This window comes from Sparus aurata, chromosome 10 (genome assembly GCF_900880675.1).
Source record: "Sparus aurata chromosome 10, fSpaAur1.1, whole genome shotgun sequence".
NCBI lineage: Eukaryota > Metazoa > Chordata > Actinopteri > Spariformes > Sparidae > Sparus > Sparus aurata.
In genome coordinates, this window is record NC_044196.1 from 15262475 (window position 1) to 15333200 (window position 70726).

Here is a 70726-nt window from a genome sequence, read left to right on the forward strand (position 1 = left end):
CTTTGAGCTGAAAGTTGTACACAAACAATGTCAACACTATGCAGTTAAACAATGACCTCATTACACAGCTACCTAACGAGGAAGAAACTCTGTGACAGAGTTCCAGTTCAGTCCTTCATCGACGCCTCAGAGGTTGATGTTCAGCAGATCTGCCGTAAGGGTGGCCACCGTGTGAAGAATGGAGGAAACCTGTGCATCAGCGCCTCAAGCATGACTGTATATGATGTTAAATCTAAACATGCGAATGGGCAATGCACGGTTACAAGTCTAATTCATCGCCAACAGGAAGTGGTTGTAGCGTGTAATAAAGTTGGAAATGTGTGCCTCCCTGTCCATTATCAGGGATACGAGAATCAACAACCAACAAAGCAAAACTGCAGTTGAGCCAAATTATTGTGAGTTAGTTCACTCTGTTTCCAGCTGTCAGGCTTATATATCCCTGACGTTTAAAGTTTCAGTCAAGCTCAGCTAAAGGATTGAATGATTTCTGCATATGAGAATATAAAGAATGTTGATCTTGTTCTTCAGCCACACATTCTGTCAGATACACCTTAAACCTGCTTTCACAACATTCTGTGAGAACTTTTGTTCCACACATGACGTAAAGAGACAACTATGAATTAAGGTACTATTTTTCTTTACATTGTTTCAGTTGTCCTGTATTAAACATTATCTACTGCGGTGAGCTTTCCACTTTAAAGGTGCAGTTGGCAGCGTGCTGTTTCTGTTTATCACATGTGTGATGAGAAAACGTCTCCCATCAATAAACATATATTGTGTTGCACATGTTACCATTATGATATAATAAAGTGTCTCTGTTTAGCTGTTTTTTTTCCTTTCTTGACAAAATAAAACAGTGTCTGACACCACATTTGTTGTTGTGCCATCAAACAGCTCCCTCTGCTGTGCTGAAGCAGTACAGGAGTTTAATCAATGCACAGTTTATGCAATAGTGACTGTAATGAGTGTGGCACAGAGGGATGGCACACAGTCAGATTAGAGAAAAGGTCCTTGTCAGTTTCATTCCCGTAAAAAAAAAAAAAGAACAGGAAATCAATCAGAGACAAACAGAAGCAGGCAGGGGTCAGGGGGAGACTGATCCAACTAGTAAACAGGCAAAGGTTCAGGCTGGCACAGTAAACAAGGCTGGAGAGGTACAAGTAGGGCAGAAGGAGTGAGACGTGATTGGTGCTCGCACTTTCACAATAAAGACACCCTGTTAGATTTTATTAAATGATTATAAAATAAAATTATAGTGAAATATTCTTATGGTTCTAAGTAAGAAAAGGTGTTAAAGTGTAACTTGAGTTGTTTATCATGTGTTGATTCATACACTACAGTACAGTAGGACTGCCTTCATTGAAATCACATTACCTTGTGTTTCTTTTAAACTAGTCTTAGTGCTTTTTGTGGCTGATATGAAGTCCTTCGAGTTGCTGTGTGTCACCGTGAGGCTTTGGTCCGGACCCAAAATGCAGAGACGAGAGGCTGGAACTCAGGTTTAAAAGAAGCTATTACAGGACAGAGATCTTGAGGAAATAAAGGACGAGGAGGGCAAACAGACAGGCAGGGTGGTCTGGTGGCAGCGTGGAACACTGATATGATCACCACACAGGATGGAACAATCTGGCACCGGAGGAGAGACCAGGGTTGAATGAGCTGACGATCTGCAGGTGCGGGTTAGGGTTAGGGTTAACGCACACACACACACACACACACACACACACACACACACACACACACAGGGAAAGGAGCAGGTGAAGAAGACGGGAGAGGGAAAGACCCAAAACGGCAGAATGAACTTGCACTCGCCTTGTAAGATCAGTGAAAAACAAACATTTCCAATCTTTCAACCCCACAGTACGGATCGATAAAATGGCTTTTCCAGTAAAAAGCCACAGCCATATTTAATGTGATGTTAAATATTAACAGGTCATTATTGAACAACATAAAATCAGCCAGAGGGATCAAATCAGTCAGATTTCAGGTGACTGAGTGATCGTGAATCAACTTGGAGGATGCATTTCTTCAGTTTTTCATTTGCTTTGCTGTTTTGTGGCTTGGTTCTGGCCCAGGATGATGGTAGTACTGCTGGAACAGAAGAAAATGTTGAAGTACAGTCATGCTTTCCTGACATGTGTGATCTCCTGAAAGAGTTTGGTGCCATGACAGAAAAACTTAAAGCTATGGAAACCAGGCTGAAGGACAGTGAAACCAGGCTGACGGTCAGTGAAACCAGGCTGAGGGAGAGTGAAACCAGGCTGAACAACAGTGAAAACCAGATTCTGGAACTGCGGAACAAAGGTAAAAATAACATTTAAAGACTTTATTAATTAATTAATTAAAGAGTTCAATCCTCAAAACCGACCACAAGAAGTGTGATCAAAATGTTTTGTTTCACACAGAAAGAACCAACGTGATGTTCAGTGCAGTAGTCGGAACAAGAGGAGCCCTTGGACCCTTCAACACAGACACAACTTTAATCTACAAAAAAGTGATTACCAATATTGGTAATGCCTACAATCAATACACAGGTAATACTCTGAGTTACAGAATGTCTACATCTGCATCAGTATTATTAAGATTTGTTACACAAAGCATTAAAAGTTACAGTGAGTGAATAAAGAAAGATATTCCTAAAAACTATAGTGAAAGTGATCATGGGGGGAGGAGGAGTATGCCATTCTCCTTTGTTAGCAAAATAACCACAACACTTAACCTGCCATCCCTCTCCATCACCCCTCAGATCACTAGCCAGACAGCTGTCCTGACCTTTAACTGACCCTGCCACTGTTGCAGTTAATTTGGCAACAAACAGGCTACCAGTTAGTTTTAGGAAAGCACAATGTATTGGGTTAAAAGACATCCTTCACTACATTAACATGTTTGAAAGGCTTCCTGGCTGAAGTCCTGAGGCTAACTTCTATATGACCATAGCTGCTGCTGTCTGTGAGATAATGGAGGATGAAGTTTATTAAAAAATGTTAAGAGCCCAAGAATCTTTAAACAGTACATGACCTAAGGTGTCCTGTATTACAGCGCCTAACCTATTCATTACCACGGATGCTCTGCTACCTCGTCTCACTTCCTGAAGCCAAATTCTTGAAGGGCTTTCTGTAGTTTTAAACTTCAGCCAGTACAGTATGATTTGTGATTTGAGTTCTTGGTAATACTCAAAAGAATAAGACTAAATGTGATCAAAACATGCTTTTTTCTACAGGTATCTTCGTTGCACCAGTTGCAGGTGTTTACTACTTTACCATCTTCTTTCATGCTGGAGGAGAACACCAGGCAAAGCTGTACCTGTTTAAGAACAATGAACACATTATCACAGCCCACGATCACAAGTCAGAATCTGAGTCAGCTGATAATGGAGGAAACGCAGTGTTCCTGCAGCTGCAGCAGGGAGACCAAGTATACGTGAAACTGCCTGCATACTGTCATGTTTGGGGATACAATTATCATACAACTTACAGCGGTTTCCTGGTTTCTAAAATGTGAAAAACTGATGCTCTGTTTATTTTTCCATTACTGCTTGAAGATAAATGATCTGAGATCATTACATAAATGCATCTGTTTGCATTTTATTTTAAATGCTGATGAAACAGAAATAGTCAGAAAATGCCACAAGTCTTCTTTATAAAATGCTTCATTTCACTCTTCTAACTGTAAAGTTAACAGTTACGTTGAAAACAATTAAATAAAAGCAGATAAAGTTGCTCCCACCACATTGTTTGTGTGTTGGGTATTGTTTCATTATGTTTTTTTTTCATTGCTGATTGCTGTACACATTTTTAATCTTTTAACCCCGCAGTAAAGACTAAGAAAAATTGTTTTCTGTAGTATTTAATGATTTCTCATTGCCCCTCCAGTTAACATACACATTAGAATAAGAAAAAAAAAGGCACGTGTCTTATGAGAGGTTGAAAATTCGCAGGTCCTCACTAAAAAAACAAAACAGCGGGTGTCTAGGCGATCATGTCTCAACTTGGAGGTTGAATTTCTTCAGTTTTTCATTTGCTTTGCTGTTTTGTGTCTTGGCTCTGTCCCAGGATGATGGTAGTACTGCTGGACAGAATGAAAATGTTGAAGTACGGTCATGCTATCATGATATGTGTGATCTCCTGAAAGAGTTTGATGCCATGACAGAAAAACTTAAAGCTATGGAAACCAGGCTGAAGGACAGTGAAACCAGGCTGAAGGAGAGTGAAACCAGGCTGAACAACAGTGAAAACCAGATTCTGGAACTGCGGAACAAAGGTAAAAATTACTTTTAAAGACTTTATTAATTAATTAATTAAAGAGTTCAATCCTCAAAACCCGGCCACAAGAAGTATGATCAAAATGTTTTTTTTTTCACACAGAAAGAACCAAGTAGATGTTCAGTGCAGTAGTCGGAACAAGAGGAGCCCTTGGACCCTTCAACACAGACACAACTTTAGTCTACAAAACAGCGATTACCAATATTGGTAATGCCTACAATCAATACACAGGTAATACTCTCAGTTACAGAATGTCTACATCTGCATCAAGTCTTATTAAGATTGTTTACACAAAGCATTAAAAGTTACAGTGAGTGAATAAAGAAAGATGTTCCTAAAAACTATGGTGAAAGTGATCATGGGGGGAGGAGGAGTATGCCATTCTCCTTTGTTAGCAAAATAACCACAACACTTAACCTGCCATCCCTCTCCATCACCCCTCAGATCACTAGCCAGACAGCTGTCCTGACCTTTAACTGACCCTGCCACTGTTGCAGTTAATTTGGCAACAAACAGGCTACCAGTTAGTTTTAGGGAAGCACAATGTATTGGGTTAATAGACATCCTTCACTACATTAACCACATGTTTGAAAGGCTTCCTGGCTGAAGTCCTGAGGCTAACTTCTATATGACCATAGCTGCTGCTGTCTGTGAGATAATGGAGGATGAAGTTTATTAAAAAATGTTAAGAGCCCAAGAATCTTTAAACAGTACATGACCAAAGGTGTCCTGTATTACAGCGCCTAACCTATTCATTACCACAGATGCTCTGCTACCTCGTCTCACTTCCTGAAGCCAAATTCTTGAAGGGCTTTCTGTAGTTTTAAACTTCAGCCAGTACAGTATGATTTGTGATTTGAGTTCTTGGTAATACTCAAAAGAATAAGACTAAATGTGATCTGTAGTATTTAATGATTTCCTTATTGCCCCTCCAGTTAACATACACATTAGAATAAGAAAAAAAAGGCACGTGTCTTATGAGAGGTTGAAAATTCGCAGGTACAGTGCTGATGGACAATGAAACCAGGCTGATGGACATTGAAACCTGGCTGATGGACAATGAAAACAGGCTGATGGACAATGAAAACAGGCAGATGGACAGAGAAACCTGGCTGATGGACAATGAAAACAGGATGATGGACAGTGAAACCTGGTTGATGGACATTGAAACCTGGCTGATGGACAGTGAAACCAGGTAGAAGGACATTAACACCAGGTAGATTGACATTGAAACCAGGTAGATTGACATTGAAAACAAGTCTAAACTCAAAGATAAACGATGAACGTAGTGTGATCGATTAAGTCTCTTGACATAATTCCGTCTTCATTACAAAGAAACAACTGACACACTCTGAAAATATTTTATAAAGTGGTGATCCAAACGTTTTTGTTTTACACAGAAACAATTAAGGTCATATTCAGTGCAGCAAAGGGAGATGGAAACATAAACATTGGACCCTTCAACACTGAAACAACTTTGATCTACAGATCTGTCTGCAATCAATTCACAGGTAAAAAAGGAAGATCCCCTGAGTCATTCTAATGAGAAACTTTATCAAAATCATTTCAAAGTATTTATTTATATCTTTTTTAAAAGAAAAGAAAAAAAACCTCTGGTATGGTTTCTCAAAATAATGACTCATTATGCTACCCAGCAACAGATGACAAACTGAAAATAAAGTTGTCATCTTTCCGTTAGAAATGACCACATTGTCATCCTCTCAGTCACTCAATCACTTCAGACTAGTGCTGTAACGTTACACCAAACTCACGATTCGGTTTGTATCACGATTTTTGACCCACGGTTTGATACGAACCGCAATCTTTTTTTTTCAATTGATTAAACATTTCATTGATGTAACATTTCAATAACTTCTGTATATGATACTCTAATAGTATCAGAGGCGCAGTGTTGGGAAATTGAACCAGTGTGAATGGATTAGCCGGCTAAGTGTATGGAAGGCGTGTCCATCATAAGGTCTGTTAGAAGTAGTATCTAGTGGTATATATTTTTAACATTTGGACACCTTTTGATCACTTCTGCTTCTACAGTGGCTGTTTTCTCAGTTTGTTCTATCACCACCTCCACTTCTTTGTAACAAGTCATCATCATGTGAAGAACAACTGATGTTTCTTCTTCTGTGTCCATCTGAATACTACAAACCCTTAGGTTAAATTGACAGCATGCTGTTCCTGTTTATTACATGTGTGATGAGAAATTGTCTCCTATTAATAAACATATTTTGTGTTGCACATGTTGCTATTATGACATCATGTTTAACCACAGTAAAGTGTCTCTGTTTAGCTTTTTTTCATGATAAAATAAAACAGTGTTTGACACCACATTTGTTGTCGTGCCTGACCATCAAACAGCTCCCTCTGCTGTGCTGAAGCAGTACAGGAGTTTAATCAATGCACAGTTTATGCAAAGGGCGACTGTAATGAGTGTGGCACAGAGGGATGGCACACAGTCAGATTACAGAAAAGGTCCTTGTCAGTTTCATTCCCGTAAAAAACAAACAGGAAATCAATCAGAGGCAAACAGAAGCAGGCAGGGGTCAGGGAGAGACTGATCCAAATAGTAAACAGGCAAAAGTTCAGGCTGGCACAGTAAACAAGGCTGGAGAGGCACAAGTAGGGCAGAAGGAGTGAGACGGGATTGGTGCTCGCGCTTTCACAATAAAGACACCCTGTTAGATTTTGTTAAATGATTGTAAAATAAAATTATAGTGAAATATTCTTATGGTTCTTAGTAAGAAAAGGTGTAATAGTGTAACTTGAGTAGTTTATGATGTTTTGATTCATACGCTACAGTACAGTAGGACTCCCTTCACTGAAATCACATTACAGTGTTTCTTTTATAACTCATCTTAATGCTTTTTGTGGCTGATATGAAATCCTTTGAGTTGCCGTGTGTCACCGTCGGTCTGTGGTCTGGACCTGAAATGCAGAGATGAGAGGCTGGAACTCAGGTTTAAAAGAATCTATTACAGGACAGAGATCTTGAGGAAATAAAGGACGAGGAGGGCAGACAGGCAGACAGGCAGACAGGCGGACAGGCAGGGTGGTCTGGTGGCAGCATGGAGTGAAATCAGGTGAGGCATCAGAGTAGGAAGCAGAACAGAGAGGCACTAGAGAATCTGCACGCGAGGGAGACAAAACAAGAAAAACACTGGAGCATAGGCACGAGTGAAATCTCAACACACACACTCAGGGAAAGGAGCAGGTGAGGGAAAGACTCAATGAACTTGCGCTCGTCTTGTGGGTTCAGTGAAAAACACACATTTCCAATCTTTCAACCCTGCAGTAAGGATCGATTAAATGGTGTTTCCCGTAAAAACCCGCTTATGAAACGGGATGTTGAATATTAACAGGTCACTATGGAGCAACATAAAATCAGCCAGAGAGGGATCACATCAGTCAGATTTCAGGTGACTGAGTGATTGTGAATCAATTTGGAAGATGCATTTCTTCAGTTTTTCATTTGCTTTGCTGTTTTGTGGTTTGGTTCTGGCCCAGGATGATGGTAGTACTGCTGGAACAGAAGGAAATATTGAAGTACAGTCATGCTTTCCTGACATGTGTGATCTCCTGAAAGAGTTTGGTGCCATGACAGAAAAACTTAAAGCTATGGAAACCAGGCTGAAGGACAGTGAAATCAGGCTGAACATCAGTGAAAAACAGATTCTGGAACTGAGGAACAAAGGTAAAAATAACATTTAAAGACCTTATTAATGAATTAATTAAGTATTTTGTGTATTGTGATGGAAAAAATCCTCCAAACCCAACCGCGAGAAGTGTGATCAAAATGTTTTGTTTCACACAGAAAGAACCAACGTGATGTTCAGTGCAGTAGTCGGGACAGCAGGAACCCTTGGACCCTTCGACACAGACACAACTGTAATCTACAAAACAGTGATTACCAATATCGGTAATGCCTACAATCAATACACAGGTAATACTCTCAGTTACGGAATGTTTACATATGTATCAGTATTATTAAGATTTTTTGCGTTAATATTTACAGTGACTGAATAAAAAAAGATATTGTTAAAGATGAAAAATGAAATTGATCACAGGGGGAGGAGGAGTATGCCATTCCCCTTTGTTAGTAAAATAACCACAACGCTTCCCCCCGTTAACCTGCCATCCCTCTCCATCACCCCTCAGATCACTAGCCAGACAGCTGTCCTGTGTCTCACATGACCCACTCTAGTTCCCCTCTGATTGGCCTTTTTTTGGCTATCTGGAGTAGTAACTGCTGACCCTGCCACTGTTGCAGTTAAGTTGGCCACAAACAGGCTACGAGTTATTTGTAGAAAAGCACGATGTATTGGGTTAAAAGACATCCTTCACTACATTAACCACATGTTTGAAAGGCTTCCTGACTGAAGCCCTGAGGCTAACTTCTATATGACCATAGCTGCTGCTGTCTGTGAGATAGTGGAGGATGCAGTTTATTAAAAAATGTTAAGAGCCCAAGAATCTTTAAACAGGACATGACCAAAGGTGTCCTGTATTACAGCGCCTAACCTATTCATTACCACGGATGCTCTTGCTGTTACTCGATAAGAATACAAACTTTTACTTTAGTTCAACAACTCCTATATTAGCGAACATCACCAGTCACACAACCTGAAGCACCATCTAACAACATCTGGATCCTTCACAATTAAAGTTCCCACGTAGTTCCAACACACAATAAAAGGTATCCTTTCCATACAGGCTGATATTTTGCTAACTGGATATATTAGAACAATACAACAGTATATGTAAGGGACAATGTATAGAACGGTGGTCACTATCGGGAAAATAAGTCCGGACAGGACAAACTCGTCCTGAAGGGACTTATTTTCCCGATAGTGACCGCCATTCTATACATTATCCCGCTTATTACACTGTTACTTGCCAACACGAAAAAAAAAACTTGACACAGTGTGTCTTCTTACAATTGATTTATTACCGTTCATAGTGTTTTTCAGCAGAGAAATATAGTTCGCCAAACCGACACCTTTTCGGTTCTCCCTCTTCGCTGCTTTCCTCTCTTTTTCCTTTCTTAACTGGTGACGACAACTCAGCCTTTTGCCAAGAGTTGAAGCACTGTATTTTCAAAGATTATTCAAGTTAATGTGAAACTCATCCATTCTAGTGGCCTAGGAGTACGTTTTTTCCGATATGAAGTAGACTACAGATCAGCTGACGTCGCTTAGCCGAAGATGCTAGGGTGATAAGTGACCGGACTACTTGCGGAGCAAAGATTTAAGAGCGCAGAGTGCTACGAAATACGTGAATCAGAGGCAAAAAGGCCACTTTCCTTGACAACAGTCGAATATGCTTAGCAGTGGTCAATTATACGAAAATAATTGACCGCCGAACGTTGGGAAGCCCCATTCAAGTGAATGGAGCATTCTACAGCATTAGTCGTGTAATAATGTAAGATAACACTCGCTACCTCATCTCACTTCCTGAAGCCAAATTCTTAAAGGGCTTTCTGTAGTTTTAAACTTCAGCCAGTCCCCCTCTAACTGCAGCAGTTCTGTGGCTGCCACCATGGGAAAACAAACATCTTTTTTCAGTCTTTGGTAGATACAGACAAAAGGAACAAACAAAATTCTCACTTGTTTTGTCATTTTTCATTTGACAGATCAAATTGAATGATTGAATACACTTTTTTTTAAATGCATTTAGTTGGCTGTAAAATGCTGAAGAAAGCTGATGATTTGTGATTTGAATTCTCAGTTATACTCAGAAGAATAAGATTAAATGTGACCAACACCCTGCTGTTCCCACAGGTGTCTTCGTTGCACCGGTTGCAGGTGTTTACTACTTTACCATCTTCTCTCATGCTGGAGGAGCACACCCGGCAACGCTGTACCTGTTCAAGAACAATGAACACATTATCACAACCCAGGACCACCAGTCAGACTATGACACAGCTGATAATGGAGGAAACGCAGTGTTCCTGCAGCTGCAACAGGGAGACCAAGTGTACGTGAGACTGGCTGAAAACTGTCACATTTGGGGATACAATCAACATACAACTTTCAGCGGTTTCCTGGTTTCTCAAATGTAAAAAACTGATGCTCTGTTTATTTTTCCATTACTGCTTGAAGATGAATGTAACGATCATTACATAAATGCATCTGTTGGCATTGTATTTTTTTTTTTTTACTATTTGTTTGGCCTTCATATGGCTTTATTGATAGTACAGCTGAAGACTTGGACAGGAAACAGGTTGAGAGAGAGAGGGAGTGACACACAGCAAAGGGACCCAGGCCGGGAGTCAAACCCGGGTCCGCTACAGCGAGGACAAAGCCTCTGCACATGGGACGCCTGCTCTACCAACTGAGCTAAACAGCACCCCAGCGTTGTATTTTAAAAGCACATGAAACAATTCTTTTGATACAATGCTTCACACTGTAAAGTTGACAATTACGTTGAAAACAATTAATTAAAGCAGATATATTTGCTCTCACTACATTGTTTGCTTGTTGGGTTTTCACATTTTTATTCCTTATCACATTTCTATGGAGCCAGAACGGTGACTTTAAAATTTGGCATCCAAAAAAAAAAAATTGGCATTGAAAACAAAACCAGTACTGAAAAAAGAAACATTGTCATTGAAACATTGGTATTGAAAACAGTTGTATTGGCACTGAAAAAAGAAAGTAATTCAAATCCGAAAATCTTATCATTTTATTTTATTGGGATTTTTTTGTATTTTTCAATGACAATCTTCAGATTTTTTCTTCATGTCACTTTTTTTTCAGTGACAGATTTTTTTACAATGTCAGTTTTTTTTCAGTGTCACTGATTTTCAGTTTCAACTTTCTGTCACTGTTTTGGCGTCGAGAGGGAGGGGCCTGAGGGGAGGGGCAAGTAGAGCGTGGTTTGCATATCATTTGAGAAGGTAATGGCAGCAGCCTGCGGGAAGGCGGGGCTGGACGGTCCAGCCATAATACCGTTGTAGCCGGCCGTCTCTGGGCAACACAGAGTCCAACTACCTCGCGGAATTTTCTTCAAGCTCTCTCCTGATGTGCCCAAGTCTCTGTGTATCTGGTTCTGTCCCGGAGCTCCCGAGCCCCGCTCCTACATGCGTATGGAGTGTGGTAGTAGTACCGGGGCGCCGAGCATGGAGCAATAGCCACAGTTAGCACAACAGTAGAACAGCCTGTTGCTCCGAGCCGGGGCTGCAGCGCCGACAGCAGTGCTCTGGTCTGCTCCCCGAGCTCTGTGCCACCATACCGCTACCGGAGATCAGTTTGGGACACCTTGAACTTTCAAAAAATGCTGGTTGCCCACTTTTCCTCAAAAATGCCGACAGGGTCACATGATTCTGAAATTACAGCCCAGTCTATTATGTAATCATACACAGCTTAGCATCACATGGTATCGACAGTTAGGGACGTATGACCTTCAAGTTACCAGAGTTTCATGAACTTCACAGTTCTTTAAGAATGCAAGGAAGGGATTCCAGATCTCTTTGAATTTGGCTGATTTCTTTTTCATTGTGTATAACTTTTCAAGGACAAGGCATGCTGATAGTTCTCTCAGTCAGCAACCAACCGAAGGGCTCTTGACGTCTTTCCAGCAACGAAAAATCAAGCGTCTAGCTTGTACTGAACATAATTCAGTAATTTTCTTCTCTTTGCTGTTTAGCATACAGTCCTTTGATACAAATTAAGAATACAAAGTGTAGGGCAGTCGGGTACTGGATTCAAGGTCATCTAAGAAACGCATTTTATAACTTCATTCATTGTACTCAACTCAATATAAAGTGGCCAGAATATGAGTTTAAATAAATAATCATATAACCTGTCATTATTCACTTAAATATGCTCATAAATCTGTCAGTTTCCCTTCACTTCATAGTGTGGCGGCTGACAATATAGCCCGACAACGCCACCCAATTGGAGAGCTGGGACTCTTACGATATATAAACAACATTTTTTTTTTCTGTTTGCAAGTTCTTTGGTTTGGTGGGAGCAACACAACAGATTTACCCAGGCAACAGTTTGAGTACAAAAAATATATATATTTATTACAATACCTAATTAAATAAAAAGGTGTACACCATTCACACATTCAACTTAAAAACTGGCCTGTTCAAGCACACACATTAATGAGTCCATTAGATCGGGATAGTCCACAGTCCATAAAGGGTTCCCCTAACACAAGTCCATCTCGCACCCGGCAGTGACTTCAACGCAGCCGCCGACATGTCAATCACTCACACACACCAGCGCAACACTCACACGAACAAAGAGAGAGCCGCCAGTATCTCCACAGTAGATAAAGAAAAAAAAAACCACAGCAACACAGCAATAAACACAGCAAAAAAGAAACACAGCAATGCAACGCTAAAAGAGCAATCATGCAATTCTCAAAACCACATCAACTTATGAATTATATTTATAGATTGGCTACGGTCAGTAGACAGTCTAGAGCTCCCATGGATTATGTGAGACCAGAGACGTTCTGCTATTGTGGAGACAGATCACTCTGATCATTTTGAATGGGGAAATCTGCGACGCCAAAGATGGCACATATCCTGCCCCTTTCACCAACAACCAATCACCTGCGTTGTCACAGCCGAACCGGGAAAATTATAGCCCAATCATGTTGTTTCACCAGCGCATGCGCACAAGTAGTTTTTAGGACAGCGAGAACGTCTCTGGTAGAGTCATTAACGGCACCGGAGTAGTGTCCGAAAGTCCGTTTTTCTTTTTGACGTTGAGCTCACTATATAGTGCACTATGTTGGATTCACTATGTAGTGACTACGGAGTAGGGAATGAGTGGGTGATTTCGGACACAGCCCCAGAGCACAACAGCCGGCACAGATTCAGCCGTACGATGGACGTCGGTGTCGTAAATCCGTGTACATGCGCAGTGGAGTTCTCCCTGTAGGAAAAGAGCGTTTTAAACATCATTTCTACGGTAAAGTCAATGTTTTTTTGTTTTTATGTGTATCTTATTTCACTGGCGAGCATGTCTGTATGTTTTTTCCGTCCTGCTATCACGTTAAAGGGTGGATTTGACCAAGCCTCCATTCATTTAGATAGGGGTCTGGTCTCTTTGGGCTTTTCGAGGCGTCGCCAAGATGGCCGCCGAGTGGCATGACTTGCCAAGAAGGACTTTGGTGAGACGTAGATCTTGGAGAAAGTGAGGCCGCATAGCCGGCTAAAAAGCGTCACTCACCATCAAACTGGGAGCAGACTAATCTAACTAATCTAATCAGTCCTGTTGCACTGCACTTCACACAGCCGCAGGCGCAGGACGAACAAGACAGGGCTCCGGACAGCACACCGGCGGCAGCAACAATCCCAGCGGCGAGAAGAAGGAGAATCAGCCGATGGAAAACGGATTACCGCAGGAGGGCAGGCGGAGAATCACAGCAGCCACCGGGCTTGATGCGAGGACGGACACACCAGCAGACTTCCGCAAAACAGTACAATAATCCACGCAATCGCGCACACAATCATGAGACAGTTAAACAATTCACGTTTTCAGCATGAGCACAACTCACGTGTAACACCACGCAGCGATACAAACACAAACAACAATGAAGGGAGGAGAGAGATGCGCATTTTCTAGCTGGAAATATAGTCATTATTTTGAGTTCCTGTCAGCTAAAGATGAGAATTGTCTTTGCGAGATCTCGCAAAGGTTTTGCGAGATCTTGCAAAACCTTTGCGAGATCCCGCAAAAATGACATCTTTTTTTTTTTCACCCATCATTTTTTTTTTTCCTCCATGTCCCTTAAGGGGCTCCGTATGAATGAACTTGCACTTGCCTTGTGGGTTCAGTGAAAAACAAACATTTCCAATCTTTCAACACCGCAGTAAAAATCAATGAAATGGTTTTTCCCGTAAAAAGCCACTTATGAAACGGGATGTTAAATATTAACAGGTCATTATTGAACAACATAAAAACAGCCAGAGGGATAGTCAGAGTTCAGGTGACTGAGGGATCGTGAATCAACTTGGAAGATGCATTTAATCTGTTTTTGGTTTGTTTTGCTGCTCTGTAGCTTAACTTTGGCCCAAGAGGATGGTTATACTGTTGAAACAGAAGAAAATATCGAAGCACAGTCATACCATGCTGACATGGATGATCTCCTGAGCGAGTTCGGTGCCATGACAGAAAAACTTAAGGTGATGGAAACCAGGCTGAAGGAGAGTGAAATGCAGATTCTGGAGCTGAGGAACAAAGGTAAAACAAAAAATCTAAATGAATTCTTAAAGGGACACTATGTAGTTTTGATAAAAAAAAATTCAAACTCTCATCTATAAAATATATGAGGTAAAAATACAAATTTTGAAATGTATATTTTTCCCATAACTGAATACACTAATAAATAAGCTGTTTTGAATGGGAAAAAGGTCCACAGTAGATTGTTTGAGGCTAGGAAGGTGGCAGGGTCCGCTACATATAAACACAGTAAAACAGAATTTGCGAGATCTTGCAAAACCTTTGCGAGATCCCGCAAAAATGACATCTTTTTTTTTTTCACCCATCATTTTTTTTTTTCCTCCATGTCCCTTAAGGGGCTCCGTATGAATGAACTTGCACTTGCCTTGTGGGTTCAGTGAAAAACAAACATTTCCAATCTTTCAACACCGCAGTAAAAATCAATGAAATGGTTTTTCCCGTAAAAAGCCACTTATGAAACGGGATGTTAAATATTAACAGGTCATTATTGAACAACATAAAAACAGCCAGAGGGATAGTCAGAGTTCAGGTGACTGAGGGATCGTGAATCAACTTGGAAGATGCATTTAATCTGTTTTTGGTTTGTTTTGCTGCTCTGTGGCTTAACTTTGGCCCAAGAGGATGGTTATACTGTTGAAACAGAAGAAAATATCGAAGCACAGTCATACCATGCTGACATGGATGATCTCCTGAGCGAGTTCGGTGCCATGACAGAAAAACTTAAGGTGATGGAAACCAGGCTGAAGGAGAGTGAAATGCAGATTCTGGAGCTGAGGAACAAAGGTAAAACAAAATCTAAATGAATTCTTAAAGGGACACTATGTAGTTTTGATAAAAAAAAATTCAAACTCTCATCTATAAAATATATGAGGTAAAAATACAAATTTTGAAATGTATATTTTTCCCATAACTGAATACACTAATAAATAAGCTGTTTTGAATGGGAAAAAGGTCCACAGTAGATTGTTTGAGGCTAGGAAGGTGGCAGGGTCCGCTACATATAAACACAGTAAAACAGAATTAAATGCGATGGTCCTTCCAAGGTCAGTTTGTGTATTTAGTTAGTTTTGGTCCTATAAATCAGTAAAAAAAACATCTTTCTCTTGTGATTAAAATTCCTTCCCAAAAACTACATAGCATGCCTTTAATTATTTTGTGCATAATAAGTGAAAACAAGTCCCGACAACAAATACTATGATCAAAATATTTTGTTTCGCACAGAAAGAACCAAGGTGATATTCAGTGCAACGATTGGAACTGGAGGAGCATTTGGACCCTTCGACACAGACACAACTTTAATCTACAGAACGGTGATTACCAACATTGGTAATGCCTACAGTCAATCCACAGGTAACACTCACAGTCACCTACATGTGTCTGTGTTATTGAGACTTTTTACACAGAGTGTGAATCAAAAGTCAACTTAAACTTTGGTTTTAAATGTAAAGCCTCAGGCAGATAGTAGACAACAATCCAGGTACCTTTTCAGTAGATGAGAGCATGATGGCTATGTTGAATGTAACTAAATATATTTACTCCAGTACTGCACTTAAGTACAATTTTAGTTTTTCCATTTTTATGCTACTTTAAACATCCATTTTGGAGGCAAATATTGTACTTTTTACTCCACTACATTTATTTAATAACTTTAGTCACTAGTTACTTTGCAGATGTCATGCATGAGAGCCAAAGCTATAAATACATTTCATAAATTGATTGGAAACTCATAAAAAAAAATTCTGGTTGAATGTTAGATTAAATAAAGGGGTCAACCAACTGTAGCCTATACATATTATATATTTACTTTTACCTGTATTTGTATTACTTAAGTACATTTCTTGCCAGAAAATTACTTTTAACACTTAAGTACGTAAGTGTTAAAAGTAATCTGACACTTTAACTCGAGTACTATTGGTATTGTGAGGGAAATTCTCTGTCCCTTTATTATTTTGATATGTTATTCTTGCATATGAAACTTAACAAATAGTAATTTGTGTGTAGGGTGAATATTTGTGTTTGTGGGCCTCCTGCATGGTTTCTGTCAAGTGACAGTTATATGTTGCAGAACATATACGGTATAAAGATTTTTAAAAAAACGTAACTAAATAGAAACGTTTATGTGTTCTGACAATGGTTGATGTATGACACACTATTGAATCTACCTGTATGTTAAATGTATATTTATGCTAATTCTGATGTAGAGAAGTGGGAGTGTTATTCTAAGAGAGTCCGGATGTAACCTTGTGACTGCTGCAATTGTGTGTAATGTTTTTTTTTTTTGCTATTATAAAGGACGAGGAGAGACCGCCTCTCTTCAGTCATCATATATGCTCTACTGATGAGTGATTCTTGTTTGCAAGCAATGAATAACTTTTAGAAAAGAAATATTGTGTCGCACTTGGTGTTTTGAGCAACTCTCATCTGCACTTAACAAGTGACTAATTTTCAGTTGCCGTGACAGTATTGATGACATGAGTAACATTTTAACAGAGTATCTTTACTTTTACACAGGTGTGACTTATGGGAACTTTTTACACTTGTTTTGAAAAAAAAAAAAAAGATCAGCAATTAACAACAAAACTTTTAGGGCAGACATCTAAATAAACTGTCTGATTTTAAACTCCATAGTCAACAGTTACATATGCTCACGCCTTAACCTTGACTTTCGATTCCTAACAAATTAAGCATGAATAATAACATTTTCAAAAAACCCTTTGACACACAATGTATCCTCCAAAAAAGCCTGACTAAACAGTGTACACAAAGTTAAACAATTGCCAAAAGGTAACACACAGTTCAAATGTAGAAAAAGTAGAAAAAAGGTAAATTTATTTTGTATCATGTAATTACATAAAGAAAAACACTAAAGACTGCAGATGATTTGAGTTGTCAGTTCTAATTAAAATAAGATTAAATGTGACCAACACCCTGTTGTTCCCGCAGGTATCTTCGTTGCACCAGTTGCAGGTGTTTACTACTTTACCATGTTCTTTCATGCTGGAGGAGAACACGAGGCAAAGCTATACCTGTACAAGAACAATGAACTCATGATTGTAACCCACGATCACAAATCAAAATCTGAGACAGCTGATAATGGAGGAAACGCAGTGTTCCTGCAGCTGCAGCAGGGAGACAGAGTGTACGTGAAACTGGCTGCATACTGTCATGTTTGGGGAAGCAATTATCATACAACTTTCAGCGGTTTCCTGGTTTCTCAAATGTAAAAGACTGATGCTCTCTTTATTTTTTTCACTACTGCTTGAAGATGAATGTAACGATCTGAGATCATTACATAAATGCATCTGTTATAATTGTATTTTAAAAGCTGATGAAACAAAATAATCTGAAAATGGATCAGTTCTTTTTATGCAATGCTTCATTTAACTCCTCACATTGTAAAGTTAACATTTAAGTTGAAAACGATGAATTAAAGTATGTACAGTTGCTCCCACTAGATTGTTTACTTGTTGGGCTTATCACTTGTATGATAATGTTTTGTGTCTTCTACAAGGCTCTTTGGATTTCCAGGTTGTTAAAAGGTGCCTGTTATGACCCTAGAAGTCATAAATGTTTCTATTGTTTGTCTCTGTTTCAATAACCCTCTGTGTGATTGAGAGTCTGATTGGTTGGATATGCTCTCCTCTGTCAGCCAGACTGCCAGCATGTTTGATTGTGTACAAGATGTGTTTTTGAATAAAACCATTTAAGAACACTTTGCTGCTGGTGGTGCTGGGAGGATGGGAAAAGGGGAGTCTCATTTTCATGTTGTGCCAGGGTTTCCCCCTAGACCCTGGGAGTAACACTGCCCTACTGATGAATTGCCCTGTAAGATTTGAATAAACGTTTTCAACCTTTGAGCCCAACAGTAAAGATTGATGAAAGTGATTTTGGCAGTAAATGTATTAGTATTGCCTCATTGCTTTTCCACTGAACTTAGATGAAAGAGCTGAATAACAGATACTTTACAATGAGACAATAAGCCACGTGTCCAATGACATGTTAAATAATAAAAGATCATGACCAAACAACAGAACAGCAGAGATAACCATTTTATGGTTTGTTTTGATGCATATCATCTTGATTCTGACCCAGACTAGCATGATAAATTTAACTTACTCACACTGTAAAGTTGAAAATTTGGTTGAAAACAATGAAATAAAGAAGATAAAGTTGCTCCCATAATATTGCTTGAGTGTTCAGTTTTCTTCAATTGTGCTGTACAGATTAACTCATAAAATCTGTGAAAAACTGCCATATTGGGGCGCCGTTTAGCTCACTTGGTAGAGCGGGCGTCCCATGTGCACAGAGGCTTTGTCCTCGCTGCGGCGGTCTCAGGTTTGAGTCCCAGCCTGGACGCCCTTTGCCGCGTGTCACTCCCCCTCTCTCTCATCCTGTTTCCTATCATATCTTCAGCTGTACTATCAATAAAGCCGATAAAAGGCCAAAAAAATATTGAAAAAAAAAAACTGCAATGTTTAACCTTTGAACCCTGCAGTAAAGGCTGATAAAAAATGGTTTCTCGTAATGAATGATTATTTCCTCATTGCTCCTCGAGTTGAAAATTAACAGGTCCTCATTAAAAACATTATAACAGCAGTTTCACCACTTTTTGGTTTGTTTTGCTGTTTTGTGGCTTGGTTCTGGCCCAGGATGATGGTAACACTGCTGGAACAGAAGAAAATGCTGGATTGCATTCATGCTTTCCTGACATGTGTGATCTCCTGAAAGAGTTTAGTGCCATGACAGAAAAACTTAAAGCTATGGAGACCAGGCTGAAGGAGAGTGAAAACCAGATAACTGATCTTAAGAATAAAGGTAACGTTAAAGACTTAAAGATTTTATTGGAGAGTTCATTAAGCTTTTTTGTGCATTATTATAGAATAATTATTAAATGAAACAAAAAAGAAGTGTAAACTAAAAGATAAATGATGAAAGTATTGCAATCAAGCATTACATAGAAACAACTGACACACTCTGAAAGTATTTTATAAAGTGATGATCCAAATGTTTTTGTTTTACACAGAAAGAATTAAGGTGATATTCAGTGCAGCAAAAGGAGACGGAAACATAGACATTGGACCCTTCAACACTGCAAAAACTCTGATCTACAGAAGGGTGATCACCAACATTGGTGATGCCTACAATCGATTCACAGGTAAACAGTTGTTCACTTCTGCATCAAGTGTTAATGAATACAGGCAGGTATGAAAGACAATTTCTTCCAATGTGATAAAAAAGGAAGATCCTCCGAGTCCTTATAATGAGAAACCTTCTCAAAATCATGACAAATTATTTATTAATTTATTTATTTTAAAAAGAAAAGAAAAAAAAAAAGACCTCAGGCATGCTTTCTCAAAATAATGACTCCGTTTTTCAAAATGATGATTTGTGAATGATAGACAGATTCTTTTTAATTCTTCAGGGATTTTTTTAAATCAGTTATTTGGTTGTAGAATGCCAAAGACTGCTGATGATTTGTGAAATTAGTTCGCAGTTTTATAATCATAAGAAGAAGAAGAAAAAAATATGACCAACCTCCTGTTGTTTCCACAGGTATATTTGTTGCACCTGTTGCAGGTGTTTATTACTTTTCCATCTTCTATCATGCCGGAGGACGATATCCCGCATCTTTAGCAATCTACAAGAACGATCAAGTCACGGTCATGACAGGTCATAACCCGTCAAAATCAGCTATTAATGGAGGAAACGCAGTGTTCCTGCAGCTGCAGCGTGGAGACCAAGTGTTTGTGCGCCTGGTTAGAAACACGTATGTTTGGGGATCCCTCTACCATACAACCTTCAGCGGGTTTTTGGTCACTCAAATGTGACATTCAGCACACTGTATATCAACTCATTCCTGCTAAATCTATAGTATTGTGGATAAAAGTATCGGTACTGAGCAAGGATTTCAACTTTCAACTTTGCAATGATATTCAGCCCTCAGATGTTGAAGTCTGTAGTTAGTTGAGCTCATTCATGATCTCCAGAAGATTAACCCACTCCTCCACTTGTCTGACGCCAAGCTTTCAAAAAGACGCTGTATCTCATAATCTGTTGGTTTTCCTGAAATGTGCCGCAGACAATTGACTGGCCAAGATGTTAAACACTGTTGATGTTTATGATCACTCTTTTCTGTGACATTACTCTCCAAATAAACATTTACACATCCATAATCTTCAGTATGGTGTTGTAGTGTGAAGCTGATTTTAGAGCAGAAAGATGTTAAGAAGCTTGATACTGGGTAAGTTGTTTCATAGATGTTATTATTCAGTTGTGTGTGATGATGATGATGATGATGATGATGGTCAGTAACAACAACAAATGTGATGTCAAACATTGTTTTATTTCATCATAAAGGCAAAAGCAGCAAACAGAGACACTTGTGATAAACTGCAGGATGTGTAATCTTGCTTGATATAACATGATGTCATGATAGAAACATGTGAACCACAAAGTATGTTTAACAGTAGGAGACAATTTCTCATCACACATTTAATAAACAGGAACAGCATGCTGCCAACTCAACATAACGTTTGTAGCATTCAGACTGACACAGAAGAAGAAACATCAGTTATTCTTCACATGATGAACTTTTTTACAGGTGGTGATAAAACAAACTGAGAAAACAGCCACTGTAGAAGCAGAAGTGATTAAAACTCGTCCAAATATTATCTATACACCACTAGAAACTACTTGTAATGACACTTGTCTTAAGATCGATGGAAATATTATTAATTAGATTTCTAACAAGTTTCAGTGGGAAATGTGAACAATAAAATCTCATGAAAGATAAAAATGAAACTTGAGAACAATTTAAGAAAAACACCTCAAAGAAAATCTGATTGTTTTACAAACAAGAATGTCCCTTTTAGAATAAAAATGTGTGAACTGATCAAGTGACTGTGAGGATGAGAAAGTGGTCGTTTCTAGCATGCAGCTGTTCTGAGCGGAGATCTCATCAACTCAATTCACAGCACCAAACAACACACACAAAAGTTATTACGTACTTTTTTAAATTTGCCATTTGTAAATTTACTTTGGCTTCAAGTTGTAACATGTAAGAATCGCTGTGTGTATGGCTGTGATCGTTGCTCTAACAAGGAATTTCAAGGGCAGGGGTGAATGTGACGGTGATCAGAGGGATGATGTTCATCTCGTGTTGAATGAAATAAACAAATGAGAGTTTTGGAGCTTGTTAACTTGCTGTTCAAAGTCATTCCTGTTCAGGACTTTGTGCAGTCGCCATTTACAGCCTGGACTCACACCGCCTCTACCGGTTAGATATTCTTCAGTCGGATAACTTCTACCTCGGTTTGTACAATATCTTCACTCAGCCGACTGTCACAAGGCTGAATGCAAATCTCTTTGCATGAAGCAAACTTCTCCACGCTTTTAATATTATGGATATTAAAGTGTTACACAGCTGAGGTGTCTCACTGCATACACTCTCTCTCTCTCTCTCTCTCTCTCTCACACACACACACACACACACCACGTCATTAATTGACGTCTGTAAACAAGTTACTGTCAGTGTTTAATTTGCGAGTCGACTTAAAACACGAGAGAGAAAATCAGCAAATGTCCGCCATTTTTTGTTTGCCTCAGCTGTGTCAGAATGGCAGTTAGAATGAATTAATAAAGAGCAGAAATGAATCGGTGACACAGAGAAATAATTCCAATGTGTGTTAAGTGGCACTGAGGAGAAACTAGTTCTGCCACATCAGTCCGTTTAAAGGACAGGAAACATCCTCAATGACTTTATGTCATTATTTGGATTTTATTGAACTGTTGTTTTGTGTTTCTCATGTATTTATTTTCATTAAGTCACATTGTTGTTCCTCCATATATGAGGTATCATGAGTAAGACTTGATCAGGTTCCCCTGATATTAGACTTACAGATGATATGAATCAGCAGGTCTAATCAAACAATCAAGCGGCTTTATTTTCATCTTCAGTGTGAACACCTTTAAACATCATTTATTTCCAGTGTGTGTTATTTTATAACTATTGTATTGTGTCTCTGTTTGACATCATGTTTTTGTCTTTTATTGTGAAACAACTCCTGTTTCAGTGAATGAGTGCCCTTTCATGGAGAGCTGCTGTGTAGCTGTCAGGCTTCTGTTGATCAAACCAAATGTAAATGCTAAGATAGACGTGTCAGCCAGGGCTTCTAGTAAGATAATGCAGAGATACTGCACACCATCACCTGCACGTGCAATAAACTACTGCAGAGCTGCAGCTCATCTAGTTCCTACAACAAATACAGACAAAGACTGAAACACAATATAAAGTCAGAAACCTGCAGGTATTATTCAGTGGTCTGATGATGATGATGATGGTCAGTAACAACAAATGTGACGTCAAACTCTGTTTTATTTTATCATTAAAGGAAAAAACAGCAACTCAGAGACACATGTAGAGAAACATGTGAATCACAAAATGAGTTTGTTAATATACATTTTCTTATCACTCATTAGGGCGGCTGTAGCTCAGTGGGTAGAGCTGCTGGACTAGTGATCGGAAAGGTCACTGGTTCGAATCCCGGCTCCCCTGGGGTGGAACGGAGCTACATGCTGAAGTATCCTTGAGCAAGATACTAAACCCCAAAATTGCTCTTGATGCGCAGTTGGCACCTGTGTGGCAGCCACTGCCATCAGCAAGGGTCCTGCAATGAGCTGGCAACTTGTTCAGGGTGTGCCCAGGCCTTCGCCCACAGTCACTGGATTTGGCCCCAGTAACCTCCCCTGAAAAAGGGGGGATAAAACATCTCTGCGACCCTTGCGGAAAAGAAAACAGAACAGGAACAACATTTGAAGTTCAAATTTGATTTTAATGTTTCAAAGCAGCTTTAAGGAAACAATTTGATTGCATAGAAAGCAAAACAAGCAGGATTACAATAAAGTTTCAAACAAACATTTTGAGCTAAGCGTACATGTTTTAACAAGGCTGTAAATTAGCTATTAGGTTAAAGGTGCAATACGTAAGAATGGGCTCCTTGAATTCATACGACTAACAAATAGAGGGCAGCATATCACCAGACAAAATGCTAACTGCTACTGACTGTGTTCTTCTTAAACAGTCATGACTGTAGCTACTAGCATGCTAACTTCAGTGGATATCTCTTCAACACAACAAACACATTTTTGACACAATGTCCCACATATTTCACCTTTAAAATGGAAACCTCACCACAGTAGATAATGTTTAATACAGGACTACTGACATTGTATAAAGAGAAATAGTACCTTAATTCATAGTTGTCTCTTCATGCCATGTGTAGAACAAAACATCTGACAGAATGATGTGGAAGCAGGTTTAAGGTGTATCTGACAGAATGTGTGGCTGAAGAACAAGATCAATATTCTTTATATTCTTATAAGCAGAAATCATTTAATCATTTAGCTCAGCTTGACTGAAACTTTAAACGTCAGGGAATTATGAGCCTGGCAGCTGGAAACAGAGTGAACTAACTCACAATGATGTGCCTCAACTGCAGCGTACATTTGCTGGTTGTTGATTCCTGTATGCCTCATAATGGACAGGGCGGCACACGTTTCCAACATTATTACACGCTACAACCACAACTTTTTTTTAACTGCATAGTGTTGACATTGTTTATGTCTAACTTCAGCTGACACAGTGTTCCATGTTTGTACTCATGGCGGTTCTCAAACTGTAGTCATACAATCATCATCAACTGTTGGTACATGTTACAACTTTTAAACTGGTCATCGTTTGTCAAGAGCAGGCTGGTCCGTAGTAGATCTAATAGTAGGCTCATTAGCCTACTAACAAAATTCAAGGGCCAGACTGAAGGTTGTTAAAGGGGCCTTTTGGGAAGCAAACTTTGAACAGTGCAGGTTTAAACACGCCCAAAATTTCCCAACTGTCCGATATGTGAAACTTTAGTTTTGAGAACAATATAACTGAATGTGGCTCACTGATAACACACAGCTGGTGCTGTTTGAACCTGAGTGCTCCTGTGTTGTCATGTCACTACCTGATCCCACAGATGCTAGTTAAACACAACACTGAACTGTAGGATTGAGTTCAATTAAACTGCAATAAAGCAACAATTACTGGTTCTTTCTAAAGGAAATAATTGATCAAAACTTTCAACTCACTTTTCCCATGAAGCTTTAGAATTTCTGTTCAAGTTATTGTCGTTCAAGATGTGTCTGCGGACAAAGGTGTCGTACGCATTGTTGTCGATGCTTCTCTGCTGACAGGGTTGTCCTTGAGCCCTGTGATCGAGGGCTACAGCAAAGATGACGGCAGTCAGGAGAATGACATTCATTATATCTAGAGTGAGAAAAGAGATTGAAAACTGATGAATGCCTTGTTCACAAGAACATTCATGTTGATAATGTATATGTATATAAGGTTGAAAAGCAGGCCTGATGATGAGGAAACTTTTCGAATAATTTCGACTGGGTTGCACCAACAATGATTAAAATGATTTAAGATTAGTTCTGTCAAAATAGTTGAGATCCATTTACTCCTGTCTAATATAAATACCAGTATGTACACACACATGGAGACAGTGTCAGAAAAGTTGAGAGTCATACACTCCTGCCAGACACAAATACAAATAAGGGATATTATACTTAGTCCTGAAATGATTCTGAAATATATTAAAGCTTTGCTGGCTGCATTGTTTTTGTCATAAATTCTCTGGAAAGTGTTAAACCATTACATTAAAGATGTGTTGAAATAGGAAGTGAAGAGGAAATGGTGACACATTGTGTGTGTGAGAAAGAGGAAGTGTTACACTCAAGGCTTTGTTTTGTCTGGGGTTGAGCTGAGGTCATGAGAAAGTGTTAAAGAACTGGTCAGGTCAACGTGAGGCCAAAAGGAAATGTCAACATCTGATTTGGGCACGGGCACAGACCGTGACCGAGGCATGTTAGATCATTATGAAATTGTTAGCCGCCATCAAGAGACTATTAGTCAATGAACGGAGAGATGGTGGGAAAATGTCCTAATAAGGACATAAAACCGTGCCACCGTCCAAAGCAAGAGAGAAGCTTTATAAAATCTTATTCAAGGGGTTATCAACAAGTGAATGGAGAGATGCTGAAAACATGTCCTAATAAGGACACAAAACCAAGCCAGTGTCCGAAGTGTATATAACCTGAGGAGCACGGACTGAAGTTCGTTCTTCCACTCGCTCAAGCCTTGAAGAAACACCTGAGACGGAGAATGTGAGCAGCATAAACATCGCAGAAAGGACTTCAAGAAATCTTCAGCAGAAACAGACCAAGGAATTAAGAGCACAACGGATTAACCATTTTTGCCAACATGCTGTGGATTACAATTTGGATATTGGAGTACTTTTGTTCACTCTGCTGGCGTGAAATTTGGACATTAAGTAGGTTACAAGACCTTGGCCGAGGCTGTGATTTGCCTCAGGGACTTGGACTTTCAGCAGGAAGAGAAAGGCAAGCCATGGAAAGACCTGACCCTCTCCATCTCACTTAAATTTTAGTATTTCTAACCAGGCTTCAGCTCTTTAAGATTATTTTTTTATTTACAGTATTATGATTTATCAATAAGGATTTTTCATAATGATTGATAGTAATTGAAATAAGTATTGCGCTGTATGCTTTGCCCTTGCTAAAATCTATGCAATAAAACCTACATAATATAGTTAAAGTAAAAGTTGTGGACATTGATTCTATGTCTCTTTGAAAGTAAAAGTCAGGTGTTAAGTGTGAAAAATATCTTAAAGGTTCTTAAAGGTTACTCTAGCCAACCAAATTGAAACAGTCCCTTAGGGTTCTGACGCAAGGGCTATTCATGTCAGGTGCCAAACCAGAGGAAGCAGGGTGGACGTTCGGATTCAGGCAGTTAGAAGCTAGGCGAGTCTCCTCACCACCAGCTTAAGCAACCCCTATTTAAAATTGCAAGTTTTGAGCAACCTCTTGTAGGTTCAGGGATCTAACCCTTTAAACGGAGATCTGGTCGAGTGCCTCCTGGTGGGGTAAGCTCGGGATCTAACAGTTCTAATCAGAGTTTAGTTTTAATCTCAGTGATGTTCAATAAAACCAAGTTTATCAGTGTAAACCAAAGTTAAACCTTCCCTCTTCACTTCCGGCTGCTCATCCTAATCTTACATTATCCGCTTTCTGCCGTTTGTTACTGCTGGTGAAATCCCCTCATTTCCTGAATTTGCAGCTTCATAATGAAAACTTTTAAATAACAACATAACAGGGGAATTTTATTGTGAAGAATTTATAGAAAATGTAACATGTTTAATACCGAATTAGAGGACATTACATTTGTCAGTGAAGATTCTTCAATTATAGTAACACTGAGCAAGGAAGAAGAACACTTACAGCTGCTACTTTCAGTGCAAGTCACAGCCACGGATCAGTTTGATGTGATTTGCCTCTCATCACAACGAAGCTTCCTGCCTGACGGTGTCTCTTTAGTCATGAGTCGATGATGTTTAAAGGCAGCAAGCTGATCCATGGCTGTGACTAGCGGTCAGTTGAGTTGCTGTGAATGCTTTTCCTTTTCTGCAGTTTTACTGAGCAATCGGTGCTGACAAATCCTCTGTTAATTCGGTAAAACACACATATTCAAATTTCCTGTTATTAAGTTGTTTATAGGCTTTTTTTTCTATCATGAAGCAACAAAAATAGAACATTTTTACCAACAGTAACATGAGATGACTCCTGAAACAGCCGAACATGATGAAACTTTTTAAGTAGCTAGCAAATAATGTAAGTTTTTGTCAAGTACTACAGAGCAGCAAAACGGAGTCACAGGCTGCCAGTCCTGAAATTGTTTATATTTAGGCCTATTTATTTTTACTTGGGGGCATCTCAATATTAATTCAACAAATTTTGGTTTACATCAATAAACTTAGTTTTGCATCAATTGGTAATTGATCTCTGGTTAATTTCAAATCTAAATGTATTCATTTTAAACCTAGTTTTGCTGAATTCTGATTAGAAGTAATATGAAAATAACATTTAAATTAAAAAAAAACAAGCAATGGAGATATTTTTGAATAAAAATAAAATGTAGACAGACGTAGAGGTTTTCTCACCTTACTCTGTTGCTGTGTCAGTCTGGAATCTCTGACAGAAGCCTGGAGTGAATTTTGCCTTTATAAACCTCCTCTTGTCTTGTGAACATCTGATCACAACCAATAATTTGGCCAATTACAATACAGAGAAATTGTGTAATGTCCACATGTTAGAAACCCCCACAATTTCTGCTGAATGAGGAAGTGCACATTTCTAGGTAGCGAGGTCATGAGGTCACATGATAGGATGCAGGGCAAACCAGGACATGCAAGACAACCAAATCAGCTGGGAGTGGCTAAAGATGGCGCTCTAACCACACATGTCTGGACGAGCTCTGCAAACCTAACTTTTTTTAAAAGTGTAAGATGTGAACAGATTAACTACCTTAACTAATAACGACAGTATTTTTACCCGGCTACTTCTGGAGAATGTCGAAACCCAAAATGAAAAGCTCTGACAAAAGAAAAAGCGATGTTTTAAAGATGCTAGCGAGTGCTGCTAACTTTGTTAGCAAGCCTGCTACGCCCACGCCCCACTACTGACGAGCTAGCTGGAGCCAAGAATACACTCATTGACAGCATGCATGACTACTTAGGCGCCGATAACGGCCAAGTACAGGTATCATTTATGGAAGAAGAGTTTCCTCCCATGACACCAACTAAACCTTCTGCAGTTAAAGGATAACTTTGGTCGATTTCAACATGCAGCTTTATCACTCAAGCTACCCTTGACTTGCCAGTACCGAAGACGCGAACACTTTTGGTCCAACCATTACAGAGCTCCTTGAACGAAGAGTTAGCATTGACAGCTAACAGCATAAGGGTCAGAACTTTACACTGTGTTTTAAGCGTCTTAACATGCTCCAAATCTCGCCCCAAAAGTTATGCAACATCAGCAGACATCTTACAACACAGCACTTTAGCGTGTATGACTCAAAATGAATAAAAAAGTAGTTAAAACAGTGTGTTTGTGCAATGAGCTACATACCGGCTTGTTGACATCGGTGTCTTCCGGTAGACAGGCTGTAACATGAACATGTACGTTATGAACAGAAAAACGAAAATGCTGGGATATGTTTCTGTCTGCAAAATTCAAGTTTCCGTCCCTGCTAGTGAGGGAGTTAGCGCACACTCGACAGATTGACTAGTTTGGACTACCGGAAGACAGGGATGTCAACAAACTGGTATGTGGCTGCTTGCACAAAGTCCTGAGTCGACTCAAAGCATGAGAAAGAAAATCAGCAAATGTCCGACATTTAGTGTGCCTGAATTGTGTCAGAATGGCAGTTAGAATGATTTAATAAAGTGCAGAATTGAATCGATCACCACTGAGAAATAATTCTATCAATGTGTGTTAAGTGGCACTGAGGAGAAACTAATTCTGCCACATCAGACTGACTAAAGGACAGGAAACATCCTCAGTGTCTTCATCTCATTATTTTGAGTTTATTGAACTATTGTTTTGTGTTTCTCATCATTTATTTTCTTCAAGTTATGTTGTTGTTCCTCCATATGAGATATTATGAGTAAGACTTGATCAGGTTCCTCTGATATAAAACTTACAGATGATATGAATCAGCAGGTCTAATGAAACAATCAAGTGGCTTTCTTCTCATCATTCATTACCAGTGTGTTTTATTCAAAATTATTGTATTGTCTCTCTATTTGACTTCATGTTTTTGTCTTTTATTGTGAAACAACTCCTGTTTCAGTGAATTAGTGTCCTTTCATGGAGAGCTGCTGTGTAGCTGTCAGGCTTCTGTTGATCAAACCAAATGCAAATGCTAAGATAGACGTGTCAGCCAGGACTTCTAGTAAGATAATGCAGACATACTGCACACCATCACCTGCACGTGCAATAAACTACTGCAGAGCTGCAGCTCATCTAGTTCCTACAACAGATACAGACAAAGACTGAAACACAATATAAAGTCAGAAACCTGCAGGTATTATTCAGTGGCATGATGATGATGATGATGATGATGATGATGATGATGATGGTCAGTAACAACAAATGTGACGTCAAACTCTGTTTTGTTTTATCATGAAAGGAAAAAACAGCAACTCAGAGACACATGTAGAGAAACATGTGATTCACAAAATGAGTTTGTTAATAGACATTATCACATGTGACAACCAGGAACATTTTCTTTCAAATTTAAAAGATCAATTAATGCAGCTTTAAGGCATCAATGTAATAGTATACAAAGCAAAACAAGCAGGGTTACAATAAAGTTTCAAGCTAACTTTTTGAGCTAAGCCTACATGTTTTAACAAGGCTGTAAATTAACTTCAGCTTAAAGGTGCAATATGTAAGGAATAATGTATTGTAGCCGAGTAATAAGCGGGATAATGTATAGAACAGTGGTCATCACATCCAACTGCAACAAAAAAAAAAAACTTGGCACAGTGTGTCGTCTTACAATTTATTTGTTACAATTCATAGAGGTTTTTCAGCAGAGAAATATAGTTTACCTTACAGACACTGTTTCAGCCTTGAGTCGAAATCACTGTATTTTCCAAAAATGTCAAAGTTAATGTGAAACTCATCCATACTAGTGGCTGAGGAGTACGTTTTTTTCCGATAGGAAGTAGACTACAGATCAGCTGACGTCGCTGAGTTCTCTAGAGCACGGAGTGCTACGAAAAACGTGAATCAGAGGCAAAAAGGCCACTACTGGGAGAAGCTGGTTAGCATGCTAACTTCAGTGGAGGTCTCTTCAACATAATACAGAGACGTCTTTGACACAATATCAGAACTGTAGTTTCTTCAGTCTGATGATAATTTTTAAATGTTTTAAACTATAATTCTCACATTCTGCACCTTTAAAAAGGAAACCTTGTCACAGTAGATGATGTTTAATACACAGTAGGACAACAGAATTCAGGTAAATTATTAGTACTTCAATTAAAATCATTTCTTACAGCATCATGCTCATCTCACTGAATATTGTTGCAGCAGGCTTTAACATGTATCTGACAGAATGTGTGGCTAAAGAACAAGAAGGAACGTCAATATTCTTTGATATTCTTACAAGCAAAAACCATTCATTTAGTGAAGCTTGATAGAAACTTTAGATGTCAGGGAATAATTAGCCTGACAGCTGGAAACAAGGGAGAACCATCCCTCCATTAAATCGGTTACTCTCAGGTTACTAGCAGCGTCTACTTATCACTTTTGCTGAACTTCTTGCCTGATAATGGACAGGTTGGCACCTGCCTCCAAATACATCACATGCTAAAACCACTTGACGTTTCCAACAAGCTGCTCTTGTGACAGTGCAAACTTCACCATTCAAAGAAGAGACAACATCATATACAGTCATAGTGTGAGGGCTGACACACAAGTTGTCTTCTGGATTCCGAAAGTCTTTATGACAGATCTTGCGAACATTTTCCATTGTGTTGTAGATGAAGGACTGCGGGAGCTTTCCAGTTCTGCCACAGAGGCCTTTGTTCTTCAGGTATCTGTGTAATGACATCAGTGTTTTACTGCTTAAGTACTGACGTTGTTTCAGTCCAACTTTTAGCTGTCACAGTGTTACATGCTCCTGCTGTTGATTATGGGTTTTTATTCTTCATTGGATGAGTTTTTAAACCTGTTTGTTTTTCACACATAAAATAATATGGACCATAATGCATCACTAAAAGCAGAGTGAGAACGTTCTCTCTGCTCACACAAGAATCAAATCCTGTCCATCCAAATATAAAATCAGGCAACTTTGATGTTACTCTACTGTAAAACTACTCTGCAGCTGATTGGCTCGTACTCTTTGCCTTTGTTGGTTGGGTTTAGGCATAAAGATTGATTATTGATTAGGATATCACTGAAGCTGATCAAAGGCAGGGTAAGATAAACTGTGGGAGGACGTAGCTTCGGTACATGAGGCACACGCTCCAACAACTGATACCAACCTACTGGTGTGACCCTGCTGTGAACAGTTTGATGCAACATATTCTCAGATGAGTATTTAGCATATTTGTGATGTTTATTCGTTGTGTCCCTGGTGTGTAAAGGCCTTAAGTTTCATGACGCTATTGCTTTTGACACATTTAGTGTGTTGCATCAGAGAGAAGACAGCAGTTTTTCATTTTTTCTATCGTAGTGGTGGTAGTTTTTTTTAACATACATGCTCCACTTATCCGTGTCCTCTTTAAGGTCCTCCCGAAGGATGTGTTTCTGCATAAAGCCCTTGTCTGTACCCTCCATACAAGATTTGGGATTATACCCATGAAAAAGGGCACGGGAAAGGGAAAGGGCAAGCATAAGGGCAAGGGCAATGACGACTGTGACAGTAATCAGGAGGATGATGGTTATCTTTTCTAAAATGAGAGAAGAAATGAGAGTTTTGGAGCTTGTCAACTTGCTGTTCAAAGTCATTACTGTTCTGTTTGTGGTGCAGTCGCCATTTACAGCCTGGACTCACACCGCCTCCACCGGTTAGATATTCTCCAGTCTGATAACTTCTACCTGTGATTGTAAAATATCTTCACTCAGCTGACTGTCACAAGGCTGAATGCAAATCTCTCTGCATGAAGCAAACTTCTTCACGCCATCAGTTCATTTCAATAGATAATAAAACCAGAGTAAAGATCTGACATCCCACGTCCTCACACACTCTCACTCTCTCTCTCCCTCTTTATTAACATTGTTATTGTAGTTTAGTTTATATGGTTGGCTCACACTTTTTCTCACTATGAAAATAAATATTATAATATTAGCCTCCAAATGAAGCTTTAAACATATCGACCAACAGGCTTTTAATATTATGAACAATAAACTGTTACACAGTCATGTAATAAATTAACCTTGGGTTGTCGTCCAGTTGAATTCACTGTGGTCCCTCATCAAAAGTATCAGTTTCACACTCACAAATGTAGAAACACTCTGGTCACATGTGGAAGTCAGGTCATAAACATGTAATGTCATAGATGAGGTGCTGATGCACAAGTTAACAGACACATACTAGCCATGTTCACTGCAGATCTCCTTAACTTGATCCAGTGGGGCGTCAGTGAAGGTCTGCACCTCCTCTCTGCTGCAGAGACCGTTGATCCTCAGGTATCTGTGTAATGAGATCAGTGTTTTACTGCTTAAGTACTGATGTTGTTTCAGTCCAACTTTTAGCTGTCACAGTGTTACATGCTCCTGCTGTTGATTATGGGTTTTTATTCTTCATTGGATGAGTTTTAAACCAGTTTGTTTTTCACACATAAATAATCTGTTTATGGGACAAATTGTTTGGGAAAATGACCTTTTACTTATGCATCTGCTTATTTGCTTTTGTTGACTGATAATAAACTGCAAATAAAACAAGTAGATACTCCCATTATTCATGATTGGCCCTGGGATTGACCAATCACAGCCGAGGCCCCCTTTAGTTTTGCTAAATTCTGATTAGAAATAATCGTAATTAATCGTTGGTTCAACTCAACCTTAGTGTATACTCGAGCTCCTTGCAGGTTAGTATGTATTTTTAATTAAAAATTCATTTTTGAATGAAAATCAAATTATCCAAAAATAAAATGTAGACAGACGTAGAGAGGTTTTCTCACCTTACTCTGTTGCTGTGTCAGTCTGGAGGAGATCGATACCGACTGATGTTGAAGTCTCTGACAGACGCCTGAGGTGAATTTCACCTTTATAAACCTCCTCTTGTCTCGTGAACATCTGATCACAACTGATAATTTTAACTCAGAAAGTTAGCAGCCAATTACAATACAGCAAAATTATCTAATTTCCAAAACAACAATTTCTGTTGAATGAGGAAGTGCATGTTTCTTGGTAGCGAGTGTTAAACCGTGGGAATGGGATTACACATGAAAACACATTATCAGCAAGTCAGACATGATATGATGCAGTTTCAGGAACCAAAAACCAGGGCCAGTGTTGATATGCAAAACCACAAAACAGCTCTCCCATGGGTTTTTCTTTGGGCTTCAAAAACAAGCCATTTTCAGCAGCCATCACTCCTGTGGTCTGATGGCACATTGTGTCAGCTAATCCAAGTCTCTCGTATTAAAAGTTAAAAAACCCTGTGCAATCATGGCAACACTAATTCTGCCAATATAAATGAGACTTAAAACAGTGTTTATAGTTTCAACATTTTTAACTGGGTAGTAAACTGCTGAGACACTGTATTTCTGCCTTTCCCTTCAGAACAAAATGATCCCAAGATATCTGTCATTTTATCATTGATGCAGACTCTTTGTTTGGGGAGGCCACGGCGGGATCTGCCCCCCCCCCCCCCCAGAACCACCACTGCTTACAGATAATATGAATCAGTAGGTCTGATAAAACAATCAAGTGGCTTTATTTTCATCTTCAGTGTGGACACCTTTAAACGTAATTTATTTTCAGTGTGTTTTATTTATAACTATTGTCTTTTGTCTCTATTTGACATCATGTTTTTGTCTTTTATTGTGAAACAACTCCTGTTTCAGTGAATGAGTGCCCTTTCATGGAGAGCTGCTGTGTAGCTGTCAGGCTTCTGTTGATAAAGCAAAATGCAACTCTTTGCCTTTGTTGATTGGGTTTAGGCATACAGATTGATTATTGATTAGGATACCACTGAAGCTGATCAAAGGCAGGGTAAGGTAAACTGTGGGAGGACATAGCTTCAGTACATGAGGCACACACTCCAACAACTGATACCAACCTTCTGGTGTGACCCTGCTGTGAATAGTTTGATGCAACATATTCTCAGGTGAGTATTTAGCATATTTGTGATGTTTATTCGTTGTGTCCCTGGTGTGTAAAGGCCTTTAGTTGTATGACGCTATTACTTTGCTAAGACAGCAGTTTAACATTTTTCAGTCGTAGTGGTAGTAGTTTTATTTACTCACTCGCTCCACTTATTCACGTCCCATTGACCTGGATCTTCCTGAATGACGTGTCTCCGAACACATTTTTTGGATGGATCTTTGGGTGCATCTTTGTTTTCCCTTGGCATACAAGGTTCGGGATTCTGCCCATGAACAAGGGCAGGCGTGAATGTGACGGTGATCAAGGGGATGATGCTCATCTTGTCTAGAATAAGGTAACAAAAAGAGAGCTGCAGAGCTCGTTAACTTGTTGTTCAAAGTCATTACTCTACTGGGCGCGGTGCAGTCAACATTTACAGCTCGTGACTCACACACTTTTTCAGATCTTAGTCTTTGGTTTTTGGCTTATTGCAAATGACTGTGGTTTAGTCTGCTGTGGTCCCATCAAAGTGTTAGTTCTTCATATCTGTAATGCCAACAGTAAATAAGGGTTGAAAAGCAGGCCTGATGATGAGGAAACTTTTCTAATAATTTCCACTGGGTTGAACCAACAATGATTAAATTGATTTAAGATTAGTTCTAATCAGAGTTTAGTGTTTATCACCGAATTAGCGGAAGTTTGTCAATGAAGAGTCTTCGATAATAATAATAACACTGCAGGGAAGAAGAGCACTTACAGCTGCTACTTTAAATGCTAGTCTCAGTCACGGATCAGCTGGCTGCTTTTAAACGTTATCCACTCACAACAAGAGCGTCATCGGTTCCAGACACAGGCTGAAACAGGTAGCCAGAAGGTGGATGTGGTGGCTCTGTGGATTTCATCCAGGTTGTTGTTGCGTCCACTTCTGAGAGCAGGCTGTATATTTTAGCGATATCAGCGGCCGCGCTGCCTGTCTCATTAGCTGCAGTTGCTGTTGCATTTGCGCAGCTGGCACGATCGGCGATGTTGTCACTTGCTGTGTCTGTTGACGTTAACCGTTCTGTTAGTTTCGTGCCAACAACTCAGTCGGAGACTGTGTCATTCACCATGTCTGCAGCGGACCTGGCGCCGGTGGCTCGGTCGGAAGCCGTGTCATTAGCTGTAGCCGCTGATAGCTTAGCGCTGCTAGCACGCTCTATGACAGACACAGCAGTAGTCCTCAAACGTGTGTTTCTTCCCGCAGTATTCTTGGTGTTTGGCATTTTGGCTGAGTTAAGTTTGCCTTTGGTTCCAGGTGTTCGTGTATTGTTCCCGCTCTAATGTGGACTTTTTCAAAGATTATCTGCCACGATAGCTAGAGTCAATTTTCAGGCGGCCATCTTCCAGCGCACGGTCACGTGACTCCCTGGTTCAACCACTTTTAAAAAAGGCCTCTGGTCTTTACAATTCTAAACCCATTTCTTACCTCCCAGTTTTAACAAAGGTTTCAGAAAAGATTGTAGCACATCAACAGCCAGTTTTTTTTAATATAAAAATTATATCATTTAAAAATGTTCGTCCAGTTTTAGTCAAAAACTAAGCACTGCACCTGCGCTTCTCAAGGTTCTCAATGACTTGTGGCTGTCAGCCAGTGTTGGTCCTAAAGCCAAGGTTTAAGTGCACATTCGGTATCACTGACTATGGCATCCTTTTGAACTGTCTTCAAACATGGGCAAGTATCAGTAGCAAAGCTCTACAGTAGTTTGGATCATAACTAACAATACATTCTTAATTTTACCTTTCTGAGAAAACGAAGGCCAAAGAAGAAATACATTTTTTTTTTAAATCCTCTTGAGAAAGGAGAAGTGTCTGTCACTAACAAAGTGAAATTAAGGAACCATGCATCCGTTGATCATGGTACAGTTCTGTATTATGGATATAAAAGTGCTGATAGATGTGACCAAGGAGGTTGAGAAGACACAGATGGCTGAGAAATAGGGAACTAAATAGATCAAAATAAGGACAACTTTGTTCATCATGGGTTATGTGTTTTCCATTTAACCTTGATATAACCTTTTGTTTCCTTGAAAGTGGCTCACACCATCTGTTGCTCCACCCAGGCCTCAGCTTGCTAAGTATTGAAAGTAGGATCCATTTTATGAGATACGTAAAAGGTATGAAAACATGGGTTTTAGAGAGAGAGATCAGCATTCAGGTTAGCAATTTGGCCAGCAATGAGGTCACTACGTCACACTTAAAGGATGTGTTGCAGAGATTGAGGGAGCTTTCACACATGACTTGCAGTTTGTTTGAAAGCTGTCAGTCAAACCCTGGAAAAGAACAAACAACCATCTGTCACAATCACTTCTGGCTAGGGCTGCACGATATATCGTTTGAGCATCGGATCGCCATCGCGATGTACGTGTGTGCAATAGTCACATCGCAGAGCCTGCGATGTAGGACGCAAATGAACTCATCTAATTTCAAGGGCACCTGCATGCACAGCGATCCACCAATCACATTAGTTCTTAATCAGTGTGCCAAAGCAGACCAGCCCCTGCACATGGAGTGAGTCGCTGGTAACAACATTGAAAAATGAGCAACGAACAAGAGAAAATCGCGAGAACGAAGACTTGGTGCCGAAAGAAAAGCAACGTCAGTTACCTGGAATTATTTTGGCTACTAGAAGGATGATATTGACCAAACACGTGTTCTGTGTCAGCAGTGCCTTGCATCTGTTGCCACAACGAGGTAACACAACTAATTTGTTTGACCATTTACATCGGTACCACACAGCAGAGTCCTGCACAGGTCGTATTTTGTAAACCCGCCCGTACACGCCATACTCAAAACTGCATCCGACCCGTTTTCCTACAGTAGCACAAATTACATTTCGCACCTGAGCCGACACACTATAAATTGTTACCGACGCCCGACCCGCACCCGAAGGAAAATTAGACAGGCGTAATTTTTATAAATGAAAGTAAGCCAGCTGGGGAATGGGAGTTCTGGGAGGGCGCACGCATGCATGAGCTCATATGAAATATAAATGCTGATCATTTTGAAATGCAGCATCACATCAAGTGCTATTCAGGTCATCTGACGAAAATTCCTGCATTTTTTCATATCGCAATATATATCGCAGGGTTAAAAATAATCGCAATGTCAGTTTTTTCCAATATCATGCATCTCTACTTCTGGCCCAGAAGCAACCTTTGAGACCACTGTCTTAACCAAGCAGGGTCAGGTGCCGGCTCGGAGCCAGCGCCAACTTTAAAACAAGTTCTTTGCATTTAGACAGAAATGTTTCCGTATTCCCCTTTAAAGGTGCAATATGTAAGAATAACAGTTTGACACTATGACATCCTCATGCTAAGCTCATATTTCCCAGTCTGGACCTGTAGATGCACGGCTAACCAAGCTAACTAGCAAAAGGTAGCTACTGTGTCTCAGTTACTCAGGATTTATATATATAATTTGAGAAGTGGCCAATTCTTACACTCTACTCCTTTAAACTATAAGAAACTAAGAGAAGCAAAATAGATGAAAGTTGGTTTGCGATGTTTTCTGACAAAAGCCACACTAATGATGTCTTAGTGTGCTCTGTAGTTTTGATTATGGACCAATCTCCAACTGCTGACAGATGGTGACAAGGACTTGGGTCAACTCTGTAAAAAATAATGATCTAAAACGTCCAATGCCTCTCCTATGCTACTTGTTATATGAAGCAAACCTACAATATGGTCTTAACTAACATTGGTAATGTCAACAATCCATCCACAGGTAATACTCACAGTTATTTACATGTTTATCGCTGCATTAGTAACACATTACTGAGTAATGAAGTTTGTAGTATGTGACTGGTCAGAGGTATGTTTGTTACGACCCCTAGAAAGACTCAATTCACTTAATTCCCACACTCAAGGTGAACCAGTTAAATAATTTATTCAGCGAAAGCCACACAAACAGGATACCTGACCCATTAGCCCTCACATGGAAATATCTCAAAAGAAAACTGAGATCATAAAACATTAAGAAACAAAAGACACCCTGCTCTTCTGGTGGCTAAATTAAACATAAAAAAACAACAACTGAGAACTCATTTTTGGGTGCTGATGATTTGTGATCTGATCTGTCAGCTGTAACTGACACCTTGTTGTTTCCACAGGTATATTTGCTGCACCTGCAGGTGTTTATTACTTTTCTTTCTACTATCTTATTGTGAAGCACTTTGTGATTTTTATCTGTGAAAAGTGCTATATAAATAAAATTTACTTACTTACTTACTTACTTACTTATCATGCTTGAGAAGAGCATGAGGGAAAGCTGTTTCTCTACAAGAACGGGCTGCTGATGATTGCAACCCACAATCACAAGTCAAACTCTGACACAGCTGATAATGGAGGAAACGCAGTGTTCCTGCAGCTGCAGCAGGGAGACCAAGTGTACGTGCAACTGGCTGCAAACTGTCATGTTTGGGGATCTGACATCCATACGACTTTCAATGGCTTTTTGGTCACCATAATGTGAAAATCAATACACTGTATCTGTGTTTCAACAGCCCTGTCAGCGTAATGACAGATTTCTGTGGTGCTTCTATAGAAACCATTTCACAATTCAAATCTTGTGGCTAAAAACTTAAAAATCAATGAATGCACTCCTGACTTGATCGCTCAATCAAATGAAGGGAACATTGTGAGGTCACATGCAATGATTCCTTAAAACCTGATACATGCTTTGTATTTAAATTTGGGAATCTTACAAAATCCAGCTTTCTTTTAAATCATCTGAAGTTACATAATGCATAACCATGATGTGTTATTTCATCTACATGTCTGAAATGAGTTGCAGAAGTCTTTTTATTAATAAAAAAAAGTGTCTCAATACACAAAAACACTACATTTCCAATTGGCATGGATAATGAAACCAAGTGTAAACTTTGCAAGTATTCAAAATGCAGTCAAAACTCCAGTAAAGTTGAGTATGTATGAACTCTGTTAACTCGAAAGCAAATCTGACAGCTGGACTTGATTTGAATACTTGATTTTATGTTTATGTACATTATTATTATCATTAGATACAGGAGAGGATTAGGGCCACTGTTAAAACAAATAGGTTCTGACTTTCCTCAGAATTCTGGCATTTTTCTCAAAATTCTGCCTTTTAACTAAAAGATTTTAGATGATTTGGAAGCATTACATTCTCAACATGAGGAAAGTCAGTCTAACATTTATTGTATGTGGTCAGTTATAATGACCAATGTATGTAAACTTGCCACCGTACGAACAGTGGTCATTTGACCTTTGTAACAAGCCCATACGTTTTCACCCTCTTGTGCAACTTAGGTTGGCTCCAATACGTAAACAACTAGCACTACACACTGGCTTCAATCCTGTAAGTATTCCTATTAAATTAACAGGAACAATTGAAATGTTTTTTCTTACCTTACCTTTGGTAAAAAAAAACATCCCAGCAAAACTGCACGTGGGTCACTGGTTGAAGACGTCCATCTTGGATGTCTCATTTGAAGGTCGCCGTGTATCGGATTGTAAACATTACATAGTGGTCTCAAAAACTTGTGTATCAAATATTTGACTTGGCTTTACAGTTAAATCAACATGTACCCTGTATCATGTTTACCTAATCAGTATGATATCGATTTACTATATGGTTGCATACTGACAAATTAGAAAGGTTGATTCAAGATAAGAATAATTGTAAATGATTAAACTGTTTTATGATCACAGAAACTTGAGTTTAATAATTGTATTATCCTGTAACAGTCTGCGATAGATAAAGTGATAGAAAGTAAAATCGAGGGACCATACATCTTTAATCAGAATCAGCTTTATTGGCCAAGTATGTGAACACATACAAGGAATTTGACTCAATTTTTTTCTTCCCTCACGATGCACATGTATGACGTAAACATAAACATAAACATATCATAACATTCAACTTCAAGGATGTGAAACTATTGGTGGATGTGACCACAGAGGTCAAGCGGGCACGATAGTTAAAGAAAAGGAAGTGCCTCAATGGAAAGATCAGGAAAACATGGGTTTATGATGGATGTGTTACAGTTCAGCCTATTTATAACCTACTTTTTGTTACAAAGTTGTGAAGGGAACATCATGGCTCAAACTGTGGGAAACACACATATACACACACATTAAACTACACTAAAACTAAAAGATAAACAAGGAAAGTAGCGTGCTCGAGCAAGTCTCTTCATAGAAACAACCGACACACTCTGAAAATATTTTATAAAGTAAAGATCCAAATGTTTTTGTTTTACACAGAAAGAATTAAGGTGATATTCATTGCAGCAAAAGGAGACAAAGACATACCATTGGACCCTCCAACACTGACACAACTTTGATCTACAGAAGGGTGATCACCAACATCGGTGATGCCTACAGTCGATTCAGAGGTAAACAGTTGTTTACTTCTGCATCAGTTTTATTACCAGTTTTTAGATTTTCTACACTTTGGTTAGGTAAGTGTTAATAAAGACAAGCAGGTATTTAAGCCAATATCTGCCAATGTGATAAACAAAGAAAGAGCTTCTGAATCATTTTAATGAGAAACTTTTTCAAAATAATGAAATAGTATCAATAAAAACAATGACCATCTAAAAATGATTACATTGTTTAAAAATCGCTGAAATGAATGCATGAAATTACAATAATGACTAATTATTCATTTTTAAGATAATTTACATGGTTTCTCAGAGCAATGACTGAGTATCTCAAAATTGTAACATTGTTTTAAATAATGACATAGTGTCTCACAATAATTACATGGTTTCTCAAAATATTGATCGGGTAACTAAAAGTAGTATCATCAAACATTTAAAAAGACTACTGATACCAAAATCACGACATGGTCTCCAAAATAGCAACATATTTCTCAAAATAATGACTATTTATCTCAAGAGTGAAACCAGGACGATGGACAGTGAAATTAGGCTGAACATTACTGTTCTGGCCGTGGTGCAGTCGCAATTTAAAACCTGGACTAACACAGCCTCCACCGGTTAGATATTCTCCAGTCTGGTAACTTTTACCTCGGTTTGTACAATATCTTCACTCAGCCGACATTCACAAGGCATTATGGATATTAAACTGCTACACAGGCGAGATGTTTCACTGCATGCACACACTCTCTGTCTCTCTCTCTAACACACACACACACCATGTAATTAATTAACATGGTGTTGTACTTTGTGTAGGAATAAAAAAACAAAAGATATCCTGACTTCCTGTTGAAAACAGTGGAGAGCTGATGTTGGACGTCTGTAATCAAGTTATGTCAGCTGTGTCAGGATGGCAGTTAGAATGAATGAATAAAGTGCAGAAATTAATCGATCGACACTCAGAAATAATTCCTTCAATGTGTGTTAAGTGGCACTGAGTAGAAACTAATTCTGCCACATCAGACTGACTAAAGGACAGGAAACATCCTCAGTGTCTTCATCTCATTATTTGGAGTTCATTGAACTGTTGTTTTGTGTTTCTCATCATTTATTTTCTTTAAGTTGTGTTGTTGTTCCCCCATAAGAGATATCATAAGTTAGACTTGATCAGGTTCCTCTGATATAAAACTTACAGATGATATGAATCAGCAAGTCTAATAAATTAATCATGTAGCTTTCTTTTCCTCTTCATTGTGAACACCTTTAAACTTCATTCATTACCAGTGTTTCATTTAAAATTATTGTATTGTCTCTCTATTTCACATCATGTTTTTGTCTTTTATTGTGAAACAACTCCTGTTTCAGTGAATGAGTGCCCTTTCATGGAGAGCTGCTGTGTAGCTGTCAGGCTTCTGTTGATAAAACCAAATGCAAATGCTAAGATAGATGTGTCAGCCAGGGCTTCTAGTAAGATAATGCAGACATACTGCACACCATCACCTGCACGTGCACTAAACTACTGCAGAGCTGCAGCTCATCTAGTTCCCCCAACAAATACAGGAAAAAGACTGAAACACAATATAAAGTCAGAAACCTGCAGGTATTATTCAGTGGTGTGATGATGATGATGATGATGATGATGGTCAGTAACAACAATTGTGATGTCAAACTCTGTTTAATTTTATCATGAAAGCAAAACAGCAACACAGAGAGAAACATGTGAATCACAAAATATGTTTATTAATAAACATTTTCTTATCACACGTGACTAACGGGAGTAACATTTGAAGTTCAAATTTGTTTTATTTGATTTTAATGTTTCAAAGATTAATCATGGCAGCTTTAAGGCATCAATTTGTTTGCATTCAAAGCAAAACATTTGCATTTTGAGCTAATCAACATGTTTTAACAAGGTTGTAAATTAGCTTTAGCTTAAAGGTGCAATACATAAGAATTTGCCTCCGTGAATTCACATGAATAACAAATAGGGGGCAGCATATCACCAGAAAAAACTGCTAACTGCTGCTAACTGTGTTCTTCTTAGACAGTCATGACTGTAGCTACTAGCATGCTAACTTCAGTGGATATCTTGTCAACACAACACAGACATGTCTTTGACACAATGTCTCACATATTGCACCTTTAAAATGGAAATCTCACCACAGCATATAATGTTTAATACAGGACAACTGAAATTGTGTAAAAAAAAAAAGAAAAAAAAAAAAGTACCTCATTCACAGTTGTCACTTCATGTCACGTGTAGCACAAAACATCTGAATGTTGTGGAAGCAGGTTTAAGATGTATCTGATAGAAGGTGTGGCTGAAGAACAGATAAATATTCTTTATATTCTTATTAGCAGAAATCATTTAATCATTTAGTTGAGCTTGATTGAAACTTTACGTGTCAGAGAATTATGAGTCTGACAGCTGGAAACAGAGTGAACTAACTCACGATGATGTGCCTCAACTGCAGCGTACATTTGCTGGTTGTTGATTCCTGTATGCCTCATAATGGACAGGGAGGCACTGGTTTTGAAATTTGCTACATGCTACAACCACTTCCTGTTGGCGAGGTTCTGGAAGACTTGCAACCTGGCAATGTTGATTCACTAATTTGGATCTAACATTATATACAGTCATGATTGAGTTGCTGCTGAACAGGTTACATCCATTATGTGAGCCAACACCTTGGCAGATCCTCTTAACTTCCTCCTCTGAGGCGTCGATGAAGGACTGAACTGGAACTCTGCCGCAGAGTTTCTTCCTCGTTAGGTAGCTGTGTAATGAGATCATTGTTTAACTGCATAGTGTTGACATTGTTTACATACAACTTTCAGCTGTCACAGTGTTCCATGTCTGTACTTATGGCCATTTTTAAACTGTAGCCATACAATCATCATCAACTGTTGGTACATGTTGCAACTATTAAACTGATCATCGTTTGTCAAGAGTGGGCTGGTCTGTCTGGACCACAGAACCGGTCTACTTAAAGTACTGACAAAGGCCAACCGTCTTGATGGGGTGATATCATGGCCCCCACCACTTAAAGATTCAGAAATGGGCCCCACTAACCCAACAACCCTTGTCAGTTTAGGTAGCTTGGATTCAATTATCCAAAATTGCACTCTGTGTAAATGTAGCTAGCAAGCTGACGGCCCACAAACATGGTCAGGCCTATTCAGCGTCTTTGTAAGAAGAGGCAGATTTAAAATAAAGCCAAGTGCCGAGGGGCAGCACTTTTATATACCCCATGCACTTTTTATTTTCTCTCCACTTTGTTCATTAGTTTTCAAAATTGAAAAATAATTATTTGCAAATGGGAAAAAAAAACATTGTACAATATTTTGTTATTCTGTGATTTGGACATAAAAAAAACTACTTGAAATCTTGAGAAACAAAATTTAACTCATGGGAAAACAGAGGAAATAATATGTTCGACCTGTGACCATATATGGCTTCCATATTTTTGTGCTAATTGACAGACGTGGCTAATGAATGGCCTAATTACCATACTACCACAATTAGCAAGGGCCAGACTGAGGTTATTAAAGCATCTGGGAAACAGATTTTGAACATCACAGGTTTGAAAACACCCGAAATTTCCCAACTGTCCAATATGTGAAACTTTAGTTTTGAGAACAATAAGACTAAATGTGGCTCACTGAAAACACACAGCTGGTGCTGTTTGAACCTGAGTGCTCTTGTGTTGTCATGTCACTACCTGATCACACAGATGCTAGTTAAACATAGCACTGAACTGTAGGATTGAGTTCAATTAAACTGCAATGAAGCAACAATTACTGGTTCTTTCTAAAGAAAATAATTGATCAAACTTTTAACTCACTCTGTCCATGAAGCTTTAGAATTTCTGTCCAAGTTATTGTCGTTCAGGATGTGTCTGTGGACAAATGTGTCATACACATTGTTGCTGCTTGTCTGCTCATATGACACCTGCTGTCCTTGTGCCCCGTGATTGAAGGTTACACTGAAGATAACGGCAGTCAGGAGAACGACATTCATCATATCTAGATTGAGAAAAGAGATTTCAAGCTAATTAATGCATTGTTCACAGGAATATTAATGTGAATAATGTATCAATACTTTACATGCAACTACTGCAAAAAAGGAGTGATAAATAAATCATCATCAAACTGGCCTGTGACTTTTTAAGATGTCAGTGTTTTTAATATTTTAAATACAGTCCTTGGTTTGCAAATGGCTGTGGTTTAGTCTGGTGTGGTGCCATCAAAGTATTATTTCTTCATATTTGTAATACCACCAGGAAATAAGGGTTGAAAAACAGGAAACTACTATAATAATTTCGACTGATTTGCAATGAATAAAATAATTTAAGATTAGTTCTAATCAGAGTGTAGTTTTAGTGGACGTCTGTTAGAGACAATTCTTCGATAATAATAACACTGCAGGGAAGAAGAGCACTTACAGCTGCTACTTTCGATGCAAGTCACAGTCATGGATCAGCTGGCTGCTTTTAAATGTTATCCACTCACAACTAGAGCATCATCAGTTCCAGACACACGTTGAAACAGGTAACTCTGTGGTAATGCAGAATCCACAGTCTCAGGCTGGGCTGCACAAACAAGGTTTAAGTCTTCAACCCGATGCAGTCATTTTCTAACTTTGAATTACACTGCACCAAACTTAAAAACTATCTCAAAACGAAGAATTGTTACATAAAAAAACACAATTACGTTTTTAATCTCAACCTAGATGAATTTCATGTCTGTTGCACTAAAACTTTGAACTCCAATTTAAACTGTGCAGTAAGTATTTACTTTAAACTAACACTTGAGGAAGTTTTACTTTTTAAATGGCTGTCTTTCTGGACTAGTATGAGCTAAATAATCATGTTTTTCAAATAAAATTAAGGGACAGAACCTCATCTCAATATAGTCTCAAGATACCAGTGTGTCAAATGTGGTACTGAAAGAAATGCAGCTGGCTAACTAGTATTTCCCTACACAAGTGCTGGCTCTACTTGACTCAGTTGACGTGATTTTCCTCTCATTAGAACGAAGCTTCCTGCCTGACGGTGTCTCTTTTACTGATAAAGCACTCGTCATGAGTCGATGATGTTTAAAAGCAGCGAGCTGATCCATGGCTGTGACTAGCGGTCAGTGGAGTTGCTGTGAATGCTTTTCCTTTCTGCAGTTGTATTGACAAATCAGTGCTTACAAAGCTCTGCTAATTCAGTCAAGCACACATATTTAAATTCCCTATTATTTAGTTGTTTTTAGGCTTTTTTCTTCATCATGAAGCAACAACAATATATTTTTTTTACCGACAGTACTGTGAGATGACTCCTGAAACAAGTGAACATAATGAAACATTTAATTTTTTTTGATTTAGGAGCATCTCAATGTTAATTAAACTCATTTTGGTTTTCATCAATAAACTTAGTTTTGCAAAACAGACATACCGTAATTTCCGGACTATAAACCGCTATTTTTTTCCCACGCTTCGAACCCTGAGGCCTATAATATGATGTGGCTAATCTATAGATTTTTACGGGCTAACTGCCTCCGGGGGGCGCTCTAACAGGAAGCGTAAAAGCGAGACAGACAGGTGGAGGAGATAATGCGCCGAGGAAGACGCTAGTTTGATTGTGTTTTGAACACACCGTCATCATGGAAAACACACGAAGAAATGCACATGATGAAGCTTTTAGGTTAAGGGCAATCGATCTGGCTTTCGAAGAAGGAAATAGAGCTGCTGCACGTAAGCTTGGCATCAATGAATCGATGGTGAGAGACGCTGGAGACAGCAGCGTGAAGAACTGACTCAATGCAAAAAGACGACAAAAGCTTTCAGAGGTAATTAAAGCAGATGGCCCGAACTTGAAAACGTTCTTGAAGACTGGGTGAACACACAGAGAGCAGACGTGGACGCCTGTGGCTTATAGACAAGTGCGGCCTATATATGCAGTAGGCGATTTGAGGGGGGATGCCATCCCCATTGTTAGCAAATTTACCAAAAAGCATCCCCCCTGTTAACCTGACATCACTCTCCATCCGCTAGTAGCAGATAGTGTGTTAAAATCACAAGTGGCCACAACCAGCTCCGACGCACCGTGGAGTCCAACCGGGCACGGCTGCTCTGCGATCCGGCTGCCTGGTTTATTTTTGACGAAGGCCGCAACAAGTTGCACAGAGCAAATCACGCAAAAAGGAAGTCAGAGACACAGGAACGGCATAGAGTATCCAGCCAGTTTTCAAAATAAAACACCCTGCGCAGACTCTGGACTGTATAAAAACGAAAAATTACTAGATCAACAAAGTCAGGCAGGCAAAAGACTCCGCTTCTGAAACGTTCCCGCTTTGATGCCGCGTGGGGTGGAATAAAACTTGTAGCAGACGCTACATGTTTATTTTCAATATTTTTTAAGTTTTTTCAGAGATGAGTTTTTTCTGACAGTTTAATATTAATAGTTTGCAATTTATGTTCTAAAACTAAATCTTACTTTTTGTGAGTGTTTTTAGTGTGTCTGTTCAGAACATGGTGGCTTATGTTATGTTGGTAATTGTCATTGCTGGTTTATAGTTTAACCATTAATGAGGTAGCTGTTACATTTCCGAGCTGTTTTATCCCCCGTTCAAACGCACCCTGCCGGAGTGACTTTCTCTATTCTGTATTTGTAGTTTTTAAATATTAGGTCTTCATCTTGGACAATATATTCACTAATACTGATATATCTGTGATAGGCTAATATTGGCCAATAAAATCGGCGAACAAATAAGTCGGTCGGGCTTTCCTATTTTGCACAATGTTCACTGTTTGTCCTTCAAGGAATTTAGATGGTAAAAAATTCCAAGGGGTCATGTAACTTAAAATAACCCTGCTTGAAGTGTATTGTGAGAAACATGAGAAAACCCTGCCTGAATAAACTCAGTCCACTGTATACAATTTAAAGGTGTATTTACTTATTATTTTAATTCAGTTATAAAAAGACAATTGTAGTAGGTAGAGAAGGAAGATAACTGGATAAAATGGAATTGTAGAATTAAAATTTCACAGTTATGGTTAAGAGTGTGTACATAGGTGTGTCGGAGCAGGGTGATGCTCACGTTGGGCCATCCCCCATGTTAAAAATTAACAAATCACCCACTGTATATATGTACACATTTTTTTTCTTTTTAAAATTAGTTGGTGCGGCTTATATTCAGGTGCGCTCAATAGTCCGTAATTACGGTAAATTGTTAATTTCAAAACTGAACTAATACATTTTCAACCTAGTTTTGCTGAATTCTGCCTAGAAGCAATCTAAAAATAAAATTTTAATAAAAAAAAATTTTTTCTCACCTTACTCTGTTGCTGCGTCAGTCTGAAGGCGACCGATACCGACTGATACTGAAGTCTCTGATAGAAGCCTGAAGTGAATTTCACCTTTATTAACCTCCTCTTGTCTCATGAACATCTGGTCACAACCAATCATTACAAATAAAAAAGTTAGCAGCCAATTACAATACAGCAAAATTATCCAATGACCAAAAAAACAATTTCTGTTGAATGAGGAAGTGTACATTTCTTGGTAGTGAGTGTTAAACCGGGGGGATGGGATCACACATGAAACCACATACACAGAAAGTCAGACATGAGAAGATGCAGTTTCAGGAACGAAAAAACCAGGGTTGGTGTACGGACATGCAAAACCACAAAACAGCTCTCCAATCGGTTTGTATTTGAGCTTGAAAAACAAGCCATTATTAGCAGACATCACTCCCGTGGTCTGATAGCATTGTGTCAGCTAATCCAAGTTTGTTGTATTAAAAAGTTAATTGTTCAGTAAAAAACCCTGTGCAATCATGGCAACACTAATTCTGCCAGTATAAATGAGACTTAAAACAGTGTTTACAGTTTCAACATTTTTAATTGGGTAGTAAACTGCTGAGACACTTTATTTCTGCCTTGCCCTTCAGAACAAAATAATCCCAAGAAATCTGTCATTTTATTATTGATGCAGACTCTTTGTTTCGGGAGGCCACAGGGGGTCTGGACTCAGAGTTACGGGGCACTTGCCCTTGTTGGCCCCCCCTAGAACCACCACTGCTTACAGATATATTAATGATAAAACAATCATGTGGCTTTATTTTCATCTTCAGTGTGAACACTTTTAAACAAAATGTATTTCCAGCGTGTATTATTTTATAACTATTTTATTGTGTCTCTATTTTACATCATGTGTTTGTCTATTATCCTGAAACAGCTCCTGTTTCAGTGAATGAGTGTCCTTCCATGGAGAGCTGCTGTGTAGCTGTCAGGCTTCTGTTAATAAAACTAAATGCAAATGCTAAGATAGACGTGACAGCCAGGGCTTCTAGTAAGATAATGCAAACATACTGCACAAAGCCGTAACCAGGATTTTAGAAATACTGAGGTCATAATTGGGCTGAATATGAGCAAAGATTCAGCGGGCGGGTCCATAAGGAATTGTGTATTTGTAACTGACACTGTATGTGTGTGTTGACCAACCTTCAAGACGGCAGGGACAGCAGAGTACAGTACAGTTGTGGAGAGATGAAGGCCGTCAGATCTAGTAGATGAGGGCCGGCAGCCAGTCACCAGGCGTGTAGACTCACTGAAATTGTGTGATTGTTGATTATTGACAGTACACTGATTCTAATTAACATAAATGTCCTAACATAAGCAAAGTATCAAAGATTATCTAGCCTTGATGTAACAGGGCATAATGCAAGACAAGATTCCACTTTTCTCTCCTGCCAAGAAGGAATTAAGCAAAATAATATACAAAATAATATATAACTCCTTAATGCACATGCACTAAAACACTAGAGAAAAAAGACTGGAACACAATATAAAATCAGAAACCTGCAGGTATTATTCATTGGTGTGATGATGATGATGGTCAGTAATAGAAACTGTGACGTCAAACAGTTTTATTTTATAATGAAAGCAAAAAACAGCAACTCAGAGACACATGTAGAGTAACATGTGAATCACAATATAAGTTTGTTAATTAAGCAATATTACCCTCGAGGGTGTGCTTTAACCTCATTTGAGCGCGACAGTGATGCTGTCAGGACCGAGACGCTCGCGATTATACAACTAATACCAAACTCTCAAGCATGCCGAAACACATTTTTGAAGTGCCTCCGATGACAGCTGCCCAAGTGTGTGGGGTTTTGCTCTAAGATCCAGGATGTACTGGACTTCATTTTTACTCGGGCTCGGCCCCTCCTCCCAGCTTTCTGTAACCAGGTCCAGAGCCCCCCACGGTGTCCTCCCAGACAGCAGCTCAAAGGGAGAAAATCCCATGGAGGCCTGGGGTACCTCCTGCACTGCTCTGCAGGTGATACAAACTAGTCTGAATTGACTTGATGCCCAATAACCCAAAAAGTTCCCGTGGTGTACGTGACATAAATGAGGTGCCCTGGTCAGTTAGGATCTCTTTTGGGATCCCCACTCGGTAGATGACCTGAAACAGCGCCTGTGCCACAATAGAATTGGGCCGTTATCCGCTCGTTATTTTGTTGCCCCCCCATGTGCCCAGCCATTGGGTTATAATGAGCCACCTGGAAAACAGTTTCCTGGTGGCCTTTTGGTGCCAGCAACTGGGTAATTTATTTTTCTGTTAATGGTGCAACAGAGCTTTGCTTAATTTCATATCTAGATTTATTCATTTTAAACCTAGTTTTGCTAAATTCAGATTAGAAGTAATCTAAAACGAATCGTTGGTGCAGCTGAACATTAGTCTAACTAACTTGTTGGAGGTTCCTACATATCTTAAATAAAGAGTACAAAAATACAAAAAAAAGGATTCATTTTTTAATAAAAGTTAAATTATCCAAAAATGAAAGCCTGAAATGAATTTCACCTTTATAAACCTCCTCTTGTCTCATGAACATCTGATCACAGCCAATAATTTGAACTCAAAAAGTTAGCAGCCAATTACAATACAGCCAAATTATCCAATGACCAAAACAACAATTTCTGTTGAATGAGGACGTGTACATTTCTTGGTAGTGGGTGTTAAACCGGGGGGATGGGATCACACATATAACCACATACACAGGAAGTCAGAAATGAGAAGATGCAGTTTCAGGAACCAAAACCAGGGTTGGTGTACGGACATGCAAAACCACAAAACAGCTCTCCAATCGGTTTGTATTTGAGCTTGAAAAACAAGCCATTACCAGCAGACATCACTCCTGTGGTCTGATAGCATTGTGTCAGCTAATCCAAGTTTGTTGTGCTGAAAGGTTAAATGATCAGTAAAAAACCCTGTGTAATCATGGCAACACTAATTCTGCCAATTGACAAATCAGTCCATCTTAAGGACTTTAGTTGTGTTGTTGTTCCTCGATATATGAGAAATCATGAGTAAGACCTGGAATATGTCAAGTTTAAAAAAAAAAAATTCACACAATATAAACAACTATGAATAAGGTTACACTGATATTAGACTTAATAATGTGGTGGTTCTAGACCAGTTTTAATAGGGGGGCCAGGTTGGGGCTGGCGTTTTTGTTAGAGGGGCACATACAACCCAGGAAAAAGGGATTAATGAGACTTAAAACAGTGTTTACAATTTCAACATTTTCGATTGGGTAGTAAACTGCTGAGACACTTTATTTCTGCCTTGCCCTTCAGAACAAAATAATCCCAAGAAATCTGTCATTTTATTATTGATGCAGACTCTTTGTTTCGGGAGGCCACAGGGGGTCTGGACTCAGAGTTACGGGGCACTTGCCCTTGTTGGCCCCCCCTAGAACCACCACTGCTTACAGATATATTAATGATAAAACAATCATGTGGCTTTATTTTCATCTTCAGTGTGAACACTTTTAAACAAAATGTATTTCCAGCGTGTATTATTTTATAACTATTTTATTGTGTCTCTATTTTACATCATGTGTTTGTCTATTTTCCTGAAGCAACTCCTGTTTCAGTGAATGAGTGCCCTTCCATGGAGAGCTGCTGTGTAGCTGTCAGGCTTCTGTTGATAAAACCAAATGCAAATGCTAAGATAGACGTGACAGCCAGGGCTTCTAGTAAGATAATGCAAACATACTGCACAGGGCTGTAACCAGGATTTTAGAAATACTGAGGTCATAATTGGGCCGAATATGAGCAAAGATTCAGCGGGCGGGTCCATAAGAAAATGTGTATTTGTAACTGTGTGTGTGTGTGTGTTGACCAACCTTCGAGAGAGCAGGGACAGCAGAGTACAGTACAGATGTGGAGAGATGAAGGCCGTCAGAGCCAGTAGATGAGGGCCGGCAGCCAGTCACCAGGCATGTAGACTCACTGAAATTGTGTGATTGTTGATTATTGACATTACACTGATTCTAATTAACATAAATGTCCTAACATAAGCAAAGTATCAAAGATTATCTAGCCTAGATGTAACAGGGCATAATGCAAGACAAGATTCCACTTTTCTCTCCTGCCAAGAAGGAATTAAGCAAAATAACATACAAAATAATATATAACTCCTTAATATCAACTTTAAGACACTCTTAAATAACTCAAATACCAAATAATGCAAACTCAAACACAAACAGTGCATGAACACAAGCAAAATGTAAGTCATACAATTTCACTATTAGTCTTACTAGATATGTCGTTAAGTTAAGTTACATTGAGACTGAATAATTATGATTATGATTGAATTAGATCAGAGGACAGTATTGTTTGTTTAACATCAGTGTGTATGGGACATTGATAACCCTATCCTGGGGCAGCACCTGGTCTTCTCATTCACCTTTCTTTCCTTTTCTCCCCCTCTCGTCCTCTTCTTGCCTCACTATCTTCTTCCCAAAGGGGAACAGGGTTTGTTGTGCTCTCTTCATTATGTCTGAAGAAAGTAAACACACAACATATCACTGAAGTAGTAGCAGCAGCAGTACCAGATGCAGTCAAAGAACAGCACAACTTCAAAAAAAGCATGGATTATAAGTTAGATAGCTAACATCAGTCAACATGATTCATCTTCCCTCTGCTTTCAATGGCCACCCAAAGACAGGCTCTTGTCAAGACAGTAGTATCACTAAGTTACCTCTGAAACGATCATTTGTAGGCAGTTAACATTAGCTTAGCTAAACTTGTTAACTTCGGTAAAGTTGGAAAGATACTCACAGACTATATTTGCTGACTGAACAAACCCAAAAGCATGACACCAGAGACAGGCTGGTAGATGTTGCAAGAAAATATTTCATTTAACAGAAAGAGTGAGACAAATACGTGTCAGACAAGAAACTTAAATTCAAGATCAGAGTAGCTTGGTCAGATCAAGCAACAAGCAAAACTGTCAGTAAAAGTAAAAACGTAGAACTGTGGAACAATTAGAATAAATTACATGTAGACTGACACAAAAACAACAGAAACTACAGTTAAGCCTCTCAACTAAGTCTAAAACTTAGGAATACAAAATTTTGAGGTCTGAGTGAACAGTGAAGCTATTGATTAATATAGGAAGATATTAATGATAAACACCAATAAAAAATCACCAAAATTATAAAAAGGCACATTTTTACAAAACAGCTGTTGTAGTATGAGCATGAGGAGACCCTTGGTGTGTGTAGTGATTTTGGAGTCTCCATACTGTATAACAGTGGAGTTATTGATTTTTGTTTGCAGCGTCTTGCTCTTGTCTTGCAATTTGCAGACGGTCCCTGCGCTCTCGCCCCCGACTGCGCATAGAGATCAATGTTCTCCGTCCAGCTCGGAGGACGGCTTATTTTTGTAAAAAATCGGGGTTTTGGTCCTGGTAGCTCGTAGTCTATGCTATTACGGTGGGACAGAGGCATCATTTGTGTTTGAAAAACGTTTCACTTCAGAGTAATTGATCCCGGAAGTTCGAATCTGTGAGTATCTTTCCAACTTTACCGAACTGTTATACTTTCACTTGTGATGGTTGATCACTAACTTGGATGGCACTACTAGACGTGAAGTCGCAGTTAAATTAAAAGTGTCGTTACATGTAGTAACTGTTGTTTCGTATCACTCACGTGAGCTTGTTGGCACGCTTTGTATTTACATCAACGGACACTTTGTTTTAAAGTTCCAAATCGTATGGTTTAATTAAATACAAGCAACCTGGACAGTATATTCCAGTTACCAATTTTGCGATGTCTATCTTAGGAAGTAGAGAATACTTCGGACTACAAATCCTTACCGCTGAAGTACAGCTTGTCCAGAAGTTCTTTTAACAGAGTTTTGAATCCGTTATTGTGTATATACGCTTATGGTCGCCAAATGCAGCAGTCCGGGCTGGAGCAGAGACGGTTGCTGGCTGTGTCCCAATTCAGGTGCAGCATCCTTCGGAGCGCGCATTTGAAGTGCAATTACGTCACCACGCCGCGCGAAGGCTGTCCCAATTAGCGTCCTCCAAATGCTCCCCACGAATGCTGCCTGCTTTCCCCTCTTCCTGGAGGACACACCGCTACTATCTTTCGCGGCTTTAAATTGCCCAAGATTCATTGCGCGCCCAAAGAGAAGAAAGAAATAAAGAAATAATGGCGACCTCAAGTGGTGCAGATCTCTCATTTAAATGTTATTGGGTCTTTATTTGGTTTTTACTCGTTTGAGTGTCAAATGCCAGATATGTTCAACTTCAAGCGACATTAAAACCTCAACTTTTCAGTTAAAATGCGTTGGTAATGCTCAGCGTGGTGCCTTTGGAAGTAAAGCCTTAAAAGCCTTTACTTTCAAACGTTAGACGTTCAGATTGTATCTTATTGTGACTGTGGAGATGTTATAGACTAGTTTTACTTCATGTACATAAGTGGACCGAGATGAACAGATTTAGATCAGGCTCTGATCCGTGCGTTAATTCCAGACTGTAAAGCTGTAAAGTCTAGTTAAACGTTTGAATTGAATAAAGAGCTAAATTTAGGATTATCCTTATGAGGATTATGTTTGTGTTTGTGTTTTTGTTTTTTGCTGTATTAGAACTCTTTTGTCTGTTGACGTAACACAAAACATCTTTTACATTTCATTGTGTTTTAGGGGGCAACAGAGAAGCTTCATCACTGTCCAAGGTCAGAACAAAGATTTATTCACAGGGCAAAACATTCCTGCCGTGGCTGGATGGGAGTCTGTCAATAATAAATAAATAATAGATAATAAATAGCCCATGTGTCTGTCCTGATGTCATAAATCTCTGCATCCCTGTGTTAATGTGATGTTGTGTTTTCCTATTCTCTTGTTTCTCTCTGTGTTCAGAACAGTTCTGGAAACAACGGGCCTGCAGTGGAAGCTCGAGCCCAGCAGGCCAGAAACAAGTGGGACCGTTTAAAGTACAAAGTAGCTGCAGGTTTGAATGATGATGTGGAAACTAAATTATATTTGTTTTACCCATGCAAGTTAATAAATAATTTGCTGAAAGTTGCTGACATGATTGATTTCCACTGCCTTAGGATTGTCCTCATGGATGAGGTGTTGGGACAGAGGCCTTCCACTGCCCCCCCTGTTCTAACTGCCTCCATCCCTGAGGACACACCAGGGCCAAGTGACCAGGAGGAGGAGGAGAGCCTGCCCGGGCCGAGGAGGAAGAGGAGGAGGGAGGATGAAGGAGGACATGAGGCTGCAGAGAGGATGGAGAGGCTCTTCTCTGCTCCAGAGGACAATCCTTACACAATATCTGTTGCTATTTACTTAATTTATGAGTTCTTTTTAAATTATTTGTTTATAACATTTGTTCATTTTATATAATTCATGAAATAAAATATTGTTCTATTGTTACACGCTGTCCATTCCATTCAGTATTTACAACTTAAGTACAATTTATAACAGCAAATGGCATCAAGTGTTACTTTTCAGGGACAACAAGGGATTGAATGTTTTCTTTTATTATTAAGGTCTTAAAATTTACAGCTATTTACACAATGACAGCATAAATAACTATTTACAGATTATTACTAACTATTAACAAAAACAATTATGGTTAAAACAGTTAGAGATGATGTACAGTAACAGGCTGAGCAGGAGTCCCTGCAGTGCTGCTGGGCTGGATGGTGTCAGTGGGACATCATCTGGGTCGGTACTCAGGGTGTTTCGGGGTCCAGTCTCCTCTGTCCACCACATCGTCCATCAACTGGGTCTGCAGTTCTGACTCCATCCATGGCTGCAATGTCACTAATTTCTTAAGAAAGAGGCAAGAATTATAATTTCTTAATCTAATAATAATACTAATAATAATAATTGATTATTACAACAAACAAAACTATCTACCAAACACTTTAAACAGGAACAATGCCTTTAAAATTAAAATAAAGCCATATGTGGCGATCAACAGTTTATGTGTCAGCATTAAAGTGCTTGAAGTGTGCAGACCCTGAATTGGGACACAGCTACTCGATATATAGAAGATTTTCCTCTTCCCGCTGAGGTAGCCCAGCCACAAACCAGTGCGATGACCAAAGATATACTTACGACAGGATAATACACTCTGTAACCCACGGTGATGATCAGACAGAGGGGCAAGTGGTTTCTGTACAAAGTAAAGTTATTTGTCAGCAGTTATCACCTTCTCTTTTTTTCCACTGAGAAAAAATACAGAGGACATGACCTCGGTGTCCTCAATGGTTAGTTACGGCCCTGATAATGCACACCATCACCTGCACGTGCACTAAAACACTGCAGAGCTGCAGCTCATTTAGTTCCTACAACAAATACAGAAAAAAGACTGAAACACAATATAAAGTCAGAAACCTGCAGGTATTATTCAGTGGTGTGATGATGATGATGATGGTCAGTAACAACAAATGTGACGTCAAACTCTGTTTTATTTTATCATTAAAGGAAAAAACAGCAACTCAGAGACACATGTAGAGAAACATGTGAATCACAAAATATGTTTGTTAATAGACATTTTCTTATCACACATGTGACAAACAGGAACAACATTTTCTTTCAAATTTTAAAGATTGATTAGCTTTAAGGCATCATTATCATTGCATACAAAGCAAAACAAGCAGGATTTCAATACAGTTTCAAACAAACATTTTGAGCCAAGCGTACATGTTTTAACAAGGTGTAAATTAGCTTCAGCTTAAAGGTGCAATATTAAAAGTGGGCCCCTTTGAATTCACATGAACAACCAATAGGGGGCAGCACATCACCAGAAGAAATTGCTAATTGCTGCTACCTGTGTTCTTTTAATACAGTCACAACCGTAGCTACTGTTAGCTTGTTAGCTCTGTTAGCACAAGAGCTTTTGACTGTTTTCTGATCTGGGTTAGCTGGTTAGCATGCTAACTTCAGTGGATGTCTCTTCAACACAATACAGAGACGTCTTTGACACAATGTCAAAACTTTAGCTCTTCTTCATCTATTTCAATGTTTTAGACTATAATTCTCACATATTGCAGCTTTTAAAAAAAGGAAACCTCATCCCAGTACATGATGTTTAAAATTCAATTCATAGTTGTCTCTTTGTTGATTGTATCCGACAGAATGTGTAGTGACTGAAGAACAAGAAGGAACGTCAATATTCTTTTATATTCTTATAAGCAAAAATCATTCATTTAGCGAAGCTTGATAGAAGCTTTAGATGTCAGGGAATAATTAGCCTGACAGCTGCAAACAAGGGAGAACCATCCCTCTAATTATTTAATGCAGGGGTCACCTTTCGGAATGACATTAATCTTTGCCTGATAATGGACAGGGAGGCATTTATTTCCAACTTTATCACATGCTACAACCACTTCATGATTCTTAGTTGTTACTTTTTTGACAGTGCAATCCTCTATGGATTCAACATCATATACAGTCATCTTTGATCTGCTCCTGCACAAGTTTTCAGACACATGTTCGCCCTTTGGACTGCAGATCTCCTTAACTTCATCCACTGTGTTGTAGATGAAGGACTGAACTGGAACTCTGCCACAGAGACTGTTGTCCCCCAGGTATCTGTGGAATGAGATCAGTGTTTTACTGCTTAAGTATTGACGTTGTTTCAGTCAAACTTTTAGCTGTCACAGTGTTACATGCTCCTGCGGTTGAACTAGTGAAAACAGCAGTTTTTTCTGTCGCAGTGGTAGTCACAGTTGCCAAGTCCGCTTATTATAAGCGACTTTGGGCTTGTTTTTCTGTGAAGTCGCTTATAAATATTGGTAGTCGCCGGCTGCTCGTTTTTTGGGCTTGTTCTTCCTCGATCCTATTCCTATTGTATTGTACGTCATATTGTTTTGAAGTCCTGGAACTAAAAAGGATCATAACATATAAAAACAACAATAAATTTGGGGATTCAGGGTGATATTTGTGTGTGTGCAAATTGTAATAATCTTCTTTTTTTATTTTTATTATTATTATTGTTTTTTTACCACGACCAGAGAAGTCGCTTGTATTCGGCTTGTTTTCATAGCCCTGCTTGCTTGTTTCTCTCGCAAGATCTGGCAATGCTGGTGGGAGTAGTTTTTCAACTCACTTGCTCCACTGAGCCTTGTCCTCTCCAAAGTCCATCGGAATGATGTGTTTCTTCATAAAGCCTGTGTCTTTACCCTTCAGACAAGGTTTGGAATTCTTCCCACGAACAAGGGCAAGGGTGAATGTGACGGTGATCAGGAGGATGATGTTCAACTTGTCTGGAATAAGAGAAAAAAATTAGAGTTTTGGAGCTCGTTAACTCGTCAAAGTCACAAGTTACCAGACACATACTGGCCATGTTTACTGCAGATCTCCTTAACTTGATCCAATGGGGCGTCGGTGAAGGACTGCACTTCCTCTCTGCTGCAGAGCTCTTTGTCCTTCAGGTATCTGTGTAATGAGATCAGTGTTTTACTGCTTAAGTATTGACGTTGTTTCGGTCCAACTTTTAGCTGTCACAGTGTTACACGCTCCCGCTGTTGATTATGGGTTTTTATTCTTCATTGGATGAGTTTAAAACCTGTTTGTTTTTCACACATAAAATAATATATATGGACCATAATGTATCACTAAAAGCAGAGTGAGTTTTCTCTCTTCTCACACAAGAATCAAATCCTGTCCATCCAAATGTAAAATCAGGCATACTCTGATGTCACTCTAAGGTAATACTACTCTGCTGCTGATTGGCTCGTACTCTTTGCCTTTGTTGGTTGGTTTGATTAGTCTTAGCATCAGGAGAGATGATTGGTTCCAGTGAAATGTCAGGGTAAGCCACTAAGGTGCGTCTTACCATTGCAATGGTAGGATTCAAAAAGACTTTCTATCCTATTGACTTTTGACTTCACATATCCTCATCCAACAACACTACTGTGTCGTTCATCAATAAACATTATTTGAGTTGCAACTGATGTTTATAAACCTTTACAATTGCTTCTTAATTGGTTTATAAAGCATTTTACTGTAAAATTGCTTTAAACTAAAGTTTAATAAACTGCATGATATTCCATAATCTGTTTATGGAACAAATTGTTCTATAAATTGTCTGTGAGGTTATCTTGGTCCACATCTGGCATACCGGGAATTTGCCCGATGTGCCGGCAGGTCTTATGGTAAAAACGACCTTTTACCACTTCATCTATTTATTTACTTTTGTTTACTGATTGGCCAATAAAACAGGTAGATACGCCCATTATTCATGATTGACCCTGGGCTGGCCCAATCACAGCCGAGGTCCCCTTTAGTTTTGCTAAATTCTGATTAGAAATAATCGTAAATTAATCGTTGGTGCAGCTCAACCTTAGTGTATACTCGAACTCCTATGTGTTTTAAATAAAAAAGAAAAGAAAAATACAAAAGAAACAATGGAGTTGTTATGAATGAAAATAAAATAATCCAAAAATAAAAGACAGACGTAGAGAGGTTTCCTCACCTTGCTCTGTTGCTGTGTCAGTCTGGAGGAGATCGAGAGCGACTGATGCTGAAGTCTCTGATAGAAGCCTGAAGTGAGTTTTCCCTTTGTCAACCTCCTCTTGTTGTTAGCAGCCAATTACAATACAGCAAAACTGTGTAATATCCATGTGTTGACAAAAAACAACAACAATTGCTGCTGACTGAGAAAGTGTACGTTTTTTTGGTAGCGAGGTGTTAAACCGTGGGGATGAAAAACACATATGCAGCAAGTCAGGACAAACAGGGTAAGGCCTTCCTGAGGCTAGTTGAGGGTCTGAAGCTTCAACCTTTGTGGGTTTGATTCCTCAGTTCAATTTGGCTGATAATGGCAATCAATCAATCAATCAATCAATCAATTCACCAATGTGTCATAAACACAACAACAAACAGAGAAAAAATTAGTGTTCCCAACTGAAGGATTGGAAGAGGGGTGGACTGGATTTGTCTCTCTCTTTTTTTTTTTTTTAGATTTTTGTGCTGGCGTCGACACGGAGTGATTTATTCAGAAAATTAATCAGATGTTTTGATGTTGATTAGGTGTCTGACTTCCTGTCTGCTCTGTGCTAAATTTATTGATGCATCCAGCAAAAGTAAAGGCCTTGCCTATCTTCTACGGAAGGATCTGGACTGCCGGAGCTGCAACGGAGTAGATACGCAAGGCAGCACACATTTCAACCCAAAATGTTCACAGCCAGTTGCAATACAGCAAACGTGTGTAATGTCCATATGTTTATGAAAAAACAACAATCTCTGTTGAATGAGGAAGTGTACGTTTCTTGGTTGCGAGGTGTTAAACCGTGGGGATTGGATCACACATGACAACACATACTCAGCAAGTCAGACATGATAAGATGCAGTGTCAGGACAAACCAGGGCCGGTGTAAGGACACGCACAACCACAAAACAGCTCTCCCATCAGTTTTTATTCAAGCTTAAAAAACAAGCCATTATTAGCAGTCATCACTCCTGTGGTGTGATGGCACTTTGTGTCAGCTAATCCAAGTTTCTCATGTTAAAAGTCGAACTGATCAGTAGAAAACCCCTGAGCAACCATGGCAGCACAGCTGAAAACGTTTTTGCTGATTAAAGAGGCAATACAATACAATTGACTTCCTGAGGCTAGTTGAGTATCTGAAGCTTCAGCATTGGTGGGTTTGATTTTAGTCTCAAAATGGCCAGAAAAGAAAAGATGATTATCATTTCAATAGCTCTATCAAGATAAGTTGTGTTGAAACTAGTAGATGTTTTCCCATCATCATCTGAACCCTTGTAGAACATGTTTTTACAAACTACAATTGTGTTGCCTCCATCTGAAACTGTAAAAAACATCCATGCGGGCGAAATATGAAGTTAATTAAAGTTCAATCATTTGACCAGTGATTTGATTTCATAGTCTGCATGATAACGCCAGTAAAACATCTTGTTGATCAGGCAAGACGTATTAACTTTGGAGAAATAATTGCGATTAAGCTGAAGCATAACAGAACCGACTGAACATAAGACTGCAGAAAACCAGTACAACAACTTCATGGGCAAACATTTATGGACAATTAGATAACAAAACACAAGATAAGACAAGACAATAAAACTCTGAAGACAAGGCAATAATCAAATAACTTTGAAAGAGGGTTTTTTTCCCCTCTGGCTCCAGTTAGAAGTCAACATTACAGTAACGTGATAACAGAGGTGCCTCAGCAGATCACTGCTGCAGTCAGGCTGATAAACAGGCATAAAGATATGTCTTTTTAATCCCAAAAAGTTAAAAAAGTAATCTCTGAGATCTCCTCTCATCAGTAAACGGCTCGGTAAAATAATCTTATATTCTGTTTTGAAAGGGAGCAGCGGAAAATCACATATTTTATGTTTTAAAAAAGATAGATTTAGAATTGTTTAAGTTTACAGTAGATTCCCATTGGGGCCAGGATACTTTTATGCATCCAGTCTATGGATTCAAAAAGCTTCCCTTTGGTAAAGTTTTCAAATTCTCTCCCCTGGCCGCACCAAAGGTTACTACTTTTGATTTTTCACAGCAGAGATAATGAGAGGCTCTGAGTTTTTCCCATTTTGGCGAAGATGTGGACTTAAATATGGGGAAATCTCACCGCCAAACGAACACCGGGTAAACGAGTAGATGTGAGACTGAGCCGTCACATCGTAGAAGGACACCAGACCTTCATCGTAATCCACGAACACTCCCACCTTCTGAGGTTTCACTTTCAGCGAGAGGCTGACGGGCGGAGCTGTCAGGGCTGCGTACTTTTCATTTTCATAATGTACAGTAACCCAGTAATCGTTATCAGGGGTCAGCGAGAGGTTCCCCTTCCGGTTTGCGTCGCATCTTGCCACACCCAGGTCCCACCCGGTCTTGCTGGTGACCTCCACCTCCCAGTAGGACCTCCCAGACGTCAACCTGTTGAGCCCCAGGACGCTGCCGAACATGTCAAACCTCCCTGGAGCGGCCGGAACTTTCTGGTCTTGATCTCCATCTTTCACTTTCTTCCCATCAGGAGAAAGAACAAGGTAACTGTGTGCAGTGGTCGGGTCCAGCTTTACATCCACTGCAGTTGAACAGAAAATAAACAGAACGATGGAAATCAGGACCGTTGTGCACAACACAAACAGACCTTTAGATGCCGTCAAATGTCCTCTAAGATTGTGAAGTGGTCGTTTTAACAAAACATTTTTACTTTGGTTTGTGATGCCTTACATTAAAGGTACAATATGTAAGAACTGACAACCTGTTGAAGTTATACTCTGAACAAATAGGGGGCAGCATATCACCAACGCGTTAACATTTCCAAACCAGTAATCAGATTAAAGTTACTTATTCAAGTCCCTGTGCGTTACTATCATTTTTATCAGTTTCCTTAGTCAAAATATATATTTTCGCTTTCTTCTTGCGTCTCGCGGAGTGATGTCACATGTGCGACAAGTCACGTTTTCAGCATGAGGATAACTCACCTGTAACTCCACGCAGCGACGCAAACACACACAACAATGGAGGGAGGAAAGAGATGCACGTTTTCTAGCTTGAAATACAGTCATTATTTTGAGTTATTAAAAAAACAACAACACACAAATGCTTGATCAAGGACCCAGCCACTTACTATTGTTATTAGCCGGCTCTGTAGGTGCTGAAGAGCTTGAGCACTCCTGTCAGATAATGAACCTCGATATTCCGCAAATCCATGCCGCATTTTCGTATCGCACCGGTGTGAAACGGCTTTTAGTCAATGGTATTTCCAAAGTGAGAGCTATTAGGAATTCCCGGACCCAAAAAGTTCCTGAAACCACGTGCCGTACAGCATTTAAGAAGAAACCATTTAAAACTTTGTTTGTACCTTAGTTAATGGTGGCCATTTTGGATTTAGGGATCTCGTGAAGTTTATATTCATTTTCACAAGAGGTATGGGGGCTAATTTACTTTTTTAACCTTCAAAAATGACAAACCTCTGCTTCTCATGGTCAGATACCTCAGTCTGAACCAAAGTGCTGGACTGACTGACAGTAGACTCACACTGCATCTCTTGAGTCACTTCGGCAGTTTTAGATAAAAACATGTATCCCTATTATGAGAAGCTGAGTACCTTGAGTTGTCTTTGAACCTCCCTCTCTGTCTCCATCTCTTCCTCCTTTATTTGAAATAGTGTATCCTGAGCTCCGATTGTTCCAGACATGCCCTACCTAAAGGATGAAAGCAGTCAGTGTTAGCTGGACTTTGGTTTTCCCAACTGGTCAGATTCCGATGCTTTGAGATGGTGGCCTGCCGGACAGGCCCAGTTCTAGACTGCCTTGATTGGAGGGGCAGTAAGAAATGTTGATGGGTCACCAACTGCTACTGTTTTGAGTGCCATATAGATAACGTTTTTTTGTATGCCTACCAGTCTATGATGCCAACCCAGACGTAAGCATGGCAGATTCACTGGGGTTCCATCGGCAAAGCTCTAACAGGAATTCTTTTTCTGGATTGACGAAGAAAACAAATTCTGTGGCCAACAAATTATTGATGTCAGTCTACTAATATATTTTCTATTTAAATTTGAAGCTACAATGTAATTGGCATTTTACATTTTAAGCCCACCTCCACCTCCCCGATGTAGGACAACTTTATCAATGCCCAATAATGATTAGTTATCTAATATTAAATGGAATCTAAACCTAAATATTGCGCAACTGGCAGATAGAACTTCTGGCGCACAGAAAGAACACACAGTGAATGCTATAAACAACTTCACCAAAACATGGACATATCAATGCACAACCCCAATGCATAAAAAAACCCCTAAATCATCAGAGCCAGCAGTTCCATAATAAAAATGTCTTGCCATCATTCGTTATCCATGTTTACCTCTTTTAGCTGAAGCTGCACTTGATTTTAAAAACAAATCAGTCGGTTTGCAGCATTTTTCACCGTCAGCCTACAGTGCTCTCAGATTTCTCTCTCTCTCTTTTCTCTGCTCACCCCTTGTGTCGCTTGATGCCTCGATTCATTTTTTTGCTAGCTTAATCTCAGTCAGCTTCCAATTTCCAATCTCCAACTTCCAACAACCACGCAGACGCGGAGTTATGTGTTATGTGTATGTGGTATAAAAATAGTGATCAGATTGTTGTTTGAGCAGATGTGAAGGAATTGGAGAGACTAAATACCCATTTAGACTTTGAACAACGCTAGACAGGGAACAGAGTGATTAGTCAGCCGGCCTGTAAGGGCTTGTGGTTCCTCTGGCATCTGCCCATGTTTAAGATTGTCAGTCTGTAACATACATTTTGCCCCACCACCAAATTTCCCAAATTCATCGTGGTAGATATGAAGGGAAGTTGGGAAATTTGGTGGTGGGGCAAAATGTAATTTTCTTTATAATCTGTGACAAAGCAATTTTGTAAACAGCGCTATAAAAATAAACAAATAAATCTTGTCTGATTGGTTGATGCTATATTATTGTGCACCACTTTCTCGCGCTCTGGAAAGTCGTGTGTGCCTGCCTGGGTTCACTGTTTCTCCCTGCCAGATGCCAGCAGCCTCAGATTAGACACTGTTGGAGGGTCTGGTCCCAGGAAGTAAAGTTAAACAGTGGCCAGCGGCGCTAACCTGAATTTACAGGTTATGGAGTCCCCTCTCACTAATGTGTGTTGTTTAATCCCGTCTGCGGGGGTGGGTGAGGCTCGTGGGCCAACAGGACTAACAGCGGGCCATATATGAGATATCATGAGTAAGACTTGATCAGTTTCCCCTGATATAAGACTTGCACATGATATGAATCAGCAGGTCTAATCAAACAAACAAGTGGCTATTACAACTATTGTATTTCACATCATGTTCTTGTCTTTTATTGTGAAACAAGATCTGTTTCAGTGAATGAGTGTCCTTTCATGGAGAGCTGCTGTGTAGCTGTCAGGCTTCTGTTGATCAAACCAAATGCAAATGCTAAGATAGACGTGTCAGCCAGGGCTTCTAGTAAGATAATGCAGACATACTGCACACCATCACCTGCACGTGCACTAAACTACTGCAGAGCTGCAGCTCATCTAGTTCCTACAACACATACAGAAAAAAGACTGAAACACAATATAAAGTCAGAAACCTGCAGGTATTATTCATTGGTGTGATGATGATGATGATGATGGTCAGTAACAACAAATGTGACGTCAAACACTGTTTTATTTTATCATGAAAGCAAAACAGCAACTAAGAGACAACATGTAGAGAAACATGTGAATCACAAAATATGTTTGTTAATAGACATTTTCTTATCACACATGTGACAAACAGGAGCAATATTTGAAGTTCAAATTTGATTTATTTGATTTGAATGTTTCAACGATTAATCAAGGCAGCTTTAAGGCATCAATTTGATTGCATAGAAAGCAAAACAAGCAGGATTACAATAAAGATTCAAACAAACGTTTTGAGCTAAGCGTACATGTTTTAACAAGGTGTAAATTAGCTATTAGGTTAAAGGTGCAATACGTAAGAATTGGCCTCCTTGAATTCATATGACTAACAAATAGAGGGCAGCATATCACCAGAAAAAATGCTAAGTGCTGCTAACTGTGTTCTTCTTAAACAGTCATGACTGTAGCTACTAGCATGCTAACTTCAGTGAATATCTCGTCAACACAAAACAGACACGTCTTTGACACAATGTCACACATATTCCACCTTTAAAATGGAAACCTCACCACAGTAGATAATGTTTAATACAGGGAAACTGAAATTATCTAAAGAAAAATAGTACCTTAACTCAAACTTTACACGTCAGGGATATATGAGCCTGGCAGCTGAAAACAGAGTAAACTAACTCACGATGATGTGTGTCAACTACAGAGATGATTTATCGGTTGTTGATTCCTGTATGCCTCAAAATGGACAGGGAGGCATATGTTTCCAACATTATTACACGCTACAACAACATTCTGTTGGTCATGATTTAGACTTGTAACCGTGCATTGCCCATTCACCTGTTGAGATATAACTTCATATACAGTCATGATTGAGTTGCTGATGCACAGGTTTCCTCCATTCACCACACGCCGGCCATCGTTATGACAGATCTGCTGAACATCGTTCTCTGAGGCGTCGATGAAGGACTGAACTTCAACTCTGTCACAGAGTCCCTTCCCCATTAGGTACCTGTGTAATGAGATCATTGTTTATCTGCATAGTGTTGACATTGTTTGTGTCCAACTGATCTGTCACAGTGTTCCATGTTTGTACTTATAACAATGGCCGTTTTCAAACTGTAGTCATACAATCATCATCAACTGTTGGTACATGTTACAGCTATTAAACTGATCATCAGTTGTCGAGAGTGGGCTGGTCCATCTGGACCACAGAACCGGCCTACTTAACGGACTGAGAGAGGTGGATAACTGTCTTGATGGAACGGTGATACTGCCACTACCACTTAAAGATTCAGAGATGGCCCCACTAACCGAAGAACCCTTGTCGAAGTTAGGTAGCTTTCAATAAGCTTTTCAATAATCCAAAGTTGCTCTCTGGGTAAATGTAGCTAGCAAGCTGACGGCCCCCAAAAATGATCAGGCCTATTTAACTTCATTATAGGAAGAGGCAGATTTGCCGAGGGGCCGGACTTTTACATTTCGCACACTTCTTATATTTTCACCACTTTGTTTTTTTAGTTTTCACAATTGAATGCAATTATCATTCTGTGCTTTGGACATAAATAACTACTTGTGATCTTGAGAAACAAAATTTAACTCACAGGAAAACAGAGGAAATAATATGTTTGATCCATGACTATATAGGGCTTCCATATTTTTGTGCTTATTGACAGAAATAACTAATGAATGGGCTCACTGATTTACGTACTTACAAAATGAGCATGGGCCATACTGAGGTTGTTAAAGGGGCCTTTTGGGAAACAGAATTTGAACATCACAGGTTTGAACACGCCCTAAATTTCCCAACTGTCCAATATGTGAAACTTTGGTTTTGAGAATAATAAAACTGAATGTGGCTCACTGATAACACACAGCTGGTGCTGTTTGAACCTGAGTGCTCCTGTGTTGTCATGTCACTACCTGATCACACAGATGCTCGTTAAACATAGCACTGAACTGTAGGATTGAGTTCAATTAAACTGCAGTAAAGCAACAATTACTGGTTCTTTCTAAAGGAAATAATTGATCAAAATTTAAACTCACTTTTCCCATGGAGCTTTAGAATTTCTGTCCAAGTTATTGTTGTTCAGGATGTGTCTGCGGACAAAGGTGTCGTGCGCATTGTTGCTGCTTGTCTGCAGGGCACCTGCTGTCCTTGAGCCCCAAGATCGAGGGCTTCAGTGAAGATGACAGCAGTCTGGAGAACGACGTTCATTATATCTAGAGTGAGAAAAGAGATTTCAAGCTAATTTATGCCTTGTTCACAGGAACATTAATGTGAATCAGAGTCCTGCATGGGTCTTATTTTGCAAACCCGCACCCGCCCGTATCCGTCGTACTTAAAACCGCATCCCACCCGTTTCCCGACAGTAGCACAAATTACATTCCGACTGACGCAATTTTTTAAAAATGTAAGTAAGCCAGCGTGGGGAATGGGAGTTCTGGGAGGGCGCAAGCACGCATGAATGAGCTCATATGAAATATACTGTATTGACCCGAATATAGGACGACCCTGATTATAAGACGACCCCTCTTTTCAAGACTTCAGAAAAAGACTCAGTCTCTTGGAAGCGGCCGCTTAGTGGACCACGATAAGCTTTTCTCTTACTGTTAGCGTTTTCAGACGATCTTTTTGGACCCGCCATCTTCGGACGTTACACTCCATAACTCCATGTTTCTTGGCTGGCTGACAGTTGTTTGGCGCCTCCGCTTCATTGACCACCATTATCTTAAAATTAGCATCATAGCTCCGCCTCAGATGTCTGTTAACTTGCCACACTTTTGATCCACTTTGCTCCGTAAAATCACCGCGTCTCTCCATTTTTTACATCTCCTGTCACTTCTTCTCCGCTGTGATTGACAGATAACCGCAGCCACAGTGTCAGTGACGTCTCTACAATAAGCTGGCGCTCTCTGCTGTTGCGGTCGTGTAGCAACCCAGACAACTATCAGCATGTGTCAACGGTTAGACCCCGATTATAAGACGACCCCACTTTTTCACATAATTTTCATCCAAAAAACCTTGTCCTATATTCGAGTCAATACAGTACATGCTTATCATTTTGAAATGCAGGCATATTTTTGTAGATGTGTCGCAACTCGCTAATTATTTTTTATTTTTGCACCTGACGCCATGAAAATGACAATCGCAAAACCCGACCTGCACTCTCTAGGCGTCCGACCCGATCCGCACCCGTGTCCGACACAGGACATTATTTTTCACCCGTTTCATCCAAATTGTGCGGGTCACCCGTCGGGTACCCGCGGGTACCCGAACCCGTGCAGGACTCTGATGTGAATATTGTATCAATAAAAAGGAGTGATGAATAAATCTTCTTCACACTGGCCTAGAACTTTTTAAGATTTTTTTTTATTATATACAGTCTTTGGTCTTTGGCTTATTGCAAATGACTGTGGTTTAGACTGCTGTGGTCCCATCAAAGTGTTAGTTCTTCATATCTGTAATACCACCAGTAAATAAGGGTTGAAAAGCAGGCCTGATGATGAGGAAAGTTTTCTAATAATTTCGACTGGGTTGCACCAACAATGATTAAATTGATTTAAGATTAGTTCTAATCAGAGTTTAGTTTTGATGTCAATGATGTTCAATAAAACCAAGTTTATTAGTGTAAACCAAAGTTAAACCTTCCTTCTTCACTTTCGGCTGCTCATCAAAGTCTTACATTATCCGCTGTCTGCCATTTCAGGAGTTTGTTAAGTTACTGCTGGTGAAATCCCCTCATTTCCTGACTTTGCAGCTTCATAATTAAACCAACAAGTGTTGGGCCTCGTGCCCTCATGCACATGTCTCAAACAAAGAGACCAAGAGAGGCCTGTAGTTGAAGCCAGAAGCCTAACTACTAGGGCCTCACACGAGGAACTACCAAACAAAGAACAGGGAAAAAGACCGACCAGGTGTGAAAAACGTGACAAGATTGACCTGCTCCCAAGACGTCACCCGGTCCCTATTGGCTGTGAGCCCGGAAGCTCCGCCAGGATCACAATGACGTCACTCCCACGTTAAAAGGTCACGCAGCCCTCCTGCTCTTTCTACTCAGGCAGCGTCCGCTGTGAAGAGACTTCGGTTTCACGCAACTGCTGCCATAAGGGTACAACTTTGAGAAAACGTTTTTCACTTTTGCATGAGCTAATTTCAGTTCCCTCCTCGCTGGACGAGACAGAGACTGTTATTGTGTCACTTTCATTTTTGTTCGGACGTTCGTCATAATTGTTTTGGATCCCAAGAGGAACGCTGTACAACCCAGCCGTTTCCTCACTACCTGCAGAAGGAAGAAAAGAATCTTCAGAAGGAACGAAACCGTCCCTTCCATCGAGTCGACATATCGCTGTGGACAGCCTGCCATTAGTTGTTAGGACGCTAAAGCTGATTCCGCGTCCGCGCTCCCGAACGAGTTGGAGCTTCGGGTCAGACGGACCCCACGCTACCGCAACAAGCGGCACCCAAGTAAGAGGCTTTTGTTTGGGCAGAAACAGATAGTATATAGATTGTTTTTCTTTGTTCTGCTTTTGTTTTATTGTGAAAGGACCGCAGAGTCCGATTTATGGTTACCCGTACTGTGTGCTAACTGTGTTTGCTACGCCCGCTAGGAGCTCATTCAGGCTAATCCAGCCTGTACGGTCTTCCCGCCGTGTGTGACTACAAGACGTCGTATTCCGGCTCAATCAGTGGACGACAAACGAACCTCGGTTCGCTTGCCGGCCACTGATTGAGCCGGAATACGACGTCCTGTAGTAAGCCACCGGCTACTCGTACACGTACTCTTTAGGGCGATCTGTTGTAACCTTATAGTTAACAACCCCGCTATAACATAAGACGTGTGTCCAGCATATCCCCTTTATTGACTGTAAAGACCGACTTCCCCGGTAGCACGGCTACCTTTTTTAGACTGTGGCTATCATTCCTGTAAATTCACCCCTCGTGTGACCAAACCGCACACGAGATCAAAGACGGCGCAACCGCTACCTTTGTTCAAACCTCGCGCGTACGTGTAGTGATCACCTTTGGATGATACAGTCACAGGTGCCATTTTTGAATTCCAGGTATATGAATCAGTGAATCTGAATTCATCATCTCGGAATTCGCGCCCTCGCGTGATACTAAGTCACGTCTGGTGTTTCCCTGTAGTCTCTCCAACGAGACTTCCCAAGTCACGCCCACCAATTTGTAGTCCGGCGAATGTGACTTTCCAAGCCACATTCGGCCATCTTTGTAGTCTTTATTGGGGACTTCCTGCCACACACACACACACACACACACACGCCTCCACCCAGGTATCTGTTTGGCTTGGTTATGTTTTGATGTTGCTAGCTTTGTGAAGATTGTTGTTTGTTAAAGTAAGTGGTTTAAACACTGTTGACTTTAACTGAGCAGCATATGTGATTATTTTGCACAATCCCATATTGTAATAACTGCTGGTTGAGATGGCCAGTGCTCAGATTCATGCCTTCCCTCTTGTCTAATTATCGATAATTTCATAATATTGACAAGTTGACTAATTTTCAGGCTATGAGACTCAAAGGTAAATCATTTGATTATTGATCCCTGATTTCAGGGTGGTGCCCCGTGTTCATTAATGACTCATAGTTACCTAGGTTTCATTAATCAAGTATAATACATTTAATTAATTAATAATAACATATTAATTAATAATCAATAATCAATAACGATTCCCAACACAAGATAACAAAA

The 70726-nt window shown here is 39.5% G+C and overlaps 5 protein-coding genes and 4 long non-coding RNA genes across 17 annotated transcripts in view; 6 read left to right on the forward strand and 3 right to left on the reverse strand.

Moving 5' to 3' along the window:
• The window catches only part of LOC115589608 (uncharacterized), a 3821-nt gene extending 2999 nt beyond the window's left edge, over positions 1-822 (forward strand). For all 3 annotated transcript variants that reach the window (XR_003985554.1, XR_003985555.1, XR_003985553.1), the window contains exon 4: positions 69-822. This is a non-coding gene — a long non-coding RNA (uncharacterized LOC115589608). The remainder of the gene's footprint in view (positions 1-68) is intronic.
• Positions 823-1977: 1155 nt separating this feature from the next.
• On the forward strand, positions 1978-6605 carry LOC115589586 (uncharacterized). Of its 5 annotated transcripts, none has more exons than XR_003985546.1 (6): positions 1978-2304; positions 2406-2534; positions 3221-4260; positions 4365-4493; positions 5262-5478; positions 5663-6605. XR_003985546.1 is itself a non-coding variant. In XM_030430570.1 (4 exons), the coding sequence occupies exons 1-3, from the start codon at positions 2019-2021 to the stop codon at positions 5459-5461; spliced, it is 615 nt and encodes a 204-aa protein (XP_030286430.1). In that variant the 5' UTR covers positions 1978-2018; the 3' UTR covers positions 5462-5478; positions 5663-6605. The 5 variants fall into 5 exon arrangements, 2 of the variants coding, with proteins under 2 accessions (XP_030286430.1, XP_030286429.1); XR_003985547.1 differs by having other exon boundaries at positions 5262-5457; XR_003985545.1 differs by having other exon boundaries at positions 5262-6605.
• A 1056-nt stretch (positions 6606-7661) lies between these two features.
• On the forward strand, positions 7662-10740 carry LOC115589589 (complement C1q-like protein 4). The gene is made up of 3 exons (XM_030430573.1): positions 7662-7968; positions 8089-8217; positions 10055-10740. Exons 1-3 carry the CDS (start codon positions 7725-7727, stop codon positions 10333-10335), a joined length of 654 nt encoding a protein of 217 aa, XP_030286433.1. The 5' UTR covers positions 7662-7724; the 3' UTR covers positions 10336-10740.
• Positions 10741-14001: 3261 nt separating this feature from the next.
• Positions 14002-18339, forward strand: LOC115589581 (complement C1q-like protein 3). 2 transcript variants are annotated; one of them, XM_030430561.1, is made up of 4 exons: positions 14016-14476; positions 15095-15259; positions 15698-15826; positions 17420-18339. In XM_030430561.1, exons 1-4 carry the CDS (start codon positions 14254-14256, stop codon positions 17698-17700), a joined length of 798 nt encoding a protein of 265 aa, XP_030286421.1. In that variant the 5' UTR covers positions 14016-14253; the 3' UTR covers positions 17701-18339. The 2 variants fall into 2 exon arrangements, with proteins under 2 accessions (XP_030286422.1, XP_030286421.1); XM_030430562.1 differs by lacking the exon at positions 15095-15259 and having other exon boundaries at positions 14002-14476.
• Positions 18340-18849: 510 nt separating this feature from the next.
• LOC115589596 (complement C1q tumor necrosis factor-related protein 6-like) lies at positions 18850-20655 on the forward strand. The gene is made up of 3 exons (XM_030430579.1): positions 18850-19291; positions 19500-19631; positions 20030-20655. The coding sequence occupies exons 1-3, from the start codon at positions 19186-19188 to the stop codon at positions 20302-20304; spliced, it is 513 nt and encodes a 170-aa protein (XP_030286439.1). The 5' UTR covers positions 18850-19185; the 3' UTR covers positions 20305-20655.
• A 9701-nt stretch (positions 20656-30356) lies between these two features.
• LOC115589612 (uncharacterized) lies at positions 30357-33194 on the reverse strand. Its single transcript, XR_003985560.1, has 3 exons — positions 33070-33194; positions 32481-32579; positions 30357-30981 (listed from the first exon to the last, which is right to left on the reverse strand). It is a non-coding gene; the product is annotated as an uncharacterized LOC115589612 (long non-coding RNA).
• A 9060-nt stretch (positions 33195-42254) lies between these two features.
• Positions 42255-53998, reverse strand: LOC115589609 (uncharacterized). Of its 2 annotated transcripts, XR_003985556.1 has the most exons (7): positions 53753-53998; positions 52340-52432; positions 51777-51882; positions 49087-49192; positions 47917-48031; positions 44441-44621; positions 42255-43372 (listed from the first exon to the last, which is right to left on the reverse strand). It is a non-coding gene; the product is annotated as an uncharacterized LOC115589609 (long non-coding RNA). The 2 variants fall into 2 exon arrangements; XR_003985557.1 differs by lacking the exon at positions 47917-48031.
• LOC115589611 (uncharacterized) lies at positions 53292-55237 on the forward strand. Its single transcript, XR_003985559.1, has 4 exons — positions 53292-53441; positions 54586-54617; positions 54802-54892; positions 54996-55237. It is a non-coding gene; the product is annotated as an uncharacterized LOC115589611 (long non-coding RNA).
• Positions 55238-56157: 920 nt separating this feature from the next.
• Positions 56158-59486, reverse strand: LOC115589603 (seminal ribonuclease-like). Its single transcript, XM_030430588.1, has 4 exons — positions 59375-59486; positions 58266-58335; positions 58007-58163; positions 56158-57489 (listed from the first exon to the last, which is right to left on the reverse strand). Exons 3-4 carry the CDS (start codon positions 58060-58062, stop codon positions 57186-57188), a joined length of 360 nt encoding a protein of 119 aa, XP_030286448.1. The 5' UTR covers positions 58063-58163; positions 58266-58335; positions 59375-59486; the 3' UTR covers positions 56158-57185.
• Between the last annotated feature and the right edge of the window lie 11240 nt (positions 59487-70726).

What these genes read in the sequence shown, in the direction of transcription:
- LOC115589586 (XM_030430569.1), top strand. Translation starts at nt 2,019, where the DNA reads ATGCATTTCTTCAGTTTTTCATTTGCTTTGCTGTTTTGTGGCTTGGTT. An exon ending in TCTGGAACTGCGGAACAAAG is followed by an intron (nt 2,305 to 2,405) that starts GTAAAAATAACA and finishes TGTTTCACACAG; the next exon opens with AAAGAACCAACGTGATGTTC. An exon ending in TGCCTACAATCAATACACAG is followed by an intron (nt 2,535 to 5,261) that starts GTAATACTCTGA and finishes GAAAATTCGCAG; the next exon opens with GTACAGTGCTGATGGACAAT.
- LOC115589589 (XM_030430573.1), top strand. Translation starts at nt 7,725, where the DNA reads ATGCATTTCTTCAGTTTTTCATTTGCTTTGCTGTTTTGTGGTTTGGTT. An exon ending in TCTGGAACTGAGGAACAAAG is followed by an intron (nt 7,969 to 8,088) that starts GTAAAAATAACA and finishes TGTTTCACACAG; the next exon opens with AAAGAACCAACGTGATGTTC. An exon ending in TGCCTACAATCAATACACAG is followed by an intron (nt 8,218 to 10,054) that starts GTAATACTCTCA and finishes CTGTTCCCACAG; the next exon opens with GTGTCTTCGTTGCACCGGTT.
- LOC115589581 (XM_030430561.1), top strand. Translation starts at nt 14,254, where the DNA reads ATGCATTTAATCTGTTTTTGGTTTGTTTTGCTGCTCTGTAGCTTAACT. An exon ending in TCTGGAGCTGAGGAACAAAG is followed by an intron (nt 14,477 to 15,094) that starts GTAAAACAAAAA and finishes CTTTGGCCCAAG; the next exon opens with AGGATGGTTATACTGTTGAA. An exon ending in TGCCTACAGTCAATCCACAG is followed by an intron (nt 15,827 to 17,419) that starts GTAACACTCACA and finishes TTGTTCCCGCAG; the next exon opens with GTATCTTCGTTGCACCAGTT.
- LOC115589596 (XM_030430579.1), top strand. Translation starts at nt 19,186, where the DNA reads ATGTGTGATCTCCTGAAAGAGTTTAGTGCCATGACAGAAAAACTTAAA. An exon ending in AACTGATCTTAAGAATAAAG is followed by an intron (nt 19,292 to 19,499) that starts GTAACGTTAAAG and finishes TGTTTTACACAG; the next exon opens with AAAGAATTAAGGTGATATTC. An exon ending in TGCCTACAATCGATTCACAG is followed by an intron (nt 19,632 to 20,029) that starts GTAAACAGTTGT and finishes TTGTTTCCACAG; the next exon opens with GTATATTTGTTGCACCTGTT.
- LOC115589603 (XM_030430588.1), bottom strand. Translation starts at nt 58,062, where the DNA reads ATGAAGAAACACATCATTCCGATGGACTTTGGAGAGGACAAGGCTCAG. An exon ending in GACAAGGCTCAGTGGAGCAA is followed by an intron (nt 57,490 to 58,006) that starts GTGAGTTGAAAA and finishes CTCATTCCACAG; the next exon opens with ATACCTGGGGGACAACAGTC.